Consider the following 72,089-nt stretch of genomic DNA (forward strand, 5'->3'; position numbering starts at 1 on the left):
AGTAGGGACTGCACAGAATAGCCCTTTCTTAAATACTCAAGTTGTTCTTTTCCTGGATGGACAAAGATCCTGAGGAATTCTCTGACAGCAGATCTCTCTGGCTGGCAAAGCAAGAGAGATGAAGACAGAAGAGCGAGGAAGAGACCCTTAGCATTCTTCAAAAATACTTCTTCAAAATGCCAGAAGGAGAGGCATTTTCCCCAGATCTCCCAGCCTACAAGCAGGACACAGAGCGTCTATGGAGGGGTTAAAAAGAATTTTATCACTTGGAAAAAACAGATAGAAAAACTGAAACGTAAATGTTTGAAGATTTGGTCTTTTCAGGTGCCTTCCTTTTGAACTTGAAGGGGAAAGAGTAAAGGGGGAAAGGCCCTTAAAACTACTACGTAGTGTTGTGGGTTTTTTTCTACTTTGCTTTTCCCTTGAGTAGAGCAACTCTTAGGTTACATCCCAACCCAGAATAAATCTTCTGGGCTGAATGATAAATCAGGGATTGTAATGGAAATCACTATTGACCTTTAAAAGGGCACTGTCTTTATATTTTCACGCTGTGCTGTTTGAAATGTCGACTCAGAATCAGGAAAATAATATGCCATCGATTTCTCTCCATACCTCTTATAACAGAGCTTGAAATTGACCTAGAAAGCATTGGTATGGGTTTTCTCATTACGGTTTCAACATCATCGGAAATTGTGATTAATGATTCAGTCTTGGGAACAGTGTTGTTAGACCTTGTAATTACTGTGTGAATCGTGTCCAAGCAGCAACTAGCTTATCCTAGTTGTACCACCTCCCAGAAGTGGGTGTATTTTAACATTCATGTGGTAAAATTTTGTGGTTCTCAATTAAAAGCCTCTACTATATGAAATACCTTTCCTCACATCATTGTTTATCTTGGTTACCAAACTCTTTTTGTCTAATTACTTTTCTTTTTATTAATCTTCCCATTTCTCAATGTGACACACCTCTCTGCCAATTCATTATAGTTTTTTGTTCTTTTTCTTGCTAATTTCCCTATTTTCCCCTCCAATTTCAAAATCTCTCTCTCTCCCTCTAATTAATCTTTTTTGTATTTTTTCCTTTTTCTGTCTGATTTATATAGTCCATCTCTCGTTCACTCTAGAAGGACCTTTTAAAGCCATCCAGGTTCTGTTAGCCTTGCCTCTTCTGACTGACAATATGGAAGGTCTTTTCCTTTCTGGCCTTTATCCTCACATGTGCTGGCCTGTGAAGGATGGCTGAGCCACTCACCGCCGTCCCTTCCCACCAGCTCTCCTTTGGATCTTGTGAAGAAAGCACAGTGACGCACCATTGAGAGGTGTCCATAGACTTTCAATTAAACATGGAAGATGACAGCTTTCTTTCTTCACAACAGCCCTATAAAGCATTGTATTTGATATAATCTAAGATGCCATCAATCATAAGAAACAGCATTATTTTATGTGCCATCAAGAAAAAAAACTTACATTTATAAGCAGTCCCTTGCGGGGCACAGTGGCTCACGCCTATAATCCCAGCACTTTAGGAGGCCAAGGCAGGTGGATCACCTGAGGTCAGGAGTTCAAGACCAGTCTGACCAACATGGAGAAATCCCATCTCTACTAAAAATACAAAATTAGTCGGGCATGGTGGTGCATGCCTGTAACCCCAGCTACGTGGGAGGCTGAGGCAGGAGAATTGCTTGAACCCAGGAGGCAGAGGTTGCAGTGAGCCAAGATCACTCTTCGTTTTAAAAAATAGCTAGGAAGTCATGATTAATATTTTCCCTGTTAAAAGAATTTTAAATGGCTTTTAAATGATATGGCCTTCCATTGAGTTTTTCTTAGGGACCAGTTGTAACCACTCTGTAAAAGCAGGAAGGACCCCCCCACTCAAAATTTGGTCCAGATGTCAAGACTGATATTGCCACACATATACCAAAAGAACATGAAATAGTTTATTATCTACATAATTGAGGCTGTTCTGGGGGAGAGCATGGCAGGCCTTGCAAACAGGTCCCAAACAGCATGAGAACACAAGCAAAGGGACTGCTAGCTTATGTGTCATGTAGGGACTGGGGCTAAGGTGAGGATTCCCACAAGGTGACAGGGCCAGCAAAGAGGAAAAACTCACCCTGCATTCAGATGAGGTAGTTGGCCACCCACAAGATGTAATTTGAACAGCACAAGTAGTACTCTCTTGCCCAAAGAGTGTTCTGCCTCAGGGGTGCCAATGAGCCAGACAAACTCAGTAAGCCCTCCTTTAAAAGCAGAGATCAAAGATACCCATAACATTTAGAATAACCCTGAAGAAGAAGCCTATCTTATGGACCTAGATCCAAGTCCCTTTTTTGCCAATTTTGTGACTTTGAGAAATGCACTCATTTCAGAGTCTCAGGTTCTGCCTCTGTACAATGGGGATAAGTAATATCTATTCCATTTCATCAGTTCTAAAATGCATTCTTCCTCTGGTTTTAATGTCTCTGAAAACTGTATACAATTCAAGGACTGCTTTTTTTTTTTTTTTTTGAGACAGGGGTTTTCTCTTGTTGTCCAGGCTGGAATGCAATGGTGCCATCTCAGCTTACTGCAGCCTCCACCTCCCAGGTTTAAGCGATTTTCCTGCCTCAGCCTCCCGACTATCTGGGATTACAAGCATGTGCCACCACGCCCAGGTAATTTTGTATTTTTAGTAGAGATGGAGTTTCACCATGTTGGTCAGGCTTGTCTCGAACTCATGACCCCAGGTGATCCCCCCCCCCCACCTCAGCATCCCAAAGTGCTGGGATTACAAGCGTGAGCCACCACGCCTGGCAAGGACTTCTTATAAATGTAATTAGCAGGATTTTCTTCTGGATGGCACATAAAATAATGGTGTTTCTTATGATTGACAGCATCATAAATTATATCAAATACAATACTTCATAGGGCTGTTGTGAAGAAAGAAAAAGAAAACAGGAAAGCATTTTATTTATTGTAAGTGCTAAATAAATGTTTTATATACCCCTGAGGTCTTAGTTTTTCTTATCTGTAAATTGGGAGTAATAATACTGACTGCATGGAGTTGTTGTGAGGGTCAAGTGAGTGAATACATGTCAAATGTTCAAAACTATGCCTGAACCAGAGTAGGAGGACTTAGTCTTATTATTAGTCCAGGACCATCTGTGACTCCTTTGAAGACATGTTGGCCACTGATTTATCCCCCAAACACTGAATGTTTGGTGGGTGTCAGCAGGTTTCTAGAATCATCCTGGCTGTGCCACTTACTAACTGAGCAATTTCTATAATTTCATACAGACTCCTCTTCTGCATCCATGAAATGAGAAGAATAATTGCACCTACTTTCAAAGTGCAGATGAGCATTAAATGGGCCAGTCTATGGAGAGAGCCTAGTACAGTGCCTGGCAAGTGAGAACCCTCAAAAAATGCTATTTTTAATACAAGATTCTGCTTTAAAGAAGCATCTGGTCTAGCTAGCCCAGAAACAGAAAATGATAACCATACAAGTTAGGGGTGGCCCCTCTTCACACACTGCCCTTGTGTAAGCCCCATCAATGCCCTCAAGTCAAAGACCCTCCAGGAACACATCTGATGTCAAACAGAATTGGGTTTGCTCTTGATGGTGAGAACAGCTCATACCATAAGAATCCATGAAGTATCTCAGAAAGAGGCTGTTACAAAGGGCTTGTTATGGGAGTATTAGCTGATTTCAGCTGAATCTATGTGTTAGCTGATTTCAGGGAGTACTCAAGGAAGTGGGGTATCTGCACGGGATGGAAGCTCTCAGAACACAGGGAACTCTAATGATTAACTTCATTTTTATTTACTGGGTAGGAAGACAGAAGTGGAGTTGTGATTGAAAAAGTAATAGTCACTCCCAGTAGCCAGGAGAAAATCCAAAAATTGTTCATTTTTGCAGTTGTACAGCGTCTGTTCTTATCTCTGTTCAGGCAAAATTACAGAGTTGTCTTGTTTTTGTCTTGCTCCACATCCTTGAAAGTCCTCATCTGATACAGTATTCTGCCTGTGTTCACCAAGGCCACAGCATGACCCAACTGGTAGCAAAGAAGCCAGCAGCTGGCTCTCAGCTGTAGGGAGACCAACCAGCCCAGATCGCCAGGGACTGAGGGGCTTCTCAGGATACAGGACTTTTCACTCGAACATGGGGAAAGTCCCAGGCAAACAGGACTGAAGTTGATCACCGAGCTGCCTGGACTGCCTTTTTCTCTCTCAGCCTTCACCTTTTTAATAACACGTCCTATAAATTAGCCACTTTGTACTTTTCTTTATTGACTCATTTGCATATGAAGATGTGCTTTACAGGTAGACAAGTCCCAGCTCTATCATTTACTAGCCATGTGGCCTTGAGCAAGTTACTCAATGTCTCTGAGTCTTGATTTCCTCCTCCTTAAAATGAGGCTGGTGCATACTCGATGCAAAGGCTTACTGAGATAATGGCATCTTCAGCAATGCCTTGGACATCACAAATGCTCCGTCGGTATTACTCCTGTCCTCCCAGCTCCCATCTCTATCTACCCCATTCCATATCAGCTTTACACCATTTCATGCAAAGCCCTTGAATCCACAGTGATATCTCTGAACCTTATTTTTATAGCTCTTAGCATGGTTCCAGGTGCCTAAAAACACTTAAAATTTTAACTTAAAGGATGTTATCTCTGCTCCTTTTTCTTTTCTTCAGTTCCTCCCATTATTTCCTGCTGGGTTTTTTTCTTTTTTTCAGTTCAGTTTCAAAACAGACTGCAAAAATTGCTCCTGCCAACTATATTTTAAATCATCATGGCAGGGTACTGGGAAAAGTTTTCAACTAGCGATAATGGGGCCTCAGATAAACCTCATGGGCTACAATACTGCCACTGTGCAAAGCTCCCGTTATTTCTTATACTTCTTTATCCTCTTTTCCTGCAGGAAATTCAGACCTGTAAGTAATAACAATTGTAAAAAACTACATTTCTAGAGCCCTTGGTAGCTTATAAAACGCTTCTGACAAAAGGGAAAAAAAAAAACCTGAGAGGCAAGTACTATTACTCTCCTGTTTCCAGATTAACAAACTGAGGCTTAGAGAAGCCACTGCCTGATTCAAAATCACAAGTCTAGTAATGCATGAGAACCAACCCTCTGAGTCTCTCTGCTCTGCTCTAAAACAACCTTCCTCAGATCCTCAAACCTGGATGTCAAAGCATCCCCATTCTTCACATACCAGGGGCCATGGATCAGGCCTCTTGACCAGATGTTGCTATTGAGACAAGCAGCTGTCATTTGTAATATCCTGTGCTGTAATATCCTGTGCTGCAGCCAAGCAGGCATAGGGCAGCAGGCACAGGCCGAGGTCAACCGCCTAGAAGATTCAGTGGACCCCAAGGTCCATGGCTCAATTTCACTTTAAATCCAGCAACGGCTCTTGCCAGACCAACAAGAAAATCCCATTTGAGGTGGGACCACTGAGATCTGATTCAGAGCTCTCTGCTAGCTCTTCCTCTGACTATCATTTCAGCTTAAGCCCTGGCAGCTGGGCTTCGTTGGGGCTGGATAACTCTAACTTCCCTCGACTTGCCATCTCCTTCCCCAGTGCCCCAAGAAGGAATGCCAAATGGACTCACACTTGTCACCCTTTGGAATCCTTTGCATGTCACAGACTAAGCAGAAATTACAAGTAAGGCTTTGGTATTTAATTCAGACCAGTACCAAAATACTTCCCTGTCTGGAGTTCCTCCGTGAAGAAAGCATTTATAGTAAGCAGATACAGGGGGTGTGGGCCTGCAGGCGGCCCAGGAATGCAAGTCAACAGCCTTGAGTGCTACTCGAAGCGGAGTGTGGACGCAGGGCGCCTTTCCAGGGTAACCCAAGCAAGTGGAGTTTGTAGTAAGGCAGGAAAAGGCTAGGATTTGGGGCCAGCAGAGCCAGGTTTAAATACTAGTTCCCATGTTGACAGGGTGAGTTGCTGCATGCTAAGCGTTCAGTCTCTCCTAAGCTCTCCTTCGTAAAAACAGAGCAATGCCTGTCCTGCCCTTCTCTTTAGGGTGGTCTTGAGGTAATGGACATAAAAGCACTTTAGAAACTGGAAATCGCCAGACGAGCGTTGCTGTTAATATTACAGTGCAATGTCTAAAGTCTGTGATACATTTTTCAGGCAGATTCACTATGCATTCCAATTCTCTTTGGTCTTTGTTTTTCTTCCGATTCCTTTGATCTGTGCCCTGCACAAGCTCAAAGTTGCTGAAGAACAGGTCAGCGTTTGTTTCATATTTCACACGCTTATTCAAGCAGTATTCCAATCCAAAAGGATAGTCTAAGAAAATTTAAGGGATTGAAAGGAGGGGAAAAACACTTCGCTCAAAATAGGATTTGGGGGTTTTGTTTCTCTAGTCTAGAGGGAAATTTTAGATTTTGATTTGGAGGAGAAAACACAGAAAAGTAATTGAAATTGAAGCCGGCATGGTAGCTGATGCATGTAATTCCAGCACTTGAGTGTAAGGAGCATGGCTGTGCTGCAGCCAAGCAGGCATAGGGCAGCAGGCACAGGCCGAGGTCAACCGCCTAGAAGACTCAGTGGGATTGGGGCACATGCGCACAGTCCCGTGTCTCATACAACCACAGCCATGTAGACACAGCACAGAGAAGCTCCCCACCTGACTCTCAGCTACTATTGTTTGTGTAGAGGATAAGTGTAACACTGACCCCATGGGGGGTCTGCTGAATTGGCTTGGAGGCCATTGGCCCATTTGGGGCCAAATGATGTGGCAAGACCTCTGGGAAATAGGTCATCAGAAAGATGTAACTATCAATCATGCATCAGGTCACGTGCCTCTGGCCACCCCCTGTAATGATGAGTCAGATGCCTTAGCCAAGTTCCGATGGTTAGAGTCAGCACCTACACAAGATGTAGATTTGTGGCTACATAGGAAACTGGGACATGCAGGGAATGAACTGATGCAACAGGTCAGTAGGTGCTGGGGTCTGTCTTTGCCTTCGAAGGACATTTTGGAGGCCTGCCGGAAGTGCCTGGCGTGTGCCCTGGCATACCCCAGATGGAAACAGCCGTCCAGTGTAACATGCAAGTGACAGTAGAGCAGATGCCCTTAACCAGATGGCAAGTAGATTACACTGGGCCACTGCCAGGATCGCGGGGTTACACATATGCACTGACGGCTGTAGACACAGCCTCTGGCTTGTTGTTCGCCTACGCTTACAGGGTGGCCAACCAGCAACACAGCATCCAAGCCCTGCAACACTTACATGCCTTGTACGGCCATCCCCTGGCCACTGAAAGTATTATGGGAACACATTTCACTGGACAGCAGGTACAACAGTGGGCACTACAGATGGACATACAATGGGAGTTTCATGTTCCTTATAACCCACAAGCTGCTGCCATGGTTGAGTGATATAATGGACTCTTGAGGAACAGGTTATGGTTGCATGTTACACTCCCATCTGTGTGGGGCTGGAGTTCCAGGTTGGATCTGGTGCTTCAAATTTTGAATGAGTGACCACAGAAAGATGGCCCAGCCCTGGTGGAGGCACTGTTACACTGGGCTGCGGCCCCCATCCAGCTACAGATACACACAAAGGATGACCTCCTCCAACCAGGTATGGGGACAAATGGTAATATATTGTTGCCTGCCCCAATGCTCCTGAATACAAGGGAACAGAAAACCTGGTGTTGGCCATGAACCCTCCAAGCCCCTCCTTGCTGATTGGTTGGCTATCATAGCCCTCTGGGAGGAGGGCCTGCAATATGACTTACATGTTATACCCTTTGGGTATTTAATGTGTGGCCTTCACGATTGAGCATCATAAGGGAACACCCAGGGAACGGACCATCCTCCGGGGGATATCTGTGCTGTCTCTGTGGCCTGTTATGAGCTCTCCTGTGACGTTGGCATAGGTACAAGACCCAAAAGAACCATGGGGAGCTGACAAGGTGTGGTATCATCACCCAGGGCAAAAGCCCTTGGCAGCTGTATCATTATCTAGAGAAGAAAAGTTAACCTGTATTGTGCCTGAGGGACGTGATTTGCCCTGTTAGTTCCTATAGCCGTTTTGTCATTCTAGTGGTAGGTTGGCATGCTCCAACAGCATCGTGGACTTGGCCCACGCCTGGTGACCAATGTCTCCAACTGTTAGATCTGCACCACCCTTCCCAGCAGCAGCTGCGGACAGCTTGCCCTGACACCTGCATCCAGCTTCTGTGAAGAGCTGGACATGGCTAGAGACGTGGGGGTCCCACAGGCAATGCGTGGGATGCAGGACAGCGGGCTTTGGATAGGGGGTGTCGCAAAACCCATGGCCAGCCTGCCCCCTGGCTGACTCATAGTGTCTATGATGGAGGGGGCTGGCTAATGGGAGAACACGTGGTGCCCCACTGCAGGTACCATGCTGTATAGAGCAGCACTGGGGTAAACTCACTGTTTGCAAACATATGTCACCACACCAAGGGTGTGGAGGAACAAGCAACCTTACCAAGGCCAGGCCTCATGGACTTTGTGCCCCCTGGGAGTTTATGGGACTATGGAAACACAGAATGGCCATATCTGCCAGCCAACTGGCCTGGACATTGTACCCGGGGGTGGCCTTATGTGCCTGCCATTGTGCTTCCCACATTGCCTAGTCACCCACATAGTTGGGAGGCACTGCGTTCCCACTTTTTCTGAGTGCGGGGTGCCCCCTGGCGGTTTTGTCCCTTAGCAATAACTATTCCTGGAGCAGGTGTCATTACTATGGAAAAGCAGGTTATAGCCTTTGCAGAGCTGAGGCCCTGAATTACATCCAAGTTGCTCTCCTTTTGTTAACTGATGAAGTTGACAAGATCAGGAAGGTGGAGCTGCAAAACCAGATAACCTTAGATATAGCTTTAAACATGCAAGGACATAGGTGGCACCTGTGCCCTTGTAGGGACACAATGTACATTTGTCCCTGAAAACCATTGGAATGTAATGGTGGCTTTACAAGAGGTGTCATAGGACATTAAGCCAATTGAGCAACTTACTGATAACCCCTGTAGAGATGGTGGGCATCTTTTGGGCTCTGGCCTACTCATAATCATAACTAGCATAAGTAGGATATTTGTGGTAGGTTGTTGCTCTCTGTATAGTCTGTGGCCTATGGGTCCAGGGTGCTGCTGCATGTACACCAGTCCCCACCAAGAGGATTCACTCACCCTAGGGGGTGGAGTGTAAGGAACATGGCATAGGGCAGCAGGCATAGGCCGAGGTCAACAGACTAGATGACTCAGCAGGATTGGGGCACGCACACACACAGTCCCATGTCTCATATAATCACAGCCATGCCGGGCACGGTGGCTCATGCCTGTAATCCTAGCACTTTGGGAAGCCGAGGTGGGCAGATCACTTGAGGTCAAGAGTTTGAGAACAGCCTGGCCAACATGGTGAAACTCTCTCTCTACTAAAAATACAAAAATTAGCCAGGTGTGGTGGTGGGAGCCTGTCATCTCAGCTACTCAGGAGGCTGAGGCATGAGAATCTCTTGAACGCAGGAGGTAGAGGTTGCAGTGAGCTGAGATCGAGTCATTGAACTCTAACCTGGGCAATAGAGCAAGACTCAGTCTCAAAAAAAAAAAAAAAACATAGCCATATAGACACAGCATAGAGAAACTCCCTACCTGGCTCTCAGCCACTATTGTCTGTGTAGGGTATAAATGTAACACTGACCCTGTGAGGGGCTGCTGAATAAAGCCATGTCTCATCTACCTGCTGTCTCTTGAGTGTTCTTCCAGCTCCCTGCCCCACATCGACCCACATCCCTCAGCCCTCAACTGGGGCTGGAACCTTACCCTGAATATGATGGAGAGGCTGAGGCAGGAGGATTACTTTAGCCCAGGAGATGGAGACCAGCCTGCGCAATATAGTAAGACCCTGCTCCCACAAATGATTAAAAAATTAGCCAGTTGTGGTGGCACTCACCTGTGGTCCCAGCTATTCAAGAGGCTGAGGTAGAACTGCTTGAGTCCAGGAGACCAGGGCTGCAGTGAGCCGTGATCATGCCATGGCACTCCAACCTGTAACAGAGTGAGACCCTGTCTCAAAAAAAAAAGAGAGAGAGAGAAAAGTTGAAAATTAAACAGGAAAATTACATCTCACATTTAAGAATGATTGAAAAGAGGTTACATTGATAAAGTTAATTGATAGAGTCAAGTAGGAGTTGTGAATTTGCAGTATGAAGAGATAAAACTGTCAAAGCAATATTCCAAGTACTTACATATCTTTGTTAAGCAAAGATACATTTGCTTATCACAACTCAAGTCATAATTACACAACTGAAGTACATTATCGTCTCTGTCTAGGGCTTTGTTCAGGGTAAAAAAGATTCTTAGAAAATAGGACTCACCTGTGCTTCACCACATCTTAACAACATTATTCTTTTACCCACACAGGGGTTAATAAGTTCTCTGGAAACTAACCATATTCTTTACATGTAATCCACAAAAGACAGAGACAAAAAAGTTTCAGAAATATTTTTCTGTGTATTGCCCTTGCAATTTGACCCTGCTTCGGTTCGTAGAATTCCATGTTATATGTTTCCAGCAGAATCTTTCATTTTAAGACTTTCCACTACAACAAGACAATTTATAGACAAGCCTGTCTGTGAACAGGTGACAGGCTGGACATGGACTGACCACATAGCATGAAATCCTTCTGCAACACTACCCACCTCACATATAATGGAATTTGGATTTGGCAGTTAAATCTTGGAGTCATTCCAGAAGATTTAGTTCAGGAAATACCGCAGGTTCTCACGACTGTGCAGCAACTTGACTTTCAAGGCCAGAGGGAATTAGAAACATTCCAGGTAGCCACCAGATGGCGTCACTGTTCAGAACCACATTATATTGTATGTTTAAGTTACAGTTTTAAGTCCTTGAAGCCAGAGGGCCCAGAGGTATATTTTAAAGGTTGCCATTAAAAATGGCAATACACAGAAAGAGATTTCCAAACCTTCTTTGTCTCAGTCTTTTGTGGATTACTTATAAAGAATATGGTCAGTTCCCAGAAAACATATTAACCCTTGTGAGGGTAAAATAATAATGTTGCTAAGATGGGGTGAAGCACAGGTGAATCCTATTTTCTAAGAATCTCTTTTTCCCTTCACATGATTAAAATCAGATTTTTTGTTATTCACTAGATTTTTAACCTAGATTACCAATAACAACGTGGGCATCTAATTTCTAGAGTCTCCAGTGGAAGGAAATAGAAAATTACACATTTTTTACTCTAATCTTAAAGCCAAAATATTTTCTGTAGTTTATGTACTTTTGTTGAGTTTCCCTGGAATCTTGATGACATTATAGACCATAGTGATCAATCTACTATTTAATAAGTATTTCTTTTAAAGTGATATGCTGAAGGCCCATTACACATACTATAAATTGCTTCTGCAAAAGGTTGCAACTAGTTTTAGGCTAACAGACAAGATGAGACTATCCAACACCTGTACCTCATCATCATTCAGTATATCTTTTATTTATTTATTTTTTTTTTGAGATGGAGACTTGCTCTGTCGCCCAGGCTGAAGGGTAGTGGCACGATCCCAATTCACTGCAACCTCGGCCACCTGGGTTCAATCAATTTTTCTGCCTCAGCCTCCCAAGTAGCTGGGAATGCAGGCACCCGCCACCATGTCTGGATAATTTTTGAATTTTTAGTAGAAACAAGGTTTTACCATGTTGGCCAGGCTGGTCTTGAATTCCTGACCTCAGGTGATCTGCCTGCCTCAGCCTCCCAAAGTGCTGGGATTACAGGCATGAGCTACAGTGCCTGGCCCAGTATATCTTTTTTTTTCCTTTTTTTTTTTTTTTTTTTATCTTGTTGCCCAGGCTGGAGTGCAATGGCGCGATCTCAGATCACTGCAACCTCCACCTCCCAGGTTCAAGCAATTCTCCTGCCTCAAATGGAGTAGCTTGGATTATAGGCATGTGCCACCACACCCAGCTAATTTTGTATATTTAGTAGAGATAGGGTTTCTCCATGTTGGTTAGGCTGGTCTCAAACTCCCAACCTCAGGTGATCCACCCACCTCGGCCTCCCAAACTGCTGGGATTACAGGCATGAGCCACTGCATCCAGCCCAGTGTATCATTTTTTAAATATTTCTTTTGCGTACAATGTTCCCTAGGAATGGGTGAAACCTACTATCACATGCTATGAGCTACGGAATCAGCTTAATTAAAAAAAAAAAAATTTTCAAGGCCAGAGTCAGCTTGACAAAAGCCCTCCGCAGTGACTCCCTTAATCTATAAAGAAGCATGCCAGGGATGTTGGATGGCTCTTCTTTCTCATATGATAAGCATGTGAGAACAGCCTTAGTATCCCAAGCAGTCTGGTTTAGGGTTGTTTTATTTATGAGAGTTATTTAGAATGCCAGCCTCCCAGCACCTGGCGACTCTGGATCCTGTAGGATGTTTCACCCATTGCTTACACGCCCTCGGCAGGGAATGAAAGCACCAGTTACATGAGAAGCCAAGCTTGGGCACTGCCCCTCCAAGTGGGAGAAGGGCAAGACACTGAGTCCTAATTACCCTTTGGCCAGCCAAATGAGCTCACTGGGTTATGTGGGATGATTATATCCCCATCATAAAACTTAGCCGTTTGATTAAGCAAAAAGCACAAATAATTATTTTTATTTTCATTTCTTTGATTACTAACTTATTTGTGCTTTTTTACATGCTTATTGGCCAGTTGTATTCTTTCAATGATCAATGTATGCACTTTGTCCACTTTTCTTTGGGGATATTAATATTTTACTATTTAATTTGTAAAATAATTATTATGTAGAATGTCTTTTAATCCAATAAAATCGTCATGTAGTTTTTCTTATTAGATCTATTGATAACACATTTTGCATTAATATAGAGGATATTTGTTGATTATTTCCTCAGTATCCACACTCACCCCTTCCCTGTAGTATCCTAATGCTTGTTTGGGGATCTAAGTAGTAGAGGAAAAGCTGACTAGACCCCCAACTCCAGGTGGGACATAGAACTTGACCAAGCCAATCAGCACCGAGTCATGGCCCTCACCAACATGGCTGGTACAAGGGTGGGCATGTGACCCAAATCATTCTAATCAGGGGAAATCTCAAGATTCTTGCTATAAATGCTGACACAAAGAGACAATCCCTACTTCTTGCTAAATAAAAATATTGAAACACACAACCTCAGAAGCCACTGGCAGCCAACCTGGGGATTCAGTTTAGGATGAAAGTCATAGCAAAGAAAACAGGGAAGAAAACAAATAGTTTTTGGTGTAATATTGAGGCACCAGATCGAGCCTCACTTGAGGGTAGCCTACTTCTGGATATCTCCTTGGGTTTATGAAACTAAACCCAAGAAGATATGCTGAGCAGTACACACTGGAATAGCCTTCCTGGTTGGACATGGGTGACATCATTTTTTTTTTTAATTCCAGGGTACATGTGCAGGATGTGCAGGTTTGTTACACAGGTAAATGTGTGTCATGGTGGTTTGCTGCACCTGTCAACCCAGCCCCTAGGTATTAAGCCTGGCATGCATTAGCTGTTTTTCTCAATGCTCTCCTCCTACCCTTTGCCTTCCCGCAACAGGCCCCAATGTGTGTTGTTCCCCTCCCTGTGTCCATGTGTTCTCATTGTTCAGCTCCCACTTAGAAGTGAGAACATGCAGTATTTGGTTTGCTAGTCCTGCATTAGTTTGCTGAGGATAATGGCTTCCAGCCTCGTCCATGTTCCTGCAAAGGACACTCTCCTTCTTTTTATGGTTGCAGAGTATTCCATGGTGTACATGTACCACATTTTCTTTATCCAGTCTATCATTGATGGGCATTTGGATTGATTCCATGTCTTTGCTACTGTGAATAGTGCAGCAATAGACACACGCGTGCATGTAATGATTTATATTCACATCATTCTTTTTAATCAGATGCCTATTCTAATTGGTTAATACCTATGCTGTACTGGTTGATATTAAATACTTTTAATATCATCCTTATACATGCCAGGAAGTATCCTTTATTATTAAGCTAGTTTGAGTAAGATTTGGCTTTTGGGTTTTGTTGTGTTTTTTTATTCATCTACAGCATATTCAACAATATCTCTAAAGCACAGATTTTTTCAAAGTCTAATTGAAGCTTTCATTAGGCCAGGTCTGGTGGCTAACACTTGTAATGCCAGCATTTTGGGAGGCTGAAGTGAGAGAATTGCTTGAGGCTAGAAATTCAAGACAAGCCTGGGCCACATAGTAAGATCCCATCTCTACAAAAAAAAAAATGAAAAATTAGCCAGGCATGGTAGTGTGCACCTGTAGTCCTAGCTACTTCAGAGGCTAAAGGAAGAATTCGAATTCTGTATCATCTTTCTTACCTAAATCAAACCCCTAATGCATTATTTCCCATTTAATTTCTTCAAAAAAATAATAATTTCAAATTGCTCTTCAAGGACAGAATTCTAGAGTTTTGTGACTTCTTCCCAACTGTTACAATTGTCTCATTCTCACCTAATTTAATTTTTAATGATCATTTGAATTGAGTTCATCTGATACTTTCAATTCAGTTTTCATAGGAACAAATTCTTTTTCCATGCTATTTCATCAGTTTACATAAATATTTAATTAGATTCCATAAATATATTAACAAGTACAATTGACATAAACTTGTTTGGAAATCTGCTACTATGGGAACTGAACTGCCAGGGAACACCAGGGCAAATTAGCCATAAGGATTCATCCTTCTGTGGACAGATGTCAATGTTTCATAGAAAACATAATGAACTTTTTTTAATCTGGTGAATCAGTTAAGTAGAAATTGATCAACTAAATATAATTGAGTTTAATTTTCTCATTTTTTCAATTACAAATTTCTCATATGTATTTGCACATAAAGTTGTTCTATTGTTTGATATTTTTGTTGTTTATATATCAGGTCCAAATGGTGAGGCTGTGCTAACCGTACAGAAGGAATTTGATGGCATCACTTATTTCTATGTAGTTAACAGAGCATAAGATGTATATGTTTCTTGAAGAAACAAAATAATCAGATCTTGGAATCTCTTTGTGAGGTAATTCTTTTATAATTTCTTTTAGGGTTGTTGTTCTATTCAGATTGTCACTTCTCTAGTCAATTTTATTAATATGTTTTCTCAGAAAACCATCTACTTCATTGGGGAGATTTTCAAATGTATTAGCAGTAAGTCAAGCATAACATTCTCTTCTAAATTGTTTAACTTTTTATTATGGAAATTGTCTTAGTCTGTTTGTGTTGCTATAACAAAATACTTGAAAAAGAGGTTTATTGCAGGGCAAGGTGGCTCACACCTGTAATCCCAGCACTTTGGGAGGCCAAGGAGGTAGATCATGATGTCAGGAGATCAAGATCAGCCTGACCAACATGGTGAAACCCCATCTCTACTAATAATACCAAAATTAGCCAGGTATGGTGTCAGTTGCCTGTAGTCTCAGCTACTCAGGAGACTGAGGCAGGAGAATCGCTTCAACCCAGGAGGCAGAGGTTGCAGTAAGCCGAGATCACACCTCTGCACTACAGCCTGGGCAACAACAAGACTCCGTCTCACAAAACAAAAGAGGTTTCTTTTGCTCATGGTTCCACAGGCTGGAAAGTTCAAGGGCATAACTTCTGGAAAGGCTTTCAGTGTGGCCTCATAAAGAAGGTCAAACGGGAAGCAAACGTGTGGGAAGAGACAAAACTTCAGGGACATCCTAGCTTTATAACAACCCACTCTCAGGCCGGGCATGATGGCTCACGCCTATAATCCCAGCACTTTGGGAGGCCGAGGCAGGTGGATCACAAGGTCAAGAGATCGAGACCATCCTGGTCAACATGGTGAAACCCCATCTCTACTAAAAATACAAAAAAAAAAAAATTAGCTGGGCATGGTGGCATGTGCCTGTAATCCCAGCTACTCGGGAGGCTGAGGCAGGAGAATTGCCTGAACCCAGGAGGCGGAGGTTGCGGTGAGCCGAGATCGCGCCATTGCACTCCAGCCTGGGTAACAAGAGTGAAACTCCGTCTCAAAAATAAATAAATAAATAAATAAATAAATAAATAAATAATGTATGAGGCTTACAGGTTGTGAAACAGAGATTTTAAAAAAAAAAAAAAGCACAAATTGTAAACAACCCACTCTCTTGGGAACTAATCCATTCCAGTGAAAACTAAAAACTAATCACTTTTATATGCATGAGAATTCACTCACTACCTTGAAAAAGACACCAAGCCACTCACAAAGGACCCACTCCATGAATCAAACACTTTCCAATAGGCCCACCTCCACACACTGCCACCCCAGGGATCAAATTTCAACATGAGTTTTGGTGACAACAAACCATATTCAAACCATAGCAGAAATGCTTAAGCATACATGTAAGTGGTTAGAGCAGTATAATGAACACTCAAGCACCCATGACCAGCCTCAAAAGTAATCAACATTTTCACCAATACTCCTTTGCCTATTTCCCTATTACTTTTTTAAGTGGAGCAGGGTGATTTTTTTTAAAATCCCAGGCTTCCTATTACTCACTCATATACATTTCAATAATTCTCACAGAGAAGAACTTTTTTATATAAAAGTTTAACCTTTTCTATGTCTAAAACTTTACCTTATTTTTAATTTTTTGTTATTTCTCTTCTATTTTTCCCAGGATTTTCTTAAAGACATTGGTTTCTCAGGGTCATCTCTTGCATTAATATCAATTCTGCAGTGTTTCTGTTTTCAGTTATTTCTGTTAAGTTTATTTAACACTTCATTCTTATTACTGCTCTCCTTAAGTTGGTTCAGTGTGTTTTTCTCAGGTTGAATGCTTGCTTGTTAAATAATGAATTCCAGCTGGGCGCAGTGGCTCACACCTGTAATCCCAGCATTTCAGGAGGCCGAGGTGGGGAGATCACTTGAGGTCAGGAGTTCAAGAGCAACATGGTGAAACGCCATCTCTACTAAAAATATAAAAATTAGCCACTTGTGGTGGCACGGGCTTGTAATCCCAGCTACTCAGGAGATTGAGGCAGGAGAATCACTTGAACCCAGGAGGTAGAGGTTGCAGTGAACAGAGATCGTACTACTGCACTCCAGCCTGGGTAACACAGTGAGAATCCATGTCAGAAAAAAAGAAAAATAATAATAATTCTGAGCACACCTTTAGCCTCATCCCTTACAATGTTCTCATCTTCTATGTTTTCTAAACACTCTATAATTGTGGTTTTAAATTTCTACTATAAACAATAAATTTTTTTAATTGTTGCTTCTCTTTCCTTTTTCTCATTTCTAAGTGTATGTAGTTTTTGTTCAAAATGTTTATGTTAATTTTTCAGTATTTACTTCCCTTTACCCACTCCCATGTTCAAGCATTTATTATTATATCACATATAATAATGCCACATTATTATAAAATTTTATATATACGTGTGTGTGTGTGTGTGCGTGTGTGTGTGTGCGTGTGTATTTTTTTTTTCTGAGATGGAGTCTTGCTCTGTTGCCCAGGCTGGAGTGCAGTGGCACGATCTCAGCTCACTGCAACGTCCACCTCCCAGGTTCAAGCAATTCTCCTGCCTCAGCCTCCCAAGTAGCTGGGATTACAGGTGCCTGCCAACACACCCAGCTAATTTTTGTATTTTTAGTAGAGACGGGGTTTCACTGTGTTAGCCAGGCTGCTCTCAAACTCCTGATCTCAGGTAATCCGCCTGCCTCAGCCTCCCAAAGTGCTGGGATTACAAGTTTGAGCCTGTGTTGCCCAGCCTGGTCTCAAACTTCTGGCCTCAAGTGATCCTCCTGACTTAGCTTCCCAAAGTGCTAGGATTACAGGAGTGAGCCATCACACCCAGCCCAAAATTATTATTTTTACTTATTTAGTTATTTATGTATTGAGACAGGGTCTTGCTCTGTTGCCCAGACTGGAGTACAGTGGCACAATCTCAGCTCACTGCAACCTCCACCTCCTGAGTTTGAGTGATTCTCCTGCCTCAGCCTCCTGAGTAGGAGGGATTACAGGCACATGCCACAATGCCCAGCTAATTTTTTGTATTTTTAGTAGAGACAGGGTTTCACCATATTGGCCAGGCTGATCTCAAACTCCTGACCTCAAGTGATTCTCCTGCCTCAGTCTTCCAAAGTTCTGGGATTACAGGCATGAGCCACTGTGCCCAGCCTATTATTTGCTAAATCAGCAGGAGAACTAAAGCAATAAATCCTAGAACTGTGCTGTCCAATACAGAAGCCAAATGTAACTGACCCTTGAACACAGGTTTAAACTGTGCAGGTCCATCTATACATGGATTTTCTTCTGCTTCTGCCACCTGAGACAGCAAGACCAACCCCTCCTCTTTCTCCTACTCATTGGCCTCCTCAACATGAAGACAATGAGGATGAAGACCTTTATGATGATCTATTTCCACCTAAGAACAATACATATAATTTATCTTCCTTATAATTTTTAATAACATTTTCTTTTCTCTAGCTTATTTTATTGTAAGAATTATGATATATAATACATATAACATACAGAATATGTGTGAATCACCAGTATGTTAGCAGTAAGGCTTCTGGTCAATAGCATGCTATTAGTAGTTAGGTTGTGGGATAGTCAAAAGTTATACATGAATATTCAACTATGTGGGGGGGTCAGCACCTCTAGCTCCATATTGTTCAAGGGTCAACTTGAAATGTGCCTAGTCTCAAATGAGATATGGTTTAGTATGAAACTTAAAAAGAAAGTGATATATCTCAACAATACTTTCATATTGACTACATTTGGAAAATTGTAATATTTTAGATATAATGGGTTAAATAAAACATATTATTGAAATTAAAGCCAAACAAGTGCACTACAAAAAAGAAAAATTACAGGCCAATATTCCTGATGAACATAGTTGCAAAAATTCTCAACAAAATACTAGCAAACCAAATTCAACAACACATTGTAAGAATCATTCACCATGACAAATGGGATTTAACCCTGGGAAGCAAGGATGATGAAACATATTCAAATTAATAAATGTGATAATCCATATTAACAAAATAAAGGCTATAAAACATATAATCATTTTAATAGATGTAAAAAAAAGGCATCTGGCAAATTGCAACACTCTTTTATGATAAAAAAAAAAACTCTCAGCAGATTAGGTATAGAGAAAATGTACCTCAAATCAATAAAGACCATATGGGAGAACCCATAGCTAACATTATACTTAGTGGTTAGGAAATTTAAAAAATAAAGTAAAATAAAATAAAAAACAGTGAAAAATTGAAAGCTTTTTCCTCCAAGATCAGGGACAAAAAAAGGATGCCCATTTTTAACACCTCTTATCAATATTGTACTGGAAGTCCTAGCCAGAGAAATTAAGCAAGAAAAAGAAATAAAAGGCATTCTAATAGAAAAGGAAAAGTGAAATTGTATCTGTTTGCTGGTGACATAATCTTATCTATAGAAAACTCCAACGATGCCATCAAAAAAGCTGTTAGAACTGATAAATGAATTTAATGAAGTTGTAAGATACAAACTCAACACACAAAAATCAGTAGTGTTCCTATACACTAATAACAAACTATCCAAAAATTAAACTAAGAAAACATTACCATTTACAATAGCAACAGAAAAAATACAATACTTGGATGTAAATTTAACCAAGGAGGTGAAAGACCTATAAGCTGAAAACTACAAAACACTGATGAAAAAAAACTGAAACAAAAATGAGTAAATTGAAAAATACTTCACGTTCACAGATTGGAAGAATTAATATTAAAATGTTCACATTTCCCAAAGCATTCTAGAGATTTAGCACAATCCCTATCAAAATTCCATTACATTTTCACAGAAATAGAACAGAAACAATCCTTTAAGTCCATATGGAATCACAAAAGACTATGAACAGAAAAAAGAATATGGGACAAAAAGAACAAATCTAGAGGCATCCCACTCCCTGATTTTAAAATATATTATAAAGTAATTGTAATTAAAACAGCATGGAACTGATATTTAAAAAAATACATCAAACAATGGAACAGAATAGAAAGCCCAGAAATAAACCCCACACTTCATAGTCAATTGATTTTTAACAGAGTTGCCAAGAACACACAATGGGAAAAGGACAGTCTCTTCAATAAATGGTGTAAGAAAAACTAGATACCCGCATGCAGAAGAATAAAATTGGAATCTTACCTCACACTAAATATAAAAATCAACTCAAAATTAAATAAGCTTATATATAAAACCTGAAACTGTAAAACTACTACAAGAAAATGGAAAAATCTCCATGATATCTGTCTGGGCAATGATTTTTTGGATATGATGCCAAAAGCACAGGTAACAAAAGTAAAAATAGATAAATGAGGTTGCACAAAATTAAAAAGCTTCTGCACAGCAAAGGAAACAATAAAATGAAGAGACAACTCATAGAGTGAGAGAAAATATTTACAAATCATACATCTGATAAGGAGTTAACATCCAATATATATAAAGAACTCAAATAATTCAATAGCAAAAAAAAACAATAACCCAATTTAAAAATGGGCAAAAGACCTAAACAGACATTTCTCAAACAAAAACTTAAAAACAGCTAACAGGTTCACAAAAAATTGCTCAACATCACACTAATTTAATTAGGAAAATGCAAATTAAAACTTCAATGAGATACCACATTTTAGAATGGCTATTATCAAAAAGATGAAAGACAACAAGTGTTGGTGAGAAGACAGAGGAAGAAGGGAATGCTTGTACACTGCACACAACCTGTAGCTCGTTGAACAAGTTGGATTTATTACCAGTTGCAGTGGGAGAGAATGCAGGCTATTGGGAACCATGGGGAATGTCTGTATGAGAATGACAAAAAGGACTTCCTATAGGATCTGAATTTTTTTTATTCTCTCTAGATTTTGCAGTGTCAAAAAGCAGGGGCAATTTTACAATTGCATATCTCATTAAGTCTTATTTATAGGGAGGGAAGGCTAGAGCAAGGCTAGAGATTTTCTCCTGCCTCAGTCATCCCTGAGACAGCAAGACCAGCCTTTCCTCTCTTTCCTCCTCCTCAGCCTTCTCAATGTGAAAATGACAAGAATGAAGATTTTTATAATTATCTACTTCCACTTGATGAATAGTAAATATACTTTCTCTTCCTTATGAGTTCCCTTTTTTGTTTTTTTTTTTTTGAGACAGAATCTCACTCTCTTGTGTCACCACACCCAGCTCATTTTGGTATTCTTAGAAGAAACAGGGTTTCACCATGTTGGCCAAGCTGATCTTGAACTCCTGACCTCAAGCAATCCGCCCACTTCAGCCTCCCAAAGTGCTGAGATTACAGGCATGAGCCATCACCCCCAGCCCTTATGAGTTTAATAACATTTTCTTTTCTCTATCTTACTTTATTGTAAGAATGCAGTATGTAATATATATATAACATACAAAATATGTGTGAATCAACTGTTCATGTCATCAATAAGGCTTCTGGTAAACACTGGGCTATTCATAGTTAAGTTTTGGGGGAGTGAAAGGTAATTAAAAATTTTTCAACTCTCTGGGGTCAGCAACCCTAACCCCCACATTGTTCAAGGGTCAGCTGTAGACAGACCCACATCTACATCTATGTGTACAACTAGAGCTAGTTCAGGGTACAATGGCCCAAACTAGTTTGAAGCTATTTTAGGGCAAAGCCTATGGTTTTAAGCAGAAGGACTTAAACCCATAACATACAGGGAACAGTTGATGGAATTAAAGATGCCTATCATAAAGGAGAAATGATTTGGTGGCAGGAGTGGAGGGTGGGGTTCCAGTGGGAGTAGGGACATAATGGTCTTCATATATTTGAAAGCTATCACATAGAAGAGAAACTGGCCTTGTTCTAAATGGCAAGTATAAGGTAAGAACCAGAGCCAGTAAGTGCAAGCTTAAGAAAGCAAATGTGGACCTTCTAATAGAAGTGGCCCCATTTAGGACAGACCACCATTGGTGTTGTCTTCATTCAACAGCAGGGATTTTAATAGAGGGTATTTGAGAAGCCACAGGATGATTTATCTAGAAGACCTTTAATGTCCTTCCCAATCTTAAAATTTAATGATGCAAAAAAAGATTTAGGAGGACACTATGAAAACATGACAACTAAATGTAATGTGGGACCAAGGGTTGAATTCTGACCACAAAAAGAACATTCATTAGGGGCGAGATGCGGTGGCTCAGGCCCGTAATCCCAACATTTTGGGAGACCAAGATGGATGGATCACAAGGTGAAGAGATCGAGACCATCCTGGCCAACTTGGTGAAACCCTGTCTCTACTAAAAATACAAAAATTAGCTGGACATGGTGGCGCGTGCCTGCAGTCCCAGCTACTTGGGAGGCTGAGGCAGGAGAATCACTTGAACCCAGGAGGTGGAGGTTATAGTGAGCCAAGATCACACCACTGCACTCCAGCCTGGTGACAGAATGAGACTCCATCTTAAATTTTTTTTTAAAATTGTATCAATGTTACTTTCCTAGTTTTAATAGTTATACTATGGTTATGTACAAAGTTAGCATTAGGAAGAATATATGGGGATTCACTGCAGTATTTTTGCAACTTTTCTGTAACTGAAAAATTATTTGGAGTGAAAACTTTTTAAACCCTATCTCTGCTATTCATTAGCATTATTATATTGCACAAGTTGGTTAACTTCTCTGACATACAATTTTTTTATTTTTGTAAAATGATATAATGCCTATATTGCAGAATTGTTAAAACTAAATGAAAGAGCCAGGTGCAGTGGCGCATACCTGTAGCCCCAGCTACTCGGGAGGCTGAGGTGGGAGGATCACTTGAGTCCAGGAGTTCTGGACTGTAGTGTGCTATGCCAATCAGGTGTCCGCACTAAGTTTGGCATTAATACGATGACCCCCTGGGAGTGGGGGACCACCAGGTTGCCTAAGGAGGGGTCAACCGGCCTAGGTCCACGGAACAGGTTAAAACTCCAGTGCTGATCAGTACTAGAATTGCGCCTGTGAATAGCCACTGCACTCCAGCCTGGGTAACATAGTGAGACCCTGTATCTAAAAAAGAAAAAAATTTAAATGAAAGAACATTGCAATGCGCTTTGTCAGAGTGCCGGCACATAGTAATCTGTCAATAAAGGTTATTATTACTTAACAAAAATTAAATAACAGTATCAAAAACTAAAAAAGAAGTCTATAATACCAATGTTCTAGAGAATAGTCTGTTGCCCATCTATTCCTCAGGACTAGCCTCTCTGGAATTCACCTAAAGTTATTGTCTACTTATTAAGTTTAACAAATGAGCTAAGCTCAATAGTGTACCAACAGAAAACAGTTTCATGATTCTCTGATGGCCCCCTCAGAACATGCTCTGTCACAGCATCCTTCCCCACCTCTGGGCAATATCTCAGGCTTATTTCATAGAGTTTGAAATGACTTTCAAGAATGAAAACTCATTAAACATTTCTATTAGCTTCAGGCCAGACCTGGTGGCTCACGTGTGTAATCCCAGCGCATTGGGAGGCCAAGGCAGGGGGACTGCTTACGGCCAGGAGCCCAAGACCAGCCTGGGCAACATAGCAAGACCCTGTCACTACAAAAAATTTAAAAATTACCCAGGTATGTGGTGCATTCTTGTAGTCCTAGCCACTCAGGAGGCTGAGGCAGAAGGATCTCTCAAGTCCAGGAGTTTGAGGTACAGTGAGCTATGATCAGGTCACTGCATTCCAATTTGGGCAATTGAATAAGACCCTAGCCCTGAAAAAAAAAATTTTAAAACTTCAATCGTGTACTCACTGCAGTCTCAGCCTGGTGTGGTGACCCACAGCATGAGAAGGGGGAACTGTCTGCTCTTCCTCCATCTCCTTCACATGCCTCCCTCTCACTCTGCTGTGTCTGGATTCTCCAGAGTCCAGGCAGGGAGCAGGGGGATTAAGGGAAGAAGGGCAAATATGTCTTTGTGGCGGATGCTCTTGTAATGCAGTATGCCATGGCCTTGGGGTAGGAGGAGACCACATGCTGGCTCTCTCCAATGGGAAGCATCTGTGGGGACCGCCTGGTTGAAAAACTCCCTTTGGAGCATCACACACTGGGGTCTGTTGGGGGGGACTAAGGGAGGGACAGGAGGTAAAAAGTTGGGGAGGGATAACCTGGGGAGAAATGCCAGATATAGGTGATGGGGATGGAGGCAGCAAACCACATTGCCATGTATGTACCTATGCAACAATCCTGCAGGTTCTTCACATGTACCCCAGAACCTAAAGTGCAATAAAATATATACATAAATAAAGTAAAAGAAAAAAGAAAAACTCCCTTCAAAGTCAGTGCACTCTCCCACTTCTCCCAAAAGTTTCTTTTTTCTTTTTTTTTTTTAAACAGAGTCTCCTTCTGTTGCCCAGGCTGGACTGCAGTGGCACACAGCTCACTGCAACCTCCTCCTCCCAGATTCAAGGGATTCTCCTGCCTCAGCCTTCCAAATAGCTGGGATTACAGACATGCACCATCACACCAGCTAATTTTTGTATTTTTAGTAGAAATTCAGGTTTCGTCATGTTGGCCAGGCTAATCTTGAACTCCTGACTTCAAGTGATCCACCCACCCTGGCCTCCCAAAGTGCTGGGATTACTGGGGTAAGCCACCATGGCCAGCCTTCTCCCTGAAGTTTATTGCAAATTCCTCAGCTCCTGCTCAGAAGTATAGCATGTAACAGCTCATTGTTGGGGTCTCTTCACTCCATAGGCAACCCTTCTGATTCAAAACAGCTGTTTTCCATTGTAGCTCCTAGGAAACCCATGCCCTCACCATTACAAATTCTGGCAGTATAAACAGGTTCCACTACAACCCTCTCATTTAGGATTCCCTGTCTGTTTCGACCAACCTCCTACATCCAATATTCACCAGGCAGGAACCAAACCCTAGTTTCCATTAATTTATATCCCTAAATGCCAGAAGACACAAACCTGCTCCTTCATAATCTCTCCTACTCCACTCTACTCCAATCCCAGGACACCACAGCAGCCTGAACTCTCTCAAGAGTTTCCCCAGAGAAAGAGAACAGGAAATGCCATGACCCTGTCCCTACCCCAAAGACACTCTCTAATCCCCTTCCTCCTTTTCAGCTGGAGAATATGACTGAGGTTGATAATCACCATACCAGTTTTGCTGTTTTTTCATAATTTCTGCATGGATATGTCTGTGCTAATATCCTATTCAGAAATCTGAGCATAATTGTCACCTTTTGCTCTCAGCTTTGGGGATTCAGATGAAATTTCAAGACACTGTGAAAAGTCCCATTTGATATTCTGTTACATTTAAAACACACCATGACACCTTCCATACGAATTCACAGCCCTTGTCAGGGCTGTCTGCAGATGACACAATGGGAAACAGAGAAGCTGTGACTATTGGCAGAATACTGCTTCTGGTCTGCTGAGATAAGACATTTGGAAAGATTCAAACCACAGGCTTTTGCAAGAGTTACACAATCACTTCCAGCCCAATCTCAAGCTGAATGCCTTCCAGAAAGCTGAACATTCCTTAGGAGGTGATTATATAACTAAAACAGACAAGGTTGTAACTGATGTGTGGAATATCATTCCCAGGTTTGAAAAGACATCAAATGAGAAGGAAAGACTTACTTAGGACTAGATAGTTTTTTATAAAGGTCATGCTGTAAAGAGGGGATTTAAATCATTTGGAATCACCCTAGGACTACCTTATGGAAACCACAGGGAAGCCAGTTTGGGACTCGAAAATGTTCAGTCATTCACTCATTCATTCACTGAGTTCCTGCGAGGCTTCAGGCTCAGAGTTGGAGCTGATGTTCAGGCAATGGTTAAGATTTGTTCCCTGCCCTCAAAAGAATTCAGAGAAAATCTCCAAATGGAATAAGGTGCCACCAGAAAAGAAGTCATTATTTTAAAAAGATACTTGCACACACATGTTTACAGCAGTGCAATTTACAATTGCAAAATCATGGAACCACCCTTAATGCCCATCAGTCAATGAGTGGATAAAGAAACTGAAGTATATATATCATGGAATACTATGCAGCCATAAAAAGGAATGCATTAACAGCATTTGCAGTAACCTGGATGAGATTGGAGACTATTATTCTAAGTGAAGTAACTCAGGAAAGGAAAACCAAATACTATATGTTCTCACCGGTATGTGGGAGCCTAGCTATGAGGATGCAAAAGCATAAGAATAATACAATGGACTTTGACTTGGGGGAAAGACTGGGAGGGGGTGACAGATAAAAGACTACCAGTATGGTGCAATGTATACTGCTGAGGTCATGGATGCACCAAAATCACACAAATTACCACTACAGAACTTATTCATGGCTGGGTGCAGTGGCTCGCACCTGTAATCCCAGCACCTCAGGAGGCCAAGGCAGGCAGATCACCTGAGGTCAGGAGTTTGAGACCAGCCTGGCCAACATGGTGAAACTCCATCTCCACTAAAAATACAAAAATTAGCCCAGGGTGGTGGTAGATGCCTGTAATCCCAGCGACTTGGGAGGCTGAGGCAGGAGAATCACTTGAACCCAGGAGGCAGAGGTTGCAGTGAGCCAAGACTATACCATTGTACTACGCCCTGGGCAACAAGAGTGAAACTCCATCTCAAAAAAAGATCTTACTCCTGTAACCAAATATCATTTGTATTCCAATAACTTATGGAAAATTTTAAAAAAATAACTCACTTATACATATATTATTTTTTTAAGTAGTGAGATCCCCCGCAGACCTGCCATGTGTGTATCCTGAATGACCAATGAGGAGGGAGGATTCAAGTTCAAAGAGTGGGAGAAGAGAAGCAGTGAAACAGCTATCTTTAGGGTGCCTTCTATGCTTGCAAACCTGAGGCTCTGTTTGTGCTCTGGAAGGCTCAGGTGTAAGCCATGATACCCTGCTGGCCATGTGCTAAAGGAACTGACTTGGTCAGTTGAATGTTTGCTACACAGGAGGTTTTTGCAGAGTAGAACTGGTTGGGTTAAATATATACACACACACACACACACACACACGCACACACATATATATTTAACCCTAGAGCATCTAGCAAGTGAGACAAGAGGTGGTGAGTGGAAGAAAAAGGCAGATCTTACCTCAAGCCTCTGGGAGAACAAGGGAGGAGAGGCTTTTAATTAGAGATGTGATTAAAGTTTCCATTTAGATTAAATAAAATTAATTTCAGACAGGGAATAGGACCAACAGGGCATAGCCCAACATCAGATGTGTGTTCATCAAAATGCAGAGGACAATCAGTAAGAAGATTTCCATCAAGCAGATCTCATCTAGGCTGAGGGAATTTAGGTAGCTGGTGAGTAACGGAAATGCTTAAAAATGGTCTATATGTGCTTGCACTGAAACACAGAACAAGGGACAAAGTTTTATGAAACGTGTCCAACAATGCTAAACGAGACTTTTCCTGCCTCTACATTGTGACCAAGAGAGTAAGAGCTGGACACAAAGATTTAAAAAAAAAAAAAAAAAAGAAAGAAAAAAGAGAGTAAGAGCTGGACACATCAAGAAATCCACCTCTCACCCAGAGCCTATATATAAGAAAGAGTGAGGACAATAGAGTTGTCAATCCATGGTATAGAAAAACGTGCTGCTGGCCAGGCACAATGGCTCATACCTGTAAGCACAATTACATTCCCAGCACTTTGGGAGGCTAAGGCGGGTGGATCACCTGAGGTCAGGAGTTTGAGATCAGCCTAACCAATATGGTGAAACCCGTCTCTACTAAAAATATAAAAATTAGCTGGCATGGTGGTGCATGACTGTAATCCCAGCTATTCAGGAGGCTGAGGCAGGAGGATCACTTGAACCTGGGAGGCAGAGGTTGCAGTGAGCCAAAATCACACCACTGCACTCCAGCCTGGGTGACAAGAATGAGACTCTGTCTCAAAAAAAAAAAAAAAGAAAAAAGAAAAGAAAAACATTCTGTTGCCTTCCCAAACCATGCAGGAGGAGTTGCCAAAGCAGCAGTGGTAGAGAATGGAAGCAGACAGTCCCTGCCAAAGGAAGGACGCCATCTCCCCATCCTCTTACTTGCCTGCTTACTAAAAGGCAGAACTGGTAGACCCAGGGAGAAAAATCTGAGAGTACATTAGTTTTCTATTGCTGCCACTAAAAAGTTGCCAAAAATGTAGTTGCTTAAAACAACACAAATGTATTATCTTACAGTCTGTAGAACAGAAATCACTAGTAGGAATCTCAAGCTAAAACAAGGTGTCAGCAAACTGAGTTGACTTCTGGAAGCTCTGTGGAATAATCTGCCTCCTGTTCAGTTAGGTTGTTGGCAAAATTCAGTTACTTGCAGTTGTGGGATTGAAATACATGTTTTCTCTCTCTCTCTCTTTTTTTTTTTTTAAGACAGAGTCTCACTCTGTTTCCCAGACTGGAATGCAGTGGCATGATCTCAGCTTATTGCAACCTTCACCTCCCGGGTTCAAGTGATTCTCCTGACTCAGCCTCCCAAGTAGCTGGGATTACAGGCACCCACCACCTCGCCTAGCTAATTTTTGTATTTTTAGTTGAGACACGGTTTCACCATGTTAGCCAGGCTAGTCTTGAACTTCTGACCTCAAGGGATCCACCCGCCTTGGCCTCCCAAAGTACTGGGATTATAGGCATGAGCCACCACACCTGGCCAAGATACACGTTTTCTTGTTGGCTTCTAGGGGTCATTCACTGACTTGGCCGGTAGCTGTCTCCCTCCATCTTCAAGTCAGCAATGGTGGGGATCGTCCTTCTTATGTCATATGTCTCTACCCTTTTTCTGTAGTCATATCCCTCTCTCTATCAGTGAATGACCTCTAGAAGCTGATAATGGCCCTCAGCTACAGCCAACAAGAAAACGAGGAGACAGATATGACTACAGAAAAAAGGTAGAGATATATGACATAAGAACTTAAAAGTTCTCAACTTTTCAGGACTCCTGTGGTAAGTTAACTAGGCTGGGGCCACATGGATAATCCAGGATAATCTTCCCCACTCAAGGTCCATAACCTCAATCACATCTTCAAAGCCCCTTTTGTCAGGTAAGGTAACATATTCACAGGTTCCAGAGATCAGGGTGTGGACATCTGTGAGACATTCTTATTCTGCCAACTACGGAGGATTGACCTGTGTTCCCTCAAGTTTGGGAAGTACAGAGACTGGTGCCTGATTTTCCCCTAGAAAAGCCCAAGGAGGTGAGGCTGGCTCGTGCTGTCTATTATGGAGAAGAAAGAGAGGGCGTCGCACTTCCAGAGCTTAGTAAAGCAAAATGCAGAGCGGATGCTGCAAAGACCCCAACCAAGAAGGCTGCTGACCGGTGTCCAGCCAGAAAGAGGTGACATGCTGTAAACTGCTGGAATAGGGATGAGGGTATGTCATAAGAGGGCAACAAGAGAGGACCTCACCATATCTGGAAATTTTGCAATATCAGAGGACTCCAACAGAGAGTCTCCAAAGAACCCACAAAAGCCCTTTACTGAAAAATTATCGTTATTTGGATGTTTGCTACACAGGAGGTTTTTGGAGATTAGGACTGGCTAGGTTGAAAAAAAATAGCTCTCAACTTCTAGCTCTTCTTACCTGGCTAACCCCAGAGCATCTAGCAAGTGAGACAAGAGGTGGAGAGTGGAAGAAAAAGGCAGATCTTACCTCCTCCTTTCCTACTGCAAGCCTCTAGGAGAACAAGGGAGGAGAGGTTTTAATTAGAGATATGATTAAAGTTTTTATTTAGATCAGGCTGAAATCTGTAATAGCTGAAACTGTTCTGATCCCTAATGTAAGGAAAAACAAAGGGCTCTGCCTGAGGCACCATCTAGGATGTTGCAATAAAGTTTATTTGAGGACTTTATTTGAAGGCCATAGTGACAAAGAATACAATGGTTTCCTCCTGGAATAGCACCTGTGATGGCTAATTTGTTTTTTGTTTGTTTGTTTGTTGAGTGGAGTTTTGCTCTTGCCACCCAGGCTTGAATGCAATGGCACAATCTCAGCTCACTGCAACTTCTGCCTCCCAGGTTCAAGTGATTCTCCTGCCTCAGCCTCCCAAGTAGCTGGGATTAAAGGCATGCACCACCACACCCGACTAACTTTGTATTTTTAGGAGAAATGAGTTTCATCATGTCGGCCAGGCTGTTCTTGAATTCCTGACCTCAGGTAATACATCAGCCTCATCCTCACAAAGGGATTATAGGTGTGAGTCACCACACTCAGTCAATGTGATGGTTAATTGTGTGTCAACATGATTGGGCCATGGAGTGCCCAGATACTTGGTTAAACATTATTTCTGGTATGTCTGTGAGGGTGTTTCTAGGTAAAATTAACATTTGAATTAGGCTGCGGGTGGTGGTTCACACCTGTAATCCCAGCACTTTGGGAGATAGAGGCGGGCAGATCAGCTGAGGTCAGGAATTCAATACCAGCCTGGCCAACATGGTGAAACCCTGTCTCTACCAAATTTACAAAAATTAGCCAGGAATAGTACTGCACCTGTAATCCCAGTTACTCTGGAAGCAGAGGTTGTGGTGAGACAAATCATACCCCTGCCTGACAGAGTAAAACTGTCATCTGAAAAAAAAAACTGAATTAGTAGGGTAGTAAAGCAGATTGCTTTGGGTAGGCCTCAACCAATCTGTGGAAGACCTGAATAGAATAAAAGATTGAGAGAAAAAAAAAAGTAGTTCTCTGCCTGTCTTCAAGCTGCAAAGTCAGTCTTCTCCTGCCTTTGGACTTGGACTCAGACTAGAACTTAGACTATCAGCGCTCCTGGTTCTCAGGTCTTCAGACTTGGACTGGAAATACACCACCATCTCTCCTGGTCTCCGGCTTGCTGACTGCAGATCTTGGGACTTCTCTGCCTCTATAATCATGTGAACTAATTCTTTATAGGAAGTCTCTTTATAGAACTCCTTGATCTGTTTCTCTGGGGAATTCAGACTAACACAGCACCCAAGGCCAGTACATTCAATATCCTGGTCACACTTGTGGTGGCTCCTCTAGGACCCTTTAAGAATGAAGATATTCTATTCTCTATGTACTGTGCTTTGTTTGCTTGATGTCAGACTCAAGCTAAGATTTGACAAGTGAGCTTAGTTCTAATAAGTAAAGCAAGAAGGAAAGCGTCCCAGGAGGGAAGCTTAGATATAGAAAGGAAGCAAAGGCATCGCAGATAGGAATGAATAGGGCAGTTGCAGGGAAAAGAGAACGGAGCTATTTGACTGGTACAAAAGGTAGGTGTCCAGGAAGCAGGAGAAAGAAAGTGACCTAAGTAGAACAGACTCTAATCCTAGAAAAAGAAAGTCTGAGCTCGTTGCGATGTATAATAGAGAACCATCAAAGTTTCTGTAACTTACAGTTTCTCTAAGCATCAGCACATATAAGCATTTTGTTTTGTTTAAACAAAAATAAATGATAATATCTAATAGATAATATCTTCTAACAGAAGAGAGGAGTAGGGTTGAGAGCACCAGCTAGGAATCTGCTACTAAATTCCTATGCCAACTCTACCTTCAGAACAGAACTTGGGAGCTGCAATCTGACAAGTAGGAATGTACATGAGTCAACATAACAGATTTGAATTGAGGACATCCCAGAAAATCTCTAGTTATTGTAAGCACACCAGATATGTGGCAATGAGGTGGAAGGATTTCTTAACCCCTCCTTCTCTGTCACAACATGTTGTAAATTGAATCTCCACCAATCCTTCTGTAATTGGTCCATTTGGAGGCAGGCAAGAAATTATTAAGCAATGATTGCACCATTGTGAGATTTCATTCTTTCCTGGAGTTGCGTTTTATTTAGACTTCTATTTACAACTTCTATTTTTTTTTCAAGCAAAACAAAAACAAAAATATTTTGAATGAGAATAAACTAGTTGTCTTAATTTCCCATAATGCACCATGCTCCCTACTTCATTCTAACTGCACAGTTGGGTCTCCTGGTACCAGCCACACTGAAGGTATTATTACCTCCCAGGAAGGGCAGTATAATTCTCTGTGGGAAGATGTTTCTTTCTCTGTCTCTCACACACATGCATACACACACACACGCTCTCGCTCTCTCTCTCTCTCTCTCTCTCAACAATACAACTATTGATGCAGCAATACAATATTTCTCCTAATTTTCTCAAAGAAATATTCCAAGCTCTTCTCTCCCATCAACCCCCAACTCCTCACCTGAGAAAACCTGAAGTGCCCTCAGGAACCTGCGATACAGGAGAATGACAGAGAAAACACTGACGTGGCTGAAGGCACAGAAAGCCAGCAGCCCATGGGGGTTCCTGTCCCACAGGCACCATGTTTCCTCCCTCACCAGTCACATCCCAGCTCAGCACGTCCTGCATCCAGGGACCCTCCCCTCTCCCTTCTCCCTTCTCCAGCCTCTTCTCATTTTTCACTCAGCTAATTTTATCTCTCAAAAGCTCTTCTTTGCAAGAAACTGCCTATCAGTATTGCCTCTTCTCCTCATCTTCTCCCAGCCTCTGGGTGGTTACCTCATTTCAGAAAATCTTTTTCTCTCAATCATTCTCTTCATGACATTTTTGTTTTGTTTTGTTTTTTTGAGACAGAGTCTTGCTCTATTGCCAGAATGTAGTGGTGTGATCCTGGCTCACTGCAACCTCCAAGGTTCAAGCAATTCCCCTGCCTCAGCTTCCCAAGTAGCTGGAACTACAGGTATGCACCACCACACTCAACTAATTTTTATATTTTTAGTAGAGATGGGTTTTCACCATCTTTGCCCCTGATCTGCTTGCCTCGGCCTCCGAAAGGGCTGGGATTATAGGCGTGAACCACCATGCCTGGCTTCTCATGCCATTTTTGAATTGAGACCAAACTCACCACCACCAATTAAAAGATCTTAATCATGACCAGTCTGCTCAGCAAAAAGCAAATGTGGCCATCTCCCTTCTCATTGTCCAAGTGCTTGCTTTTCCTCAAGCATCAACATTCATCTGTTTTTACACCCTTTTCTCAGTTGATATTTCTATTCTTTAAATGTATTCCTCTTGTAAGACCATCACTGGAAATGTTTCTAATTATTTCTAATGACAGTAAAACATTTCTGCTGTATTATGGGCTTTGGTGGGCTGGTCTAGGAGTCTTAAACACCATTTTATAGTAGTTTCTACAAGAAAATGTATGCCAAGTTCAAATAACGGAGTTGTAAACTTTAAAAACACAAACCTTTTAAAATCAGAGAATGCTGATCAATTAGACATCGTGAGGCCGTAAGACTTAAGGTAATTGGCTGCTACAAAATAAACAAGATGCATAATTACTTCTTCTTTTAATGGATCTTCTTTCATTCAACAAAGGCCTCCAACTGGTATCTAAACAGGAGTTGGAACCAGCTGCTGTATTTGCCATTGTGAAGAGAAAGCTTTAAAAATACACACAGGGATGAAGAGGAAACAAGGATGCTAAGAAAAACGACTGTGCAAAGAATTTAAAATATGGGAAACGTTCTGTCAAATGATAACGATGACAGAATACAATGAACAGTGAAACAATTCTTGAGGATTTATGTTTAATGGAAAGTTAATTGTTGTGCAAATATGCATTAACATGTTATCTGTTTTTTGTTTGTTTGAGACTGGGTCTCTCTGTCGCCGAAGCTGGAGTACAGTGGTACAATCTTGGCTCATTGTCTCCCAGGCTCAAGCAATCCTCCCACCACAGCCTCCTGAGTAGCTGGGAACAGGTGCCCGCTACCATAACCAGCTAATTTTTGGTTTTTGTTTATTTTAATAGAGACAGGGTTTCACCATGTTGCCCAGGCTGGTCTCAAACTCCTGAGCTCAAGTGATCCGCCCACATCAGCCTCCCAAAGTGCTGGGATGGCAGGCGTGAGCCACCACTCCTGAAGACATTTTATCTTTTTTTTTTTTTTTTTTGTAGAGAGAGTCGCACTCTGTCACCCAGGATGGAGTGCAGTGGCAGACCTCTGCCTCCCGGGTTCAAATGATTCTTTTGTCTCAGCCTCCCTAGTAGCTGGGATTACAGGTGTGGTTGCCATGCCCGACTAATTTTTGTATTTTTAGTAGAGACAGAATTTCATCATGGCCAGGCTGGTCTCCAACTCCTGACCTCAAGTGATCTACTGACCTTAGCCTACCATAGTGCAGAGATTATAGGTGTGAGCCACGACGCCGGGCTTTATCATCTTTTTAAAGACATGGCCACATGAAAGAAAAAACTGAACAAAATCTAACCATCTCGACTCTACTGTTTTTGTATCTTTTTCACCTTTGTGTATTTTGCCTAGCACCATTCCGCCCTTTCCGCCATGCATACATATTTTACATACATAACCAGCAGCCTGGGGTATAAAATGAAACTGTATTTTTTTTAACATTCAAATTAACTTCACCCTCCTATCCCACCTATAGCCAGAATGTTGTTCTTCACTTCCTGCACCTCTGAGTAGGCTGAGAAACTCAGGGGTGCTTTTTCAGACAGAGAGGTCAGTCCTGCTTACTTGCCTTTGAAGATGAAAGGGAGACACCCAAGAAGAACATGTAAATATATGCCCTTCCTGTCAAGTGATCCAACATCAACCATAGAGTCTTCTCCATATAACAACCTGGGCCATCATGTGGAGCCTAGGCCAACAATCCAAACTCCCTCTCTTTTAAGAGGTTTTCCTGAGGGTGTCTGGCTCCTTCGATCAGTTGTCTTCCATGATGCCTTTCTAAGGTCATGAGTAACAGTCCTTTGCTTTGAATCCCAAAGAAAAAGGTTTCTGTCTTGACTACCATCCTCCTTAAGATTTATTGGCCAATTTGCCCAACTTGTTAGCAACCTTCAAACTATATGAAACAAGGGGGTTGGAATACCTCCAGGTATAGATTTTTGCCAAGCTAAATCAATGATCATAGTTTTTCGCCCTGTAACTAGAGTCCAGGCTGGAAACTGCCCCACGCAAACAAGGTCTGCTCCAAGGTGACCTGAAGTCTCGACCACAAGAAATAGAAGTACCTGGCTACTTTAGACGATGGGCACTTAATTAAAATAATAACCATCTGGCCGGGCAAAGTGGCTCATGCCTGTAATCCCAGCATTTTGGGAGGCCGAGGCAGGTGGATTACTTAAGGTCAGGAGTTCGAGACCAGCCTGGCCAACATAGTGAAACCCCCTCTCTGCTAAAAATAAAAATAAAAAAATTAGCAAGGCATGGTGTCGGGCATCTGTAATCACAGCTACTCAGGAAGCTGAGTATGGAAAGTAGAAAAGTCCTCTTCAAAGTTTCATAAGTGTTAAGTCATCACTGGTCATTAGAGAAATGCAAATCACAACTACATTGTGATACCATCTCACACCAGTTAGAATGGCGATCATTAAAAAACCAGGAGACAATAGATGCTGGAGAGGATGTGAAGAAATAGGAACGCTTTTACACTGTTTGTGGGAGTATAAATTAGTTCAACCATTATGGAAGACAGTGTGGCAATTCTTTAAGGGTCTAGAAATAGAAATACAATTTGACCCAACAATCCCATTACTGGGTATATACCCAAAGGATTATAAATCATTCTATCATAAAGACACATACACACATGTTTATTGCGGCACTGTTCACAATAGTAAAGACTTGGAACCAATCCAAATGCCCATCAATGATAGGCTGGATAAAGAAAATGTGGCACATATACACCATGGAATACCATGCAGCCATAAAAAAGGATGACTTCATGTCCTTTGCAGGGACATGGATGATGCTGGAAACCATCATTCTCAGCAAACTGACACAAGAACAGAAAACCAAATACTGCATGATCTCACTTATAAGTGGGTGTTGAACAATGAGAACACACAGACATAGGGAGGGGAACATCACACACCAGGGTGTGTCGGGGGATGAGGGGACTAGGGGAGGGATAGCAAGGGTTGGGGGATTGGGAGGGATAACATTAGGAGAAATACCTAATGTAGATGACGGGGTGGGGCATGGATACAGCAAACCACCACGGCACGTGTATACCTATGTAACAAACCTGAACATTCTGCACATGTACCCCAGAACTTAAAGTATAATAAAAAATAAATAAAAATAATAGTTTGGGACAGGTGCAGTGGCTCACACCTGTAATTCCAGGGCTTTGGGAGGCTGAGGCAGGCGGATCACAAGGTCAAGAGATCAAGACCATCCTGGCCAACATGGTGAAACCCGTCTCTACTAAAAATACAAAAATTAGCTGGGCCTGGTGGCACACGCCTATAATCCCAGCTACTCAGGAGGCTGAAGCAGGAGAATCATTTGAACCCAGGAGGCAGAGCTTGCAGTGAGCTGAGATTGGACCACTGCACTTCAGCCTGGCGACAGAGTGAGACTCTATCTTTAAAAATATATAGTTTTAAAGACTTTCCTCAAAGCCTTCTTGCATTTTGCTAATAACTCTTTGTTAAGCCCTATCCTATGTAGCTGTTAGACATGCTTATAGGCACATAGTACATTCTATGTCCTTGTACCTTAACCAAGATATCTGTGCCGAACATGCTCACAGGCATGTCCCAGCTCGCAGCCTATGCCCCTTCCTTATTCAGACTTCTCCACTGCTTTTACCTGTTTAGAAAAGTTTTAAATTATTAGCCAATCAGGTTTTCGTTTGGATTGTGTGGTTTGGCTCCATTCAACAGAGATCAGACGCAGCAGTAAGGACAACCCCAAATGCATAAGGGATAAATATGTCTGCTTTTCCTTTGTTCGTTTGGCTGGCAAGGTTACCCTTCCTGCAGGAAGTAAATATTGCTTTGCTAAGAGATCCTCTATCTCAGTGCCAATTTTTCTTTGTAGGAGAATCACTTGAACCTGGGAGGAGGAGATTGTAGTGAGCCAAGATCCAGCCATTGCACTCCAGCCTGGGCAACAAGAGTGAAACTCTGTCTCAAATAATAACAATCATCTGGGCATGGTGGCTCACACCTGTAATACCAGCATTTGGGGAGGCCAAGGTGGAAGAATTGCTTGAGCTCAGGGGTTTGAGACCAGCTAGGGATACATTGTGAGACCTCGTCTCTGAAAAATTAAAAACTCAGCTGGTTATAGTGGCATAGGCTTATAGTCCCAGCTACTCAAATAAGCTGAGGTGGGAGGATCATTCGAGCCCAGAAGATCAAGACCGTAGTGAGCCTTGATTGCACCACTGCACTCCAGCCTAGGTGACAGGGCCAGACTCTGTCTCAAAAAAAAAATAATAATTTTAAAAAGAAGGGCTCCTCATATTTAGATGTGGACTATCAGTATTTTAGAATCTTTAAAAAGTGGGGCTTTTGAAAGACTTTAGGTGGAATTAACTCAATTTCAGTATTCCTAAGAGAGTCTATCAGTCAAGACAAATTATATTATTACATCAAAACTACATTTTGACAACAACAACAATTTGGGCCAGGCACAGTCACACCTGTAATCCCAGCACTTTGGGAGGCTAAGGCAGGCAGGTCACTTGAGGTCAAGAGTTCAAGACTAGCCTGACCAACGTGGCGAAACCCTTTCTCTACTAAAAATATAAAAATTAGCTGGGCCTGGTGGTGTACACCTGTAATCCCAGCTACTTGGGTAGCTGAGGCACAAGCATCACTTAAACCCGGTAGGCAGAGGTTGCAATGAGCCAAGATTGTACTCACTGCATACCAGGCTGGGCAACAGAGCAACATTCTGTCTGAAAAAAAGAACAATTTGTTTCTCATTCCACACTACATGTGTTTTGCAGATCAGCAGGGGTGTTTCGCTTATCACAGCAAATCAAGGGCCCCAAATGATGGAAGTTCCATTGCATCCCAGTACTTCCAGGAGTGCCAGGCAGAGTACAGAACACAGTAAAGTACACATGGCTAATAAATTTTCCATGAGGAAGTAACATACAATGTGTGTGTGTGTGTGCATGTGTGTGTGTGTAAATTAATGGGGCACATGTGAAATTGTGTTACAGGTATATGATGCATATTCAGTGTGTTCAGGGTGTCCATCACCCAAGTACAATGCATTTTTGTTAAATACAGTCATCCTGCTCTGCTAGCAAATATTAATTTATCTTTCTGTATATTGTACCCTTTAACTCACTTGTCTTCATCCTCTCTCCTCCTCCTCACTCATCCGTCTCAGTCTCAGTTATCGATTTTTCTACTTTCTACCTTCATGTGTTCAAATGTTTTAGCTCCTGCATATAAGTGAGAACATGCAAATTTGTCTTTTTGTGCATGACTTATTGCACTTAAGATAATGTCCTCCAGTTCCATCCATGTTGCCCCAAATGATGTTATTTTTTATGGCTGATTAGTGTGTCATTTTGTATACATACTACATTTTTTTTTTTATTTTATTTTGAGACAGAGTCTCCCTCTGTCACCCAGGCTGGAGTGCAGTGGCGCAATCTCGGCTCACTGCAACCTCCACCTTCCATGCTCAAATGATTCTCCTGCCTCAGTCTCCCGAGTAGCTGGAATTATAGGCACTCACAACCACACCCGGCTAATTGTTGTATTTTTAGTGGAGACAGGGTTTTACCATGTTGGCCAGGCTGGTCTCGAACTCCTGACCTCAAGTGATTCCCCTGTCTCAGCCTCACAAAGTGCTGGGATTACAGACATGAACCACCATGCCTGGCCCATACTACATTTTTAATGCATTGATCTGTATATAGACACTTAAGTTAATTTTATATATTTGATATTGTGAATAATGCTGCAATAAGAATGCAAGTGCAATTTCATTGGCCACTATGAGTCACATGTCAAGGCAGGAGTGAAGTGAGATCCTTCCATGTGCCATGAAAGAGCAAAGCAGGAACTATTTAGTTTGCACAGAACTGGTAATTCTCACAGAAAAAGACATTCATTCCAGTGGAAGACAGCCAAAGCTGACAATGCTGAAGAACTTGACTCTACCCTGGGTCTGAGTAAGACCTTCTGAGACTGAGCAGAGTGACAAACTGATAAGAGCTGTCATTTCTTTGCACTGTAATTGATAAAAGAAAGTTTAATTATTAGACTTTGATTTCTTCCCAGAAATTTAGTAATGGGAAAGCTTCAAATGTTTATTGTTTTAAAGTAGGATGTTTTTATATTGTTGATGTTATATTACTTAAAGTATTTTTATGTCATCGTCTGGGCTCTGATATTCTACACTGGCTAACACAGCTAGGCATAAATTGAAATGAGAAACAGCATAGCAATTTATTTTCAGCCAAGAATGCAGAACAGCCTTGCTGATAATTTAATTCATGTTCCTTTTCCATCCCATTTCAGATCCTTCCATTATCAGAAGATAAACCTCCCACCTGTGGTCACAGGAGGACACTCAGAGGAGCTGAGTTCCTCTTATTAGGAGCGTGTTCTTAGGAAGGCAGAAGTGGGAATATCTGGAGAAACTGATGGTCTCCTCCACCGAGGGAAATCGCCATACTGGACATGGAAAACCCTAAGGATGAATAAAGGAACAAAAAGCTGGGGAATAGCTGGGAAAGGCACTACTTACTCCCTGATGTGAGTTGTACCAAGGTCTAGGCTTGGAGGGATGTTGTTAAGAAACCCAGTTGCTGCCATAGGTCCAGGCTCTAATTCCTAGTTGGGCTTTATCAATAATAAAGCTGATTTAAAATATCCATCTGCATGGAATAAATGCTGCATTTGCTTCTCAAATGATTTGAAAGTTGGAAGTCAGAGAAAAACTGTGATTTAAACCACAACAGAGACCTTTAGGAAACCTTAAAGCAGAATACTTCTTTCAAATATAATCTTAGAACCTCAAACTATAAAACAGATGAAAGTGGAGTTCTTTTAGTGAAAGGAAAGAACTGTGAGTTGTGAAGTCCATCCACTCAGCCTCCCCCTTGCCTCCTTTGGGGGTCTCTTGAGTGCTCCTCTGAGCATAGCCTGAAAATCACTGCCTTAAGGAATCAGAGCCACTGGCCGCTTTCCATGACAAAGAGGCAGCCAGAAGAGCCTAATTCCTTCATTATCCCAGAAAAAAAATATTCCTGATTTCTCCTTTAGGAGTATTACAAGAATGAGGACTCTCCATTTCCTCACTGTATTGCACACTCTTGAAGTTCAGTATGTAGAAGAATCTCCTGGCATTCCTGTTTACCACATGGATTCCTAGGCCCACCCACAGATGTAATATTCATTGTTTCTAGGGACGATCTCAGGAGAAACCTGCACTTTCAAAAGCACTCAGGTAAATCTAGGTTGGGCATCCTGAGGACTACACTTTGAGAAGTACAAGACTCAAAAAGAAATCTAATGAAGAATATATCGAAAGTATCCAGTAGGCCTGCATGATGATGGGCCTTGAATGTCAAGCAAAGACATTCAGACTTTATCAGCAGAAAGCTACTGAAGTTATTTGAGCAGTGGTGTGCCATAAACAGAGGTGAAACTTAAGAAAGTCAATCTGGGCCCCGCACAGTGGTTCACACCTGTAATCAAGAAGGGTGATCACTTGAGGTCAGGGTCAAGACCAGCCTGGCCAACATGCTGAAACCCTGTCCTTACTTAAAAAAAAAAAAAATTAGCCGGGGGGATGGTGATGCGTACCTGTAGTCCTAAATACTCAGGAGTCTGAGGCAAGAGAATTGCTTGAACTTGGGAGGTGGAGGTTGCAGTGACCCAAGACCATACCACTGCACTCCAGCCTGGGTGACAGAGAAGGGTCATGAACTTAAGAACCTTAAGCATATGTAAAATGAAGATGCAGCAGCTGTGAGAAGCCCTAAGCTAGCAGCTAAGACATGAGGAAGCAGACATGCAGAAAGTGAGCCTCGCCAACAGTTCAGCACTAGAGTAGAACTGAGGTCCCATAACTGGGTGTTTTGGGATTCCCTCTTTACTTGGCACATAGTAAACACTCAAGAAACAGGTACTTTTAGAATTTAAAATAGAGGCCATTTGGGTCCTGCTCCATTCCCCAGTTCCTGCTCTTCTTAAAGGTTTGATGTCCACTTTCACCAAGTTCCCAGGCACACGCATTTCACGACATACTCCCTCATTGCTTGGCAACTTGAATGAGAATTTGTTCATAGTCAAGCAAGAGTGTAAGACAAGGACATACAGTATGTAGGGTACTTTCAGAAAAGCAAGGTATAGAATAAAAGACTGCTGGAAACACAGAACTGGAGCTCAGGAGAGAGTCAAGGCAAAATGTTGACTTGAAGGTCATGTCCACAAAGCATTAAGGGCCAGACATCTGACCAAGCAGATCACATATATCACAACAAGAAGAAAGACGAGCACAAATCCAGAAGAAACCCTTCACTTAGAGAGTGAGAAAAGAGGCAAAGGAGACAGAATCCATCTTTGTAAAGGCCTTGGCCTATTTTGCACTAGGTTTATCCATGATGATTTGCACTGATCATATGACCAGAGCTGCTTTGATCCTATATGAATCAGTGGTTAATGGGAGACCTCTTTCCCTGGCTTCATATTTTCACAAAAAGGAAGTTGATTGGGAATTGTTCGCAGAATCGACACCTGTGGGATCATGGAAGGAAGCAGGATTACAGTGTCTTAGTCTGCTCACTCATGTTGTCATAACAAAGAACCATAGTGGCTTAAAGAACAGACATTTATTTCTCACAGTTCTGGAGGCTGAGAAGTCCATGATCGAGGTTCTAACCAACTTAACACCTGATGAGGGTCCCCTTCCTGTATTGCAGAGGCCAGCTTCTCACTAGATCCTCACATGGTAGAGAAAGAATATCGCTCTCAGGCCAGGCACAGTGGCTCACGCCTGTGATCCCAGCACTTTGGAAGGCCAAGGCAGAGGGATCACCTGAGATCAGGAGTTTGAGACCAGCATGGCCAACACAGTGAAACCCCGTCTCTACTGAAAATACAAAAATAAATCAGTCATGGTGGTTTATGCCTGTAATCCCAGCTACTCAAGAGGCTAAGGTGGGAGAATCACTTGAACCCAGGAAGCAGTGGTTGCAGTGAGCTGAGTTGGCACCACTGCATACTGAACTTAAGTGTGCAATACAGCCTGGGTAACAGAGTGAGACTCTATCTCAAAAAAAAAAAAAAAAAAAGGATATTACTACTCTCTCCTTCTCTTTTTTATAAAGATATTAATCCCATCATTAGAGCCCCACCCTCACAACCCCATCTAAACCTAATTACCTTCTCAAAGACACCTATTTCCAAACACCTTCACATTGGGGGTTAGGACTTCCATCAGTGAATTTTGAGGGGACACAATTGAGACCACAGCACAGAGGAATAGAGTAGGCTGCAATGCAAACACAACAAAGCCTCACAGGACTGCCAGATTTAGCAAATAAATATACAGGATGCTCACTTAAATCTGAATTTTAGGCCCAGCAAAGTGGCTCATGCCTATAATCCCAGCACTTTGGGAGGCCAAGGTGGGCAGATAAACTTAAGTCCAGGAGTTTGATACCAGCCTGGGCAACATGATTAAACTTCATCTACACAGAAAATACAAAAATTAGTGAGGCACGGTGGCATGTGCCTGTAGTCCTAGCTTCACATGAGGTTGAAGTGGGAAGATCACTTGAGCCCTGGGAGGTCAAGGGTGCAGTGAGCTGTGATTGTGCCACTGCACTCCAGCCTGGGAGACAGGGTGACACCCTGTCTCAAAAAAAAAAAAAAAAGGCCAGGCACAGTGGTTCATGCCTGCAATCTCAGCACTTTGGGAGGCCAAGGCAGGTGGATCAAGAGGTCAGGAGATCAAGACCATTCTGACCAACATGGTGAAATGCTGTCTCTACTAAAAACACAAAAATTAGCTGGGTATGGTGGTGTGTGCCTGTAATCCCAGCTACTCAGGAGGCTGAGGCACAAGAATCACTTGAACCCAGGAGGCGGAGGTTGCAGTGAGCCAAGATCACACCACTGCACCACAGCCTGGTGACAGAGCAAGATTCCTTAAAAAAAAAAAAAAAAAAAGGAATATTAGATAAATGGCAATAATAATAATAGCACTATGTCCCATGCAATCTTTACAACCTACAAATACCAAAAAATTACTTGTAGTTTACCTGAAATTCAAATGTAACTGAGCATTGTGTATTTATTTTATCTGGAAATGCTAAGGCTTCAGCCACCCCACAGGGAGCTCTGAAGCTGCGCTAGTTCTTTTAGCCTATCCTGAGTTGGGTAAGGGCACAGGATCTTTAAGTATGAGTATTGTAAATTATGTAAGTAAGTATGAATATTGGCAAGGTAGATTTATACCTCCACATAGGCCAGTCATTGGATGCAGCTGCCCCTGGGAGGAGAGTAGAACTTTGAGTAAGGTGGTTCTCTTTTGCCACAGGGCAGTTCCTGGAAAGTGCCAGCTGCTGGAGAGTGTCAGCCAACTATAATCCCAGCAGCTGGAGGGGTAAGTCCTTCAGTCCTGGAGGGAAGATCTGTGTGGTACAACAGTTACCTACCTTACCTCTCTCTCCCCAAAAAATCCTCTAACAATACATAATGTATTTATTCCCTTCTGTGTTTTCAGCAATAGGCTAGGCCCTAGAGGCACCTCTCCTCTTATCGTAAGCTCTCAGTTAATGAAAAGAAAGACAGAGAAGCAAATCGAAATACTTGGTAATTTTTAATATTGAAAGACTCATATTAATTTTCCTTGGTCATCTGAAATGAATGGCTCCTGTGATACCTTTTCTTTCAAAAAAGATTTTTCTGATGATATATATTTCCAACAAAATAATTTACAATAAACTAAAAAAAGATCTTTTCTTTTCTTTTTTTTTTTTTTTTTTGACCTAGAGTTTCACTCTGTTACCCAGGCTACAGTACAACAGCGTGATTTCAGCTCACCGCAACCTCCACCTCCCAGATGCAAGTAATTCTCCTGCATCAGCTTCCCAAGTAGCTGGATTACAGGTATCCACCACCATGGCCAACTAATTTTTATATTTTTAGTAGAGTCAAGGTTTCACCATGTTGGCCAAGCTGGTCTCAATCTCCTGACCTCAGGTGATCCTTCCACCTCAGCCTCTCAAAATGCTGTAATTACAGGCATGAACCACCATGCCCAGCCCTGGAAAAGATACTTTCTTAATTTGAAAAGTTTTTTTGGTTTGTTTGTTTTTGTTTTTTTGTTTTTTTTTTTTTGAAACACCGTCTTGCTCTTCATCTTGGCATGATTTGGCATGATTTCAACTCACTGCAACCTCTGCCTCCTGGGTACAAGCGATTCTCCTGCCTCAGCCTCACTAGTAGCTGGATTACAGGTGCACACCACCACACCCAGCTAATTTTTGTATTTTTAGTAGAGATGGGGTTTCACCATGTTGGCCAAGCTAGTCTCGAACTCCTGACCTCAGGTGATCTGCCCACCTCGGCCTCCCGAAGTGCTGGGATTACAGGTGTAATCACCACACTCAGCCTGAAAAGGGGTTTCTACCAAAAACCTAAAACAAGTCTTATTCTTTTTTTTTAATTTGACCCTTCCTAGAATTTAACTTTTTTCTTATGGAAGTTTTCAAACATACACAAGCATAGAGAAAATCGATTAATGGAGGCTATAGACCTGTCACTCATTTTCAACAATAATCATTTTGCCAATCTCCAAATATTCATTCTGAAGATCAAAACATTAGACCACATCTCCATAGAACTCAGAAACAACACATAATGATGTCTACTTTTATCATCAATAGTAAACATTGTCTTAGAGTTACTAGGCCATGAAAAAAGACCAGAAAAAAAGAAATAAGTATGAATATTGGCAAGGTAGATTTATACCTAGAAAATCCAATGAATCACATATAATCTATACGGGCTAATTAAAACTTTCAGAAAGGTAGAAACAAGATTAACATATAAAAATCTACAGCTTTTATAAAATCAGACAAAATCTACTTAAATGTGTAATAGAAAAGAAAGGTATATTCAATTCCAATAGACCTTGAGTTACCTAGGAAAATACCTTAAAAATATGAAAGCTGTTGCCAGGCATGGAAGCTTATGCCTGTAACCCTAGCACTTTGGGAGGCTGATGCGGGCAGTTCACCCAAGTCCAGGAGTTGAAGAACAGCCTCAACAACATAGTGAAACCCAGTCTCTACAAAAAATCAGCCAGGTGTGATGGCACATGCCTATAGTCCCAGCTACTTGGGAGGCTGAAGTGGGAGGATCACCTGTGTCCAGGAAGTTGAGCCTTTAGTGAGCAGAAATTTTGCCACTGCACTCCAGCCTGGGGGACAGAGTGAGACTCTGTCTCAAAAAAAGGAAAAGAAAGGCATTGAGGATAACCATGTAATTTTAATTAAGACCATAAAAGATATTTCTAGATGAAAAGACTCAATAGTATACGGACATTATGACCCAAATTAAATAATAAATGTGATATAATTTTTATCAAAATTCCAACAGGATATTTTATAGAATAGGCAAGTTAATTTTAAAGTTCATCTATGAGATGTGCCAAAAACGTTGATTCAGTAGAAAGAAGCTTTACCAGATGGCAAATACGTTGTAAAGTCACAATAATTGAAATAATACAGTACTGAGAAAAATAGACCAATAGATCAATAGAACAGAATAAAAAGCCCAGAAAAAAATATATACACACATACACATATATATTTATGTGTCCTTTTGTGTGTGTATGTGTTAACTTAGTATATGTTAAAGGAGACATTCAAAATCACTTGGGAAATGACAGACTAATAGATAGTGTTGGAACAAGGAGCTATCTATTTGGAAGAAAAAAAGTAAGTTAAATCCCTTTCTGATGCTGTGTGCAGTGGCTCATGCCTGTGATCCCACCACTCTGGGAAGCCAAGGAAGGTGGATCACCTGAAGTCAGGAGTTTGAGACCAGCCTGGCCAACATGGTGAAACCCCATCTCTACTAAAAATACAAAAATTAGCCAACCTTGGTAGCCAGTGCCGGTAATCCCAGCTACTAGCACTTTGGGAGGCCAATGTAGGGAGATCACCTGAGTTCAGGAGTTCAAGAACAGCCTGAGAGGCTGAGATAGGAGAATCACTTGAACAAAGGAGGTAGAGGTGGCAATGAGCCAAGATGGAACCACAGCACTTCAGCCTTGGCAACAGAGCAAAACTCTGTCTCAAAATAAAAAAGAAAACATATCCCTTTCTCATACCATACATAAAAATAAATTCCAGTTGTATTTTTTTTACCATAAAATCAAAACGGACTTTATTATAGATAAAAAGGAAAGAGGACAATAAAAATCATTCAATTGTTCTTTGGTTTTTTGGGTTTTTTTTGAGACAGGTTCTCACTCTATTCCCCAGACTGGTTTGCAGTGGCATGATCTTGGCTCATGGCAACCTCTGCCTCTTGGGCTCAAGCGATCCCCCCATCTCAGTCTCCCAAATAGCTAGAGCTACAGTATGCCACCATGCTGGTCTCATTTTTATATTTTTGTAGAGACAGGGTTTTGCCATGTTGTCCAGTCTGGTCTCGAACTCTTGAACTCAAGCGATCCTGCTGTCTTGGCCTCCCAAAGTGTTGGGATTATAGATGTAACTCACTGTGCCTGGCCTCGGTTTCATTTTATTGAATCATATGAAGTTGCCACTCCTGCTTTTACACAATGGTCAACTATCAGCAAATTCATATGGCTCAACTTAACTAAATATATATTTTCTTGACTTGCACAAATTATCGATCCAAACACAAAGCTGTGAAGCAGGCCAGGCACGGTGGCTCATGCCTGTAATCCTAGCATTTTGGGAGGCCACTGCAGCCGTATCACCTGAAGTCAGGAATTCAAGCCCAGCCTGGCCAACGTGGCAAAACCCCATCTCTACTAAAAATACAAAATTAGCCAAGCATGGTGGCAGGTGCCTGTAATTCCAGCTATTTGGGAGGCTGAGGCAGGAGAATCACTTGAACCTGGAGTGGGGCAGAGTTGCAGTGAGCTGAGATCACACTGCTGCACTCCAGCCTGGGCTAAAGAGTGAGACTCTGTCTCAAAAAAAAAAAAAGTTGGCCGGGCGCGGTGGCTCAAGCCTGTAATCCCAGCACTTTGGGAGGCCGAGGCGGGTGGATCACGAGGTCGGCAGATCGAGACCAACCTGGTCAACATGGTGAAACCCCGTCTCTACTTAAAATTACAAAAAATTAGCTGGGCACAGTGGCGTGTGCCTGTAATCTCAGCTACTCAGGAGGCTGAGGCAGGAGAATTGCCTGAACCCAGGGGGCGGAGGTTGCGGTGAGCCGAGATCGCGCCATTGCACTCCAGCCTGGGTAACAAGAGCGAAACTCTGTCTCAAAAAAACAAAAACAAAAAAAAGTTGTGAAGCAATGTCCTATTTAAAAATTATTAAACATGCAAATTCAGAAGATTATATGGCTGATTTCATTATGGGCGGACTAGACTGGGACACTATTTTTTCTGCCATAACAAGAAAACTCACGTTATTAAAAGCATTTTTTAGACATTGAGTTGCCAAAAAAATGCTAACACTGAAGCACAGAGACATGAGGAGAAACAAACTTTTCCCGAGAGGTCTTTCAGTATTTCAGCACTACGGGTGTGGGCGGGCAGAACAGCTCATCCAGAAAGAACCCAAACTGAAAACCTAACTTTCACATCACACCCACATATTAAGCTGGTGCAACAGCCTCCCCAGATACAAGAAAAATGACCCTTCTCTGCGTGGCACTCAATGGCATAAAGATACTTGGATTCTTAAACTGATAGAAGACAGAACTTTCTAGTGGGTTGAAAGTGCTTAACATTCCCTTGACTCCCCTCTGATTTTTCATGTGGCCACTGAAATCTCATGCATTCATCAGTTCAAAGTTCAGAATTCTACCCAGTCTTGAGACTACTATCTCGTATTTCTTTGCAGCTAATTTTTCCCATTGAGATTTCTAGCCTGTTGCCTTGTAGGTTTCTTGCTGCCTTCTCTTCCCCAGATAATAGCATCCCACAAAATTTGGTGTTATTTCTAAACCCACAGTAGATACCTCAGTCCTACTGATTATTTCCTAGGCTGTCAGCTTATATAATAGACCTCAAAAGCTGAATGCTTATATGGTAGCCCTCAAAAGAAGTGATACTGTCATCAGTCTCTAAATACCTCCTATCTTCAGATTAACTAAAAAATAACAGTGTAACACTATTTGCCTTTGGTTTTAAACATGTCCTAACTACTTCTTTATGGACATCTCCAGAGAAGGAACTATAATTTTTGTACAGTGTTGAAAGTTCATGAATATATTTTCAAATCTTCAGTCCAGAAGAAGCATAAAAGTCAGGAATCCTGATAGGTGGTTGCAGTCACATAGCCTTCGTTGCCAGCCCCTCCACTCATACTGCTTTTTCATGTTTTCTGTTTCATTTAACAACAGTTTCCCATAATCCATAGGGGTCCAATCTCAATTGCCTTCCTTCTCAATATTTCTTCCAGCCTGTTCTCCCCTAGCTTGATATTTCTATGGTCAGCTAGACATGCACCACTGTGTAGTGAGATGCAACCTCTCGTGGGAGGAAGCCCCCCCACCCAGCACCTGCCCTGCCTCATTCAGATGCTGCAGGTGAATAAATTAAGAGACTATCAAAGCATGCTATTTTTTTGTTTAACTCTGAAACAGCATACTATTATGTGAAAAAAGTAAAAATACGTCTACATCTGTCTGAATTTAGAGACACTTTTGCCTCACCATCTGCATCATGAGTTAAATTTTAAGTGTTACGATAGCTTCAGACCCCAATAAAATAGAAGAGTCGTTCACTCTAGTCATTGCCCCACCTCAAGCAATACTGGGGCTTGAAGCCATCCTCACCCCATTGGGAGCCTACCCCATCCTGCCAGGGTTTGGGGGGAAAGTCAAACCTTATCTTCCAGAGGAAACACTAGGCGAGTGCCCCAGCTCGAAACCTTCTGGTCTCTCATTCCCAGGTCTCGCTCCAGCACTTCCTCCCAGCTGCTCTTCATTCTCTGCCTGCCCTCAAGACTCATGGAGGCAGTGTGGAAACCTAGGAGCCATTTGCAGTCACTGTGCTGTTCCCGTAGGTCAATGTGAGATAAAATTGGAGTCTCCCTCTCTCAGTGGCTCTTGGTTATCATACATCTGGGAACTGGTCAGACACTGAGCTAGCAAACCACACCAGGTGGGGAGAGTGGTGGTTAGCGGGGGACCGCTGTGTGTGAGGATGGGCTTCAGGTTATTGTGATCAAAGCTGTACCACCGCCTGAATATCCATGTGCTCTCCTGTTTTGTCCAGTTTCCTCTGGCAAAATCAGGGCCGTCCCCTTCTACGACTTGAAAGCTGTCATTGTTGGGTGGTGGATCTTGATCAGGGTCAACACCAACTCTGAAGTACTGCCAGTGGTGTTCACTGTAGTCCTCTTTGGAGGGCTCCTCAATGCCAACTCTGAGATTAAGCCATGACAACATGGGTGTCGTGCCTCCTCCGATGATCCAGATAGTGAAGAACACGATGAGAAGCGTGGTGGCCAACATCATCTGGCAAGCATAGGATGCCTTGTCACGGATGGCCAATGCAAATGCCATTGCTCCCCTGAGGCCAGAAAACATCATCATGTGTTGAAAATTCCAGCCAATTGTATGCCTTCTGCCCAAGTTGAGGAAAAAGGAGAACGGGTAGATATGGGCGGCTCTGCCCAGTCAGATGGCAACAAAAGCTCCAATGATGAAAATGGGGCTGAAAACATGCTTCTAGAAGGTAAACAGTGCCAGGCCCATGTAGGAGAAGATGTCTCAGCCAGGAAATGTAACACCTCAAAGAGCTGTTTGGTTCGACTTCTTGATTCCACTGACAGATTGTTGTAGGTGTAAAGAGTTTGTGTGATTCCACAGAAAAGGACAACTACAACGCCTGTAAATCCACAGGCTTCTGTCAAGAGAAATATGCTCAAGGACATGAGGAAAAAGAGGGCTGGCTCCAGCAGGAGGAAGCAGTCCAGTTTGGTAAACTTGGTCACTAAAGCAGTCACAACATCAGTCACAGCTCCCATGATAAAAAAGCCACTAAATATACCGAGAAAAATATCAACTGACATTAAAAAGGCAGCAGCATCAAAGGCATGAGTGTTCAGTCCCGCTGGCTGGTAGGCAACAGGAGATGAGGAAAGTACAATGGCAAGTGTCATTTAGGACTCTCTCCAAACAGAAGTGCATAAAGATCCATGTCTGCATGCAATTCATTACATATCACTAGCATAGTCACTGGGTCAGTGGCAGAGATGATTGCTCCAAAAAAGAAACAGTCTGTATAGTAAAATTTATCTGAGAGCTGTCCCATAATCTTCATGAGCTTCACCACACCATACATGGGATTTCTAACAATAAAGGGTGAAACAGCAGACCCCAAGAGGAAGGACAGAAAAAATGGGAAAATATATTTAAAATCTTGGAGGAAGGAAGCTATCTTAACAAAACAGAGAACCAAATGCATCCATGTGTGACAGAAGGTACATAAAGTCCAAAAGTAAGGGAATTATTACATAAAATATTTGCAACTGAAATAACAAAATGTTATACCTCATTTCATTTTATTATTGTTTTGAGGGTTTTTTTGGAGAGGGGGAGACAGAGTTTCACTCTTGTTGCCCAGGCCAGAGTGCAGTGGCACCATCTCAGCTCACTGCAACCTCCACCTCCTGAGTTCAAGCAATTCTTCTGCCTCAGACTCCCAAGTAGCTGGGATTATAGGCATCTGACACCACACCTGACCCACGGTTTTTATATTTATTTTCTGACAGAAGATAAAACTCCTAGAAAAATAAGATGCTCTGATCAGAAAATATATGTATAAAATCTGTTTGGTGCTTATGTTCCTAATTTTGAGTTAATTAATTGGCATTCTGGTATATGCAACAGTCTCTTATAAGTTTGGTTAGAGTGAGCCGGTTGCCAAGAGAGTATAGATTGATCAACTCTGAATACTAATTAACTAATAAAGTGAAATCCTTGGACCTGTAAGACTGGGAACAGAGAGGACTCAGGGTACTGTCAGCTTATCTGGACAGGCTTTCCTAAGACATCTACCTCTCTGCCTTCATCGAACCAAAACATTTTCAGCTGTTACTCTCTTGAGATCATTTCCGACCTCCCTCATCATCATAGTCATTTCCATTTTGTCAGTATACCTGTTGAAAGGTATCATTCAGGCCCGGCGCGGTGGCTCACACCTGTAATCCCAGCACTTTGGGAAGCTGAAGGAGGTAGATCACCTGAGGTTAGGAGTTTGAGATCAGCCTGGCCAACATGGTAAAACCCCATCTCTACTAAAAATACAAAAAAATTAGCTGGGTGTGGTGGTAGGCACCTGTAATCACAGCTACTAGGGAGGCCAAGGCAAGGAGAATTGCTTGAACCCAGGATGTGGAGGCTGCAGTTAGCTGAGATTGTGCCACTGTACTCCAGCCTTGGGGAAAGAGCAAGACTCCATCTTTAAAAAAAAAAAAACAAAAAAGCTCCAGGTTGGGCACAGAGCCAGCCAAAATTGTAATAAGACCTGCCTAACACCAAAGACCTACATTTTTTTTTTAAGACAGAGTCTTTCTCTATTACTGATCTGACATGATCAGGACTCACTACAGCCTCGTCGTCCCCCCAGGCTCAAGTGATCCTACCACCACAGCCTCCGAGTAGCTAGGACCACAGCAGTATGCCACAATACCTGGCTAATTTTTGTTTTGTTGTCTGGTTTTGGGAGTTTTTTGGGTAAAGACGGTTTTGCCATGTTGCCCAGTCCAGTCTCAAATCCCTGGGCTCAAGCAGTCCACCTGCCTTGGCCTTCCCAAATTCTGGGATTACAGGTGTGAGCCACTGCTCCAGGTCTCTACATGTTTTAAGCTTTCACATAGCACAATACAGAGGTAAAGAACAAAAGGCCAGCTAGGCACAGTGGCTCATGCCTGTAATCCAAGCACTTTGGGGGGCCAAGGCAGGCAGGTCGCTCTAGGTCAGGAATTCAAGACCAGCCTGGCCAACCTGGCAAAACCCCATCTCTACTTAAAAAATACAAAAATTAGCCAGGTGTGGTGGTGTGTGCCTGTAATCCCAGCTACTAGGGAGGCTGAGGCAGGGAGAATTGCTTGAACCTGGGAATCGGAGGTTGCAGTCAGCCAAGATCGTGTCACTACAACCTTTGTCCAGCCTGGGGGACAGAGCCAGACTCTACCACAAAAAAAATAAATAAATAATAGCCAAGCACGGTGGCTCATGCCTGTAATCCCAGCACTTTGGGAGGCTGAAGCAGGCAGATCACCTGAGGTCAGGAGTTTGAGACCAGTCTGACCAACATGGAACAACCCAATCTCTACTAAAAATACAAAACATTAGCCAGGCATGGTGGCGCATGGCTACCATGTAATCCCAGCTAAGTCCCAGCTACTTGGGAGGCTGAAGCAAGAGGATTGCGTGAACCCGGGAGGCGGAGGTTGTGAGCCAAGATCACACCATTGCACTCCTGACTGGGCAAAACTCTGTCTTTAAAAAAAAAAAAAAGCTCCAGGCTGGACTAAGTAGCTCACACCTGTAATCCCAGAACTTTGGGAAGCTGAGGCAGGAGCACCACTTGAGCCCAGGTGTTCAAGAGCAGCCTGGGCAGCATAGGGAGACTCTGTCTCTACAAAAAAAATTTAAATTTGCCAGGTGTGATGGCGTGCACCTGTAGTCCCAGCTCCCAGCTACTTGGGAGGCTGAGGTGGGAGGATCTGCTTGATCCTGAGAGGTCAAGGCTGCAGTGAGCCATGATCATGCCACTGCACTCCAGATGGGTAACAGAGCGAGACTTGTCTCAAAAAAAAAAAAAGAGAGAGAGAGAGAAAAGAGTGCCAGCTCTAGGGACAGACTGCCTTATTCAATAATCTTGTTGAGTTATTTAATCTTTATTTACAAAATCTGGGACGTTACTTAACTTCATCAAGTCAGGGTCCCCATCTGTAAAGTAAGAATTTTAATAGCAATATTGGCCAGGTGTGGTGGCTCACACCTGTAATCCTAGCACCTTGAGAAGCCTAGGTGGGTGGATCACCTGAGTTTAGGAGTTCAAGACCAGCCTGGCCAACATGGTGAAACCAGTCTCTACTAAAAATACAAAACTTAGCCAGGTGTGGTGGCAGATGCCTGTAATCCCAGCTACTCAGGAGGCCGAGACAGGAGAATTGCTTGAACCCAAGGGGCGGATGTTGCAGTGAGCTGAGATTGCGCCACTGCCCTCCAGCCTAGGCGACAGAACCAAACTCCATCTCAAAAAAGAAAAAAGAAAAGAAAAGAATTCTAATAGCAATATCTACATTCAGGAGTTTTAGTGCTTATCACAATGAGATAACATTTAACACAGTGCCTCCCCATTTGCTAGGATACAATCGATTTTAGCTCTATTACTCCCTCTCCATTTCACCTTGCTGGTTCCAGCCAAGTGCTTAGACTGGTCAAAGTAGTTCTAAATCCTGGCAAATCCTTGCAACTCCTAATGATCAAAATATTCTCTTCCAAGTGCTCACATGTCATCTCCTTAGTACACCATCCTAGAGTGTTTCTAGAGATTAGCATTGAATTTACAAAAATAAATCCTGTGAAGGTTTTCCTACATCTAAGATAGAAATCAGATTGCATCTAAAGTTCTTTCCCTCACTTTCATGAACTCTGACATGACCATATTTTAAAGAGGGAGAAATGAAGGCCATTGTAACTCATTAAATGCATAATAAGACCCAGAAATAATACACAGTTAACTTCAGCTGTGATTCATCAGAGGTTCTTTGCATCAGTTCCTACCATTTTACCACAATTCACTTCCCATATTGCTCAGCCCTGTATATTTATCACTGGCAACCCATATTTGAGGGCAATGATTACAAAATGTTCTTCTGTATGTCAACCCAGCTGCCAGGAGCCCACCCCCATCCCCACACTCAGCAGAGTTGGTTCAGATAACTAAGCTTTTGATATTTCAAAGCTGAAGGAAAAGGAACTCAATCCCCACATAAGTCTGTGAGATATTTATTACTGTTCCCATTTTTACTGCTGAGGAAGATGGGGCTTCTCAAGGCCATTCATATTTTACCTGAAGTCAAGGAGTTGATTAGAGACGCAGATAACTGTTGACCTAGTTCTCCCACCATGCCACTACAAGTTGAAGGAGCCACAGGCTGCAAACAACAATGATTTCCCAAACTGCTTATCCATCCATGAATCACCCACAGCATGTTTGCAATATCTCCCTACCTCCTATGATATTATTTACTTACTTTTTTAATCAATGCACTTTTTGCTGCCTAAATAAATTCAGAGACTCTTAGTCTAAACAGTAACAGCTGAGAAATCACAGGATTTATAACATCATCATGTATATTTTGTGTAACACCTTTTTAAATGGCCAGGCACAATAGCTCATGCCTGTAATCCCAGCAATTTGGGAGACTGAGGCAGGAGGATCACTTGAGCCCAGGAATTCAAGACTAGCCTGAGCAACATAGAGAGACCACGTCTCTATTAAAAAAAAAACTTCTTTTAATTGGCTGGGCATGGTGGTTCATGACCGTAGTCCCAGCTACTTAGGAGACTAAGGTTGGAGGATTTCTTGAGCCTGGAAGGTTGAGGCTGAGGTGAGCTGTGATCTTGCCACAGCCCAGGTGACAGAGTGAGACCATGTCTCATACATACATATATGCATACATACATACATAAATAAATAAGGCTACCATAACAAATCATTACAAACCAAGTGGCTTAAAACAACAGAAATGTATTCTCTCACAGTTCAGGGGCCAGAAGTCCAAAATTAAGGTGTTGATTTTCTGGAGGTTCTCAGGGAAAAATTGTCTGATGCCTTTTTCCTGGCTTCTTGGTATTCTCAACTTGTAGATATCATTCCAATCTCCATCTTGATATTTACATGACCTTTTTCTCTCTGTGTGTCTTTGTGTCCAAATATCCCTCTTCTTTCTTTTATAAAGATACCAGAGATCAAGATCCTTGTTTAACTACATCCGCAAAGCCCCTATTTCCAAATAAGTTCATGTTCTGCGGTTCTGATTGGATAGAAATTTTGAGAGGGAGATTATTCAACCCAGTAGAGTAAGTAAATGATGATTAAATCATTTGAAAGCTTATCCACTCACTACCTAAAACCATCTTGCATCCTGCCAGTGATTTGCAAACCACGCTAGAGAGATGTTAGTGAACATGACATTTCAAGGTGCTTGAGTCCCTCTCCAGTTTTAAAAGCAGCAGATTTTACAGTCAAGATGGTTGCAGAGTTTTACTGCATTTGAACCAGTATATTTTTGGTAAATCACGAAGTTGATACAAAAAATTAGCCAGGCATTGTGGTGCACACCTGTAATCCCAACTACTCGGGAGGCTGAGGGAGGAGAATTGCTTGAACCCAGGAGGTGGAGGTTGCAGTGAGCTGAGATCGCATCATTGCACTCCAGCCTGGGCGATGGGGCAAGACTCCATCTCAGAAAAAAAAAGAAGAAGAAGCCATTAGGTAACACTGGACATTGTAAAACTCCATCTTGTGCAGCAAGGCAGGATTCCTAGGAACACTGTAAACAGGAACTCAGAGTACATTTATAGGAACACAAAGCCCAAATGATCAGTCCATAGAAAAAGGACGAAGAGAAGGATTTTATTTTCAGCAGTCTTTATGAGACCTTGACCTCTGTGTGAATCACAGGTTGAGTCAACTTGGGTTTTTCCATTTGAGATCAGATTCAGAAAACCTTATTCTTCTAAATTCACAGACTTCAGCTCTTTCTAAACAGCATGCACTGCATAATGGAAATTAAAGACATTTTTATTGATCATTCTTATTTTTAATTTAGATGCTTTCTCCTTCCCAAATATTAAACATTATCATTTCTCAAGAACATAAGAACAGAAACTGTCTTAAAAGGAAAACTATCAGATGGTGGAAATCAATTATTGCATAGGCTCTATGCAAAATAATATAAAAGATGCACAAGAGCAGATGCTGTGCTTGGAAACGACATCTCAATAAGCACATTTCCATAAACACATATGGTGTAGACTCTTTCACATACACACAACCTCAGTGTTTACTCTGATTTAAATAATTCAAGATGGTATAACCAGCTCACAGAAATGTGATAAAACACTTTAAAGAAACCGAGTTGTTGCCATGACAAACAACCTACACAAAAGGAACAACAACAAAGTCACACAGATGAGAGATGGGTTAAGTCCTAAAACTGGAAGGTCTCATATTTGTTGGCAAAAACCCAAAGTACAAGATGTTACTAACCTGTACCTTGTTTCCCCCACACAAACATATCTTAAAGAAGCAGCCCAAACTTTCATGTGTGAATGATTATTGGCCTTCAAATAGTATTCGTTACTTTATGACTCAATATCACCCAACACCATGGCCAATACAGAGAGCTTTGCAAAATTTCTCTTGCAGAACTTCCTCAGAAACTGACTACCCATTTCATGAGATGATGAGTCCTTTCTTTACTTTTTAATCACTCCTACGTTTTTGTGATGTGCACTGACCAAATGAACAAGAAGGCTTTGGAGGGTCAAGAATGACCAACTCCAGATGAAAGTGTATTGCTTTACCAGAAGCTTCTTTTTTTTTTCTTTTTGGAAACAAGGTCTCATTCTGTCACTCATACTGGAGAGAGATAGCATGATTATGACTCACTGCAGCCTCAACCTTCTGGGCTCAAGTGATCCTCCCACCTCAGTCTCCTGAGTAGCTGGGACTACAAGAATGCACCACCATGCCCAGATAATTTTTTATTTTTTTGTAGAGATAGGGCTCTCACTATGTGGCCCAGGGTGATCTCAAACTCCTGGACTCAAGTAATTCTCCTACCTTGGCCTCCTAAAGTGCTGGCATTATAGGTATGAGACAACACACCTGGCCAGAAGCTTACATTTTTAACTGGAGATAGACAGCAGTCTGATATGCTTCCAGAGGGAAGGAAGGAGAGATGGGGGAGGAGAAAAAGGTCCACTGGAAGAAAAGCTGGAGAATGAGAAAGAAGCTGTAATGGCTGGGCTCAGTGGCACACACCTGTAATCCCAGCATTTTGTGAGGCCAAGGCAGGTTGATTGCTTGAGGCCAGGAATTTAAGACCAGCCTGGACAACATGGTAAAACCCCATCTCTACCAAAAAGACAAAAATTACCAAGACGTGGCAGTGCACACCTGTAGTCCAGCCTGGGTGAGAAAGTGACTCAATCTCAAAAAAAAAAAAAAATCAGAGTACTAAAAGCTGTATAGAATGACTACAGGAAAGAAATCGTTTAACTGGCTTTAACATATCCGCTCTAATACTGACTGACTGCAAAGCCCTTCTTTATATAAAAAATTTTAACATCCCAATTCTACAGGATAAGTTTTGGGGAATGTGGTAGATAGCCTCCAAGATGAACCCCAATGATTCTCACAGCCTAGGATTCATATCCTTGTGTGACCTCTCTCACATTTGAGAGGGCTGACTTGTGTAATAAAAATAATACTGGAGAAATGAGAGAGTGTAATTTTTGAGGCTAGGCCATTAAGGTTGTTGTAGCTTTCACCTTGCACTCTCTTGGCTTGTTCACCCTGAGAGAAGGCAGCCACCATGTTATGAGGACACTCAAGCTGCCTGTGGAGAGACCCACATAGAGAGGAATGGAATGAGCTCACTCGTGTGTGCCATCTTGGAACTGGATCCACCAGCCCCGGTCAAGCCTTCAGATGACTCCAGCCCCAGCCAACACCTTGACTGCAATCTCATGAAAGACCCTGAGGCAGACCCACCCAGCTAAGTCAGTCCTAAATTTCAAACCACAGAGACTATGTGAAATCATAAATATTTACTGTTATTTTAAGCCACTAAGTTTGGGGGTAATTAATTATGCAACAACAGATAACTACTACAGGACTATTAACCTAAAGTACTTGATGTCAATCATTTTGGTTTATCATTTAATCATTACTCAGCTTCAGTGTGGCATATGGTTTTACACTATTCTACCTCTCTAGGTACACTTCATTGATGTAGGGATGGACTTGTATCTAAAGCCAATCAATCATTGCCATTCCCTAGGATTTCTGTAACTGAAGCTGAGCAAAGATTTATTTATTCTCTGGTGGTGAGGCCAGGAGATGGTGAGACTCAGGAATCACCAGTGGCCACATTTCTTGCTACATAAAGAAAGCTTTTCTAGGAGAAAGAAGTTGATAACACAGAGAGAGAAGGAGAATTAAGAGACTGAGAAAAGAAGACTTAGCAGCACTCAAATCACCTCTTCCAATAACCTTGATACCACCTGCCACTCATCCTTCTCAGTGTGAGCCTCCAAGTAAGTTCCCTATTTTGCCTAAGTTGCTTTAAGTTAGGTTTTTAGAGGGAGGGAGGGAGGGAGGAGGGAAACCATCAGGAAGAATAGCTAATGGATGCTGGAGCTTAAGAAGTAGGTGATGGGATGATCTGTGTAGCGAACAACCATGGCAGACACTTGCCTATGTAACAAACCTGCACATCCTACATATGTACCCCTGAACTTAAAAGCTGGATGGAAAAAAAAAAACTTGCAGCAACCCCTAAAAAATAATAATAATGACCGGGCATGGTGGCTCACGCCTGTAATCCTATCACTTTGGGAGGCCAAGGCAGGCGGATCATGAGGTCAGGAGATCGAGATCATCCTGGCTAACATGGTGGAACCCTGTCTTTACTAAAAATACAAAAAAAAAAAAATAGCTAGGCATGGTGGCGGGCACATGTAGTCCCAGCTACTTGGGAGGCTGAGGCAGGAGAATCACTTGAACCTGGGAGGCAGATGTTGCAGTGAGCCAAGATCGTGCCAGTGTACTCTAGCCTGGGCAACAGAGTGAGACTCTGTCTCAAAAAAGAAAGAAGAACAAGAAGAAGGACAAGAACAACAAGAACGAGAACAAGGAGGAGGAGAAGAGGAAGAAGAAGTAGTAGTTGGGTTTCTAAATCTTGCCTCCAAATGGGTCTTGATTGTTGTATTCTCACATAACTCCATGCTTCTCCTAGCACAGCACTGATGACTGAGCTGTAATTGCTGGGTGCTTGCCTACCTCTCTGTCCAGATGACAGTGGCTTTCAGGTTCATGCATTCTGCCCTTCAACTTAGAGGGAAGGAAGTGGGGATGCACTCAATACACAAGTAGGATTGCGACAACCATGTGTATACTTCATAACCCTGAATCCTGAGCCACAGATGACTTACTTGAGCTGGGCGAGAGTCTCCCCATAGCAATCTGGGACTGAGTCATACAAAGATTGGACACAGACACTCCTTCAGACAAATAATAGCACACTTCAGAGGATGTTATTAACCTCTGGCTAGTAAGGGGCCCTGAGCTGTCTTCTGCAAATTCTCTAAGAACTTCTAATATTCTTCCAACAAGCTTGCAAGGTCATTTCTGCTTCCTAAAGCCAAAAGAAACTGAACTAATATATGCCCCCACCTACTGTAGTTTCTGTGTGAGCAGGGACAACTTGTTCCTCATTATAGCTCCAAGGCCAGCAGTCCCTAATCAGAACTTGCTGAACATCTGATGAACGTCTGAAGCTTACTGCACTGAGTGGGAGATGCTCTTCTTAGACAGGGATTTTCTTTTTTAACTCTCTTGCCTTCAAGGTCCTGCATGCATCTGCCCTGACCTTGGTCTCCCTGCGCCATTAGCTACAGGAACCAATGTTTCCTCTGTAGGGTACATCACATCCCTGCTCAAGAATGTATGTTAGAGATTAGAGGTCCTAGGCCTCTCATCATCTAAGAATCTTTACCCTTGACTACCTGCCCAGGATCATTAGGCCTATCATGCTGGTCTTCCTATACACCTAAGCACCTATATGTGCTAAACTAGAGCCATGATGATGAATCAATTTCCATGGCCAGTGTTGTTTTTAAACTTACAATGTTTCTGGGATGCTCTAACCCTCAGATCATATTGTTTCTCTGGTCCTTGCTGTCAGCATTCTAGGAGGGGCTTTTTGTCCTGGGCTTATGGCTTTGGGCAGGGAAGAATAGTTTCCAGGGAAGTTTTCATCCATCTTTCTAAGGAATTATACTTTTTTTTTTTTGAAATGGAGTTTTGCTTTTGTTGCTCAGGCTGGAGTACAATGGCACGATCTCGGCTTACCACAGCCTCCGCCTCCTGGGTTAAAGCAATTATTCTGCCTCAGCCTCCTGAGTAGCTGGGATTACAGGCATGCACCACTACACCCAGATAATTTTGTATTTTCAGTAGAGATGGGGTTTTCCATGTTGGTCAGGCTGGTCTAGAACTCCTGACCTCAGGTGATCTGCCTACCTCCAAAGTGCTAGGATTATAGGTGTGAGCCATCAGGCGCAACCTGATACTTCTATTTAATGAGAAGAACAGACTTCTATGTGAATAGAATGAGAAGAGTTAGTAGGGAATGGGACAGGGTATGGGGATTATAAATCAAGTTCAAGAGGTTCCAGTTGCAGGAGAAGCTAAGAAATCATGATTAGCAGAGGATAAAGAAGCAAATGTAGTGGACAATTATAGGGTTGACCATATAAAATTCATTCCCCATTTTCTCCCCTTTCTAGAAGTATCCCAGAGTTTCCTTGAAGGAACTGCCTCTCTGTGTTTAGCCATGGGTGGAATTCATACCATTTTAGCTGCTCCAGGCCCTTAATGACCTGAGCCAATCATGTGGCATTTCACAGATGGCAGCAATTGCTGAGCACATGACCTAAACTCATATAATCAGAGTGAAGCCCAGCATTTCCTTTGATAGTTGGAGAAGAAAGTATAATTTTCTCTACATGGAAGAAGTATGTAGACCTAAGAGCTCTTGACAGCCATCTTGCACCCATGAAGGTAGGTAGCCTTTGGATAAAGCTGGTGCCGTAGAAGACAGAATTGAAAATATAAACTAAGGTCTGGATGACATCACTGAGCTCCTAGATCAAACTCCTAGACTTTGCAGTGACATATGCCAACAAACACTCTAATAAATTAAATAAGTTTGAGTTCAAAAGCATATATATGTATAAGCTTGAGTTAAGTTTCCTGGTACTTAATGCCTAAAAGATGAACCAATACACAGGGGCTAACTACGAAGCACCACATACGAAAGTCTACACAGAATTGTAATAGGGATGATTTTCTACTCTAGAAAAGACTTCTTGGCAGGGCACAGTGGCTCACATGTAATCCCAACACTTTAGGAGGCTGAGGCAGGCAGATGGCTTGAGCCCAGGAGATTAAGAGCAGCCTGGACAACATGGTGAAACCCCATCTCTACAAGAAATACAAAAATTGGCATGGTGGCACATACCTGTAGTTTCAACTACTGGAGAGGCTGAGGCAGGAGGATCACTTGAGCCCAGAAGTAGAGGTTACATGAGCTGAGATTGCACCACTATACTCCTGCCTGGGCAACAGAATGAGACCCTGTCTCAAAAAATAAAATAAGGCCAGGCGCAGTGGCTCATGCCTATAATTCCAGCACTTTGGGAGGCCAAGGTGGGCAGATCACCTTAGGTCGGGAGTTCTAGACCAGCCTAACCAACATGGAGAAACTCTGTCTCTACTAAAAATACAAAATTAGCTGGGCACGGTGGTGCATGCCTGTAATCCCAGCTACTCAGGAGGCCGAGGCAGGAGATCACTTGAACTCAAGAGGCGGAGGTTGCGATGAGCTGACATCATGCCATTGCACTACAGCCTGGGCAACAAGAGTGAAACTCCATTTGAAAAAATGATAATAAGAATAAAATATAGAAATGACTTTTCCATAGTCTTTCAGATCTACCCCTTCAATGAATATACACCTATTGGTTTTTAAAGTGTGGACTTAGAACCACAAAGTTAACAAAAATTTGTAGAATTATTGAGATATATGTAATTCTAAAGGTTAACAGCATAAAATATATTATAATTTGGGCTGCATTTAAAATTGCCATATCTGGCTGGGCGCAGTGTCTCACACCTGTAATCACAACACTTTGGGAGGCCAAGGTAGGTGGATCACCTGAGGTCAAGAGTTCAAGATCAGCCTGGCCAACATGGTGAAATACCATCTCTACTAAAAATACAAAAGTTAGCTAGGCATAGTGGAGCGCGCCTGTAATCCCAGCTACTTGGAAGGCTGACGCAGGAGAATCGCTTATCTGGGAGTTGGAGGTTGCAGTGAGCCAAGATCGCATGTTGCAGTGAGCCAACAGGCTCAGCCTGGGCAACAGAGTGAGACTCTGGTTCAAAAAAAAATAAAAATTAAAATAAAATATAATAAAATAAAATTGCCATATCTGATACACTTGATTAAACATGTGGCTTATTCACAAGCAAATAAAAACATACTAACTAGATTTGCTTCTAAGTTTAAGTGTTGAGAACTGACAGAGCCTACTATCTGCTACAGAACTATACAGAACTTAGGAGTTTCTTGGGATTTTCCAGTTTATAAGATGCAGGCAAAACTTGAGTGGGTGATAAAAGATAACCAGCATCACAGGAAAACATAAAAACACCATTGTGATCATTACATTTTCCTGAAGTCCCAGAGAGGAGGTGGAGGGTAGGATGCATGCACCCTTCCAGTCAACTCTCTCCCAGAGCCCTGCATCTGATCCCATTTGTGGCGTGTTCCACTTCCCTCCCATCACAGCCTTTGCTACAGCTGACCCGTGAAAGGCTAGGGAGCTAAGCACGGAGCTGTTGAGGAGAGTGATTCTGCATCAGGCTGGGAGTCAGAGACCAGGCAAGTCTGTGGGACCCAAGCAGGCCCCAAGCTCATCTCCTTCCCCAGTGCTCTCCAACCTACCTCTCCATTCTCTGCTGAGACTCTGATCTACCAAGTATCTGAGATTTATCTCCAATCTCTTCTTTTCTCCTAACTCTCACTCAATCTATAAACATGCTCAGGCTTCCCCTCATTTTTTGAGAGACAGAGAGGAACAGAGAGAGAAAGGAAGGAGGGGAGAGAGGAAAATAATATACTAGCCAGGTGCAGTGGCTCATGCCTGTAATCCCAGCACTTTGGGAGGCCAAGGTGAGCAGATTGCTTAAACCCACAAGTTTGAGACCAGCCTCGGCAACATGACAAAATCCTGTCTCTACCAAAAATATAAATAAATTAGCCTGGCATGGTGGCAGGCACTAGTGATCCCAGCTACTTAGGAGGCTGAGGTGAGAGGATAGCTTGAGCCTTAAAGGTGAGATTATGGTGAGCCGAGATGGCACCACTGCACTCCTCAGCCTGGGTGACAGAGCGAGACCCTGTGTCAAAAAAAAAAAAAGAATATACTAGGCCAGTCTTCCCCAATAATTCATGTCTACCTGAAACCTCAGAATGTGACCATATTTGGAAAGAGGGTCTTTGCCGATATAATTAGTTAAATTAAGATGAGGTCCTGGCAGGGCACTGTGGCTCACACCTGTAATCCCAGCACTGTGGGAAGCCGGGGTGGGCAGATTATCTGAGATCAGGAGTTTAGGACCAGGCTGGCCAACATGGTGAAACCCCATCTCTACTAAAAATACAAAAATTAGCCAGGTATGGCGGCACGTGCCTGTAACCCCAACTAGTTGGGAGGCTGAGGCAGGAGAATCGCTTGAACCCAGGAGGTGGAGGTTGCAATGAGCCAAGATCATGCCACTGTACTCCAGCCTGGGTGACAGAACGAGTCTCCATCTAAAAAGAAAGAAAGAAAGAAAGATGAGATCCTATTAGGGTGAGTCCTCATTGACTGGTGTCATTATAAGAGAAAACAGAGACCCAGAGGACACACACAGGAAGAACATCCTGTGATGATAGAGACAGAGATTGGAGGAATTGTAGCTACAAGCCAAGGAACACCAACAATTGCCAGCAACCACAAGAAACTAGGGAGAGGCAAGGAAGGGTACTCGAATAGGGCCTTCAGAGAGAGCACAGCCGTGTTAACACTCTGACTTCAGACTTCTAGCCTTCACAACAATGTGAACAGAAACTGAAACATTTATGTTGTTTCAAGGCACTCAGTTTGTGGTAATTTGTTACAGTAGCCTAAGAAATGAATACACTTCCCATGTCATTATTTTCTTTCTGCTCATCTGAATCTACTAATTTTTCTGCATTGAACATGGATTATTCAGATAACAAAAGCTTAAAAATTCCAAGCTCTTCCTTGATTCTGCATCACTTGCTCCTTCCCCGCGTGGTCCAGCTTCCCTCACAGGCTGAGTGCGCTCAATGTCCTACTTGCTCTCCTCCCAAACAGGCCTCTGCTCGGTGCAATTGGCTTCTACCCCCACGACCCCAAGAACCTGCTCCACCAAACATTGCCACTGGCCTCCATACTACGAAATCTCCCAATGTGTACTCCTTCTTATTGACCATCTCTGCCACATTTGTCAAATTCTCTTGCCTTCTTAAAAAACTCTCCTCCTAATGATGCATACAATGGAGTATTCACAGCAATTAAAAACTATGAGTTGGGCCAGGCACAGTGGCTCACGCCTGTAATTGCAGCACTTTGGGAGGATGAGGTAGGCAGATCACCTGAGGTCAGGAGTTCAAGACCAGCCTGGCCAATATACTGAAACCTCATCTCTACTAAAAATACAAAAATTAGCCGGGCGTGGTGATGGGTACCTATAATTTCAGCTACTTAGGAGGGCATGGCAGGAAAATTGCTTGAACCCAGGAGGTGGAGGTTGCAGTGAGCCGAGATCGCGCCACTGTACTCCAGCCTGGGTGACAGAGCAAAATTCCATCGCAGGGGAAAAAAAAAAGCAAACAAACTGTGAGTTGGGGCTAGGCACAGTGGCTCACACCTGTAATCCCAGCACTTTGGGAGGTGGAGGAGGGTGGATTTCTTGAGCCAGGAGTTCAAGACCAGCCTGGGCAACGAGTGAAACACATCTCTACAGAAAAAAATAGCCAGGCGTGGTGGTGCATGCCTGTAATCCCAGCTACCGGGGTGGCTGAGGTGGGAGAATTGCTTGGGCCAAGGAGGTGGACGCTACAGTGAGCTATGATCAAGCCACTGCACTCCAGTCTGGGCAACATATTGAGACCTCGTCTCCAAAAAAAGAAGAGAAAAGAAAAGTAAAGAAAAAGAAAGAAAGAGAAACCTCAATGAAATTTTCCATCAGGGACCCACACTGTAAATACAGACACTAGGCAATTGTCTTATTCAACTTTATGTTCCCAATAAGGCCACACACTTAAGAATTGCAGAAATATTAAAAATAATTGAATTATTTCAATCTCAGACCATTCATTTCATTTTATAGTATCAAAGCTATAGAACTCTATATAAAATCAGTAGATTTATTCAGAACACTTTACTTCAACAAGAAAAACTGAAAGATTTTGTGTTTACATTTCCAGGAATTTGAAGTGGGAAAAATCTTAAACTTTGTTCTAATATTATTTCTTGTAATTGATACTTATAATAATAAAATTTTTTCACCTTCCTCTTTACTAAAACTTTAGAAACAGACCAGGCACAGTGGCTCATGCCTGTAATCCCAGCACTTTGGGAGGCTGAGGCAGGTGGATTGCAAGGTCAGGCGTTCAAGACCAGCCTGATCAATATGGCGAAACCACATCTCTACTAAAAATACAAAAGTTAGCCAGGTGTGGTGGTGCACATCTGTAATCTCAGCTACTCAATAGGCAGAAGCAGAATAATTACTTGAACCCGGGAGGCAGAGGTTGCAGTGAGCTGAGACGGTGCCACTGCACTCCAGTCTGGGTGACAGAGTGAGACTCTGTCTCAAAAAAAAGATAACTTTAGAAACAATGAACATAGCCTTTAGAAATCAAAATGCTATTTAGATTTTGTTTACACAGGCAGGTCTTGAGTTCCTAGAAAAAAAGAAAAACAGAAAACAGAAAAAAAGGCTGGGCACAGTGGCTCACACCTGTAATCCCATCACTTCGGGAGGCCAAGGCAGGTGGATCATGAGATCAGAAGTTCAAGACCAACCTAGCCAAGATGCTGAAACCCCATCTCTACTAAAAATACAAATATTGGCTGGGCATGGTGGTGTGTGCCTGTAATCCCAGCTATTCAGGAAGCTGAGGCAGGTAACTGCTTGAACCCAGGAGGTGGCGGTTGCAGTGAACTGAGATCACACCACTGCATTCCAGCCTAGGTAACAGAGCGAGACTCCATCTCAAAAAATAAAAACAAACAAAATTGAATCAACAAATCAACAGATCTATTCAAGAAAAACACATTACCTTTTTTCTTTTTTTTGAAACTGAGTCTTGCTCTGTCACCCAGGCTGGAGTGCAGTGTTGCAATGCTCACTGCAACCTCCGCCTTCTGGGTTCTAGCAATTCTCCTGCCTCAGCCTCCCAAGTAGCTGGGATTATAAGTGTGTGCCACCATGCCTGGCTAATTTTTGTATTTTTAGTAGAGATGGGGTTTCATCATGTTGGCCAGACTGGTCTCAAACTCTTGACCTCAAATGATCCACCTGCCTCGGCTTCCCAAAGTATTGGGATTACAGGCATGAGCCACTGCACCTGGCCTATCATCTTTTTTTCTATCTAAAAAGTTCATTCCTAGATTATCTCTGTGGCTTAAATCCTGATATTATACAGATTTCAGCATCTTGGAAGCTTCCTCTGATCCTCCCTTTACATAAGCTTCCCTATGATTTCCCATCATATTTTCAATCTGTTTTAAAATGCAAAATTAAAACTACACACCACACACACACACACACACACACACACACACACACTTCCATATCCTCCTCTCCCAGGGCTCTCCTAATAATCTGATTTATTTTTCTTTTTTTTTCTTTTTTTTTTTTTTTGCCAGAGTCTGACTCTGTCACCCAGGCTGAAGTGCAGTGGTGCAATGGTGCAATCTTGGCTGATTGTAGCCTCTGCCTCCCAGGCTCAAGTGATCCTCACACTTCAGCCTCCTGAGTAGCTGGGATTCCAGGCACATGCCACCATGCCCAGCTAATTTTTATAGTTTTTGTAGAGATGGGGTATCATCATTTTGCCCAGGCTGATTCTGATTTATTTTCAAGGAGATTGGCACCATTTAGGGAATCTTCATTTTCTCTCTGTGCTTCATTGTCCAGGAATGCCAAGCATTCTCTCTTGTGGATTACACTAGACAGGCATGTCTTCCTGGCGGCAGCAGCACACTCCAGGCTAAAGCAACTGCAGAAACTGCCAAGAAAAATAGCACCTCCATTTCCCCTCCCTTAGGGACTATATGAGCCTCAACCAAATTTGTAATCTGACTAGGATCCAAATTTTTACCCTACAGCAAACCAACAGCTCCAGGCCAAGAGCCTAGGATTCTTCTGTCCTAGGAATGACCCACTAGGTGAGTTAAAACCTACCAACCTAAGCTAACCTAAACTAGGAGCTGCCCCTACACTATACCAGCGTTTACTCTTCCTCCAATGATATCCTTTTCTGATAAAATTAATCAAAGAGGTTCAACTGGTTTATAACTGTATTCTTTGAAGTATACTTCTTAAATTTCACATTGGCAATAATATACTAATGTTTAATCAAATGCTATTGTATTATAGTAATTAGATTTATATTCTGGGATTATTTGATATTAAAAAATATTGATCAACCCTGATTACACGGATCGAAAAATTATTCCTATAAGTAAACAGCACACAAATATTATATAATATAGTGTATATATATTATATATATATAATATATGTCTTTATAGTATAAAAGAAATACAGACAAAAAGAAATGGGGGGAAAAAATCGCGTATTTTCTTATCATTCAGAATGTACATTTGTAGCATTCCTATGCATATGTAGCAAGCTGATATATAAAATGTTAACTAGGCCAGGTGGGGTGGCTCACACCTGTAATCCAAGCACCTTGGGAGGCTGAGGCAGGCAGATCACCTGAGGTCAGGAGTTTGAGACCAGACTGGCCAACATGGTGAAACCCTGTCTCTACTAAATATACAAAAATTAGCCAGGCATGGCAGCACATGCCTGTAATCCCAGCTACTCTGGAGGCTGCCACAGGAAAGTCACTTGAACCTGGGAGGCAGAGGTTGCAGTGAGCCAAGAAAATGCCATTGCACTCCAGCTTGAATAACAAGTGCGAAACTCCATCTCAAAAAAAAAAAATGTTAACTGTTTTGGTTTCTAAGATTATGTGTTGCCCTACCCCTCACCAATTCCCCTCACTTCCCCACCCCAGAGAAGAAACAATTCTAAAGTGTCAGAACTTTAAGTGACTGAGAAGCCACTTAAGTCAATTGTGATTTTCTGGAAACAACTAAGTATCATTTTCTGCATCAGAAAGAATGGGCAGGGGATGGGCTCTGGAGGTAGAAAAACAGGGAAAGAAATCATAAATTGAGGCTGGGTGCAGTGGCTCAGGTCTGTAATCCCAGCACTTTGGGAGGCCGAGGTAGGCAGATCACTTGAGGCCAGTGGCTCAGGTCTATAATCCCAGCACTTTGGGAGGCCAAGGTAGGCAGATCACTTGAGGCCAGGAGTTCAAGACCAGCCTGACCAACATGGTAAAATACAAAAGCTAGTAAAAATACAAAAGTTAGCCAAGTGTGGTGGGGCGCTCCTGTAATCCCAGCTACTCAGGAGGCTAAAGCAAGAGAATCACTTAAAGTGGGAGGCAGAGGTTGCAGTGAGCCAAGATCATGCCACTGCACTCCAGCTTGGGTAACAGAGACTTCATCTCAAAAAAAGAAAGAAAGAAAGAAAAATCACAAATTGGTGAGTTTTAGAAAATAATTAAGTTACATTTCTAGCACAGTGAGATGGTTTGGTTCTGTGTCCCCATCCAAATCTCATGTCGAATTGTAATCCTCATGTGTCAGGGGAGGGGCCTGGTGGGAAGTGATTTGATCATGGGGTCAGTTTCCCCCATTCTGCTCTCATGATAGTGAGTGAGTTCTCACGAGACCTCATGGCTTTAAAAGTGTTTGGCAGTTCCCCACTTGCTCTCTCTGTCCTGCTGCCATGTAAGACATGCCTTACTTCCCCTTTGCCTTCCACCATAATTGTAAGTCTCCTGAGGCCTTTCCAGCCACGCAGAACTGTAAATCAACTAAAACTCTTTCCTATATAAATTACCCAGTCTGAGGTAGTTCTTTATAGTATTGTGAAAATGGACTAATGCACACACCCATTTTGTGTTCTTGATACATCATACCCACTACTCACATGCACACACACACTCATGCACACACATACACATATGGCTTTGCATATTTGTAAGCAAAAATGGAATCATACCACACATGCTGTTCTATAATCTGCCTTTCTCATTTAATAACATACTAAGCTTTCAATGCCAGGCTGAAATAGGCTCAATCACCCTCACCCTACCAGGTTATGGGAGATTGCATTTTCCAAAGAAGCCTCAACAATATCTTCTATCCCATATGCTCTTCTGCAATGTGACCTTGTCATGCTCCTCTCAAGAAGTGGAGTCTAAGTCACCTTCCCTCAAATTTGGTTTGGTTTTAGTGACTCCCTTATAGCAACAGATGGTGACAAAAGTGACAACATTGTGACTTCTTTTTCTTTTTTTATTAGAGACAGGGTCTCACTCTGTTGCCCACACTGTAGTACAATGGTGTGATTATAGCTCACTGCAGACTCGAACTCCTGAGCTGAAGAACTCCTCCTGCTTTGGCATCTCAAAGTGCTAGGATTACAGGCATGAGTCACTACACCCAGCCCAGAACATACGTTCACCTATCTGGCATTCTGTCTTTTTTTTTTTTTTCTGAGACGGAGTTTTGCTCTTGTTACCCAGGCTGGAGTGCAATGGCGCAATCTCGGCTCACCGCAACCTCCGCCTCCTGGGTTCAGGAAATTCTCCCACCTCAGCCTCCCAAGTAGCTGGGACTACAGGCACACACCACCATGCCCAGCTATTTTTTTTTTTGTATTTTTAGTAGAGACGGGGTTTCACCATGTTGACCAGGATGGTCTTGTGATCCACCCGCCTTGGCCTCCCAAAGTGCTGGGATTACAGGCGTGAGCCACTGCGCCCAACCCACATTCTGTCTTGTAATGGAAAACAGATAAAGCAGGAGGAAGATGTAGAAAGATGGCAAGTATGTCAGAGACATTGATAAATTATCAGAATATTAGTACTAATCCTTCTTGGCTTTTTTAAACCAGAAAAGGAAGCTCTGAATTTAATTCCCAAACTGTAATTCCTGCTACAGCAATTGTCTAAGCATTTAGACAATTTAAAAATTTAACTGTAATAGTTAAATTTTATATCATCAGCTTCGATTGTCCTACGTCAACACCAGTAACAATACCAACAAAGCAAATGATAATAGTGATATAAGCTTGTAATCAGTGACTTACTAACCATGCACCAGGTATAGGTTAAATGCTTTGTGCTTCATCTTATTTAATCTTTTTTTTTGCACAGGATCTCTCTCTGTCCCCCAGGCTGGAGTGCAGTGGTGCAACCATTCCTCACTGAAGCCTCAAATTCATGGGCTCAAGTGATCCTCCTGCCTCAGCCTCCTGAGTAGCTGGGACTACAGGTGCATGCCACCACACCCGGCTAATTTTTTTATTTTTTGTAGATACAGGGTCACACCATGTTGCCCAGACGGCTCTTGAACTCCTGGACTCAAGGGATCCACCTGCCTTGGTCTCCCAAAGTGCTGGGATTACAGATGTTAGCCACCAGGCCTGGTCTCTCTCATTTAATCTTAATAGCACCCCTGTGATGTAGCCACTATCATCCTACATATTTTACAAATGATGAAGCAGGCTTACAAAGGTAGAGAAGTTACCCAGAATGACTCAGGTGGGAAGCTGTGGGGCTAAACTTGAACTAAGGTGTACCTGACTCCATGCTCTTAAGCCTGTCTGTTATTCAATTTGACATGTGTTCTACTCATAGATACTGTATTAGTCCATTCCATTCTCACACTGCTATAAAGAACTACCTGATCACCCACTACCCACATGCACTTTAAGAGGCCAAGGTGAGAGGATCACTTGCGCCCAGGCATTCAACACCAGCCTGAGCAATATAGCGCAACCCTGTCTCTACAAAAAATAAAAAAATTAGCCGGGCATGGTGGTGCATGCCTGGAGTCCCAATTACTCAAGAGGCTGAGGCAAGAGGATCATTTGAGCCCTGGAGGTAGAGACTGCAGTGTGCCAAGATTACACTACTGCACACCAGCCTGGATGACAGAGTGAGACCTTCTCTCAAAAAAAAAAAAAGAACTGAGACTGGGTAATTTATGAACAAAAGAGGTTTAACTGGCTCACAGTTCCACAGGCTGTATGGAAGCGTGACTGGGAGGCCTCAGGAGACTTACAATCATGGCAGAGTAGAGAAGGAGAGAGAGAGAGAAAAGGGGAAAGTGCTACACACCTTTAAACCATCAGATCTTGTGAGAACTCACCCACTATAAGGAGAAAAGCAAGGGGGAAACCTGCCCCCATGATCCAATCACCTCCCAACAGGTCCCTTCCCCAACATTGGAAATTACAATTCAACATGAGATTTGGGTGAGGACATGAAGCCAAACCATATAAGCATCTTTTGCTCAGAATTCCTATGTCTGGAGAATTATCTGCATTATAAGTCCCACCCTCATAGGTGGAAACAAGAAAGCAGACTTCTCGGCCCTTCTTGCAGCTGGCATGCTGACTTTCGGCACAGGCTTTACTAACCAGATACGCCCATATGAAGATTCAATTTGCAGAAGAACAGTTACGAGAAAACAGGCAGTGCACAGAACCCATGCTTCCAGGGAGGGCTCCAGTGGAGGTGCCATTCCCACAAAGGTCTTCACAGCAGACAGCAGTGGAGGGTGCTCTAAGGGGGTCTTCAGTGATAGATATCATAATGAAATCTTTGCCGTATCCACCAAGTCATTTGTTTCTGACTGTCAAGCTACCAAGCCTAACTCTGGCCCTCCCAGAGTTTCTGTGAGCTCTAAGTTAGACCTCAGTAAATTATATTTCTGCTTTAACTAGCTAAAGTTTTGCTGCATAGGACAAAGAACCTGACTGGTGCAGTCTCTTCAAAACTCAGGAACAAATATTTCAAGCCGAAGTACAGATACCTGTTTGTTCTCTTTCTCACAAGCTACTATCAATTTCATTATTAATGATTTGTTTTAAATGTACACAGTTTGTTCTAAGTGGGTGAGTCTTCTAATAATTCATCAAAAGCAGCAGGACTAGCTAACTTTGTCAGCTACATAGAGAGGTCCGCTGACT

General features: G+C 42.4%; 1 non-coding gene and 1 pseudogene across 1 annotated transcript; both read right to left on the bottom strand.

Moving 5' to 3' along the window:
* Positions 1-4,721: 4,721 nt before the first annotated feature.
* On the bottom strand, positions 4,722-4,864 carry LOC118144540 (U4 spliceosomal RNA). The gene has a single exon (XR_004729313.2). It is a non-coding gene; the product is annotated as a U4 spliceosomal RNA (small nuclear RNA).
* Positions 4,865-48,565: 43,701 nt separating this feature from the next.
* Positions 48,566-50,236, bottom strand: LOC100403097 (sodium/hydrogen exchanger 7 pseudogene; annotated as a pseudogene).
* Positions 50,237-72,089: the final 21,853 nt, after the last annotated feature.

This window comes from Callithrix jacchus, chromosome 9 (assembly GCF_049354715.1).
Source record: "Callithrix jacchus isolate 240 chromosome 9, calJac240_pri, whole genome shotgun sequence".
Taxonomy (NCBI): domain Eukaryota; kingdom Metazoa; phylum Chordata; class Mammalia; order Primates; family Cebidae; genus Callithrix; species Callithrix jacchus.